Genomic DNA, 72089 nt, shown 5'->3' with positions numbered 1-72089 from the left:
CTGGAGGCTCAGATGGTGAAGAGTCTGCTTGCAATGCAGGAGACCCAGGTTCAATCGTTGGGTCAGGAAGATCCCCTGGGGAAGGGAATGGCTACCCAGTCCTGTATTCTTGCCTGAAGAATTCCATGGACAGAGGAGCCTGGCAGGCAACAGTCCATGGGATCTCAAAGAGTTGGGCCTGACTGATCCACTAACACACACGCATCATTAAATTTGTTAGCCATAGGTTTCTTGTTGATGGCCTTATTTTATGTTGAGATATGTTCTCTCATATATATATGTATACATGCATATATATATATATATATATATATATATATATGACTTCCAATACTATGTTGAAGGAAAGTGATGACAGTGGGAATCCTTGTATATATAAAACTTTATTTTTTAATTAATTAATTAATTAATTTTTGGCTGCATTGGGTCTTCATTGCTTTGCACAGGCTTTCTCTAGTCAGGTCTGTCTTTGATTTCTGCTAGGCACGTGACTCTTTGACATTAGCTGTTACAAAAATTTTATGTAGATATTTGTTTGATTCCAGAATTATTTTTTTAATTTACTCTAGTGTCTGCTGCCTAGTATGGTTTTTAGTCCTCAGGCTTTTACTCTTCCTTTATATTAAATAAATATGGCACCACTGAACATTTTCAGTGCTAAAGGTCTTGATATATTATGAGCTTCTAGAGCTCTCTGCTGAATTAGGTTGAAAACATTTACACAATAGTTTTTCCACACTACTCAACAGAGCCATAATATTCACATTTCATTGATTTAGAGACTGATTATGTGTGTGGTACAACCTTTATCTCCCAGTCAGTCTTGAGACCAGTGGGCTGACTGATAATAAATGGGTCATTTTGGCATTAATAACCCATATTTAGCTTGTTTTATCCAGTTCCCACCTGCTATTAGAGAGCTCTCAAGCATCATAAACATTTTCCCCACCACTTAATTTCTGAAACTCCCCAAGGTTTTCTCAGATGTGTTCAGAAATAAGATCATCAAGTACAATGTGGCCCCTGACAGGCACGGCTCACATTCCCTGAGCCCCTGTTTCAGGAATACTGTCCCAGCCTCTACTGTTTAAGCCAGTTCAGCACGGATGCTAACCAGGCTTTCCTGCTTCATCCTCCAAAACTGTTGCCACCTCTTTTTCAGGGTCTCATACCTCAGAAAGTTTATGCTGCTGAAACACCAATGAGTCTTGTGGCAAAATAGAGAGGAGTACTTCTTCCCTTCCTTCCATCTTTTCCTCTCTCTTTCTTTTTTTTTTAAACTAGATCACTGGTTTATTATAAAATAACAGAGGAATAACCAAGTGGATGAGACGCAGAGGGCAAAGTATAGGGAAAGAACATAGAACCTCTGAGTCCTCATCAAGTGGCCACTCTCCCATCACTTTTACATGTTCACTAACCCAGAAGCCCTCCCAATCCCATCGTTTGGGATTCTTTGGAGGTTTTCTTATACAAGCGTGATTGGTTAATTCATTGGCCATTAGTGCTGATTCAACTTCTAGCCCTCATCGCCTTCCTGAAAATCAATGAGTGGGACTGACAATTCCAACCCTCTAATCAGGGTTTTGCACTGATCACTGAAAGGCTTTCTTATTTCTCCTTGCTATTCTTTGGAACTCTGCATTCAAATGGGTATATCTTTCCTTTTATCTTTTGCCGTTCACTTCTCTTCTTTTCATAGCTATTTGTAAGGCCTCCTCAGACAACCATTTTGCTTTTTTGCATTTCTTTCTTTGGGGATGGTCTCATTCCCTGTCTCCTGTACAATGCCACGAACCTCCATCCATAGTTCATCAGGCACTCTGTCTATCAGATGTAGTCCCTTAAATCTAACTCACTTCTACTGTATAATTGTAAGGTATTTGATTTAGGCCATACCTGAATGGTCTAATGGTTTTCCCTATTTTCATCAATTTAAGTCTGAATTTGGCAATAAGGAGTTCATGATCTGGGCCACAGTCAGCTCCTGGTCTTGTTTTTGCTGACTGTATAGAGCTTCTCCATCTTTGGCTGCAAAGAATATAATCAATCTGATTTCAGTGTTGACCATCTGGTTATGTCCATGTGTAGAGTCTTTTCTTGTGTTGTTGGAAGACGGTGTTTGCTATGACCAATGCATTCTCTTGGCAGAACTCTATTAGCCTTTGCCCTGCTTCATTCTGTACTCCGAGGCCAAATTTGCCTGTTACTCCAGGTGTTTCTTGACTTCCTACTTTCGCATCCCAGTCCCCTATAATGAAAAGGACATCTTTTTTGGGTGTTAATTCTAGAAGGTCTTGTAGGTCTTCAAAAAACTGTTCAACTTCAGCTTCTTCAACATTACTGGTTGGGGCATAACTTGGATTACCATAATATTGAATGGTTTGCCTTGGAAACAAACAGATGATTCTGTCATTTTTGAGATTGCATCCAAGTATTGCATTTCAGATGCAATTCAATACTCTTTTGTTGACCATGATGGCTACTCCATTTCTTCTAAGGGATTCTTGCCCACATTAGTAGATATAATGATCATCTGAGTTAAATTCACCCATTCCAGTCCATTTTAGTTTGCTGATTCCTAAAATGTCAATGTTCACTCTTGCCATCTCCTGTTTGACCACTTCCAATTTGCCTTGATTCATGGACCTTACATTCCAGGTTCCTATGCAGTATTGCTCTTTACAGTACTGGACTTTGCTTCCATCACTAGTCATATCTACAACTGGGTGTTGTTTTTGCTTTGGCTGCATCTCTTCATTCTTTCTGGAGTTAATTCTCCCCTGATCTCCAGTAGCATATTGGGCACCTACTGACCTGGGGAGTTCCTCTTTCAGTGTACTATCTTTTTGTCTTTTCATCCTGTTCGTGGAGTTCTCAAGGCAGGAATACTGAAGTGGTTTGCAATTCCCTTTTCCAGTGGACCACATTTTGTCAGAACCCTCCACCATGACCTGTCCATCTTGGGTGGCCCTACAGGTCATGGCTCATAGTTTTATTGAGTTAGACAAGGCTGTGGTCCATGTGATTAGATTGGTTAGTTTTCTGTGATGGAGGTTTTCAGTCTGTCTGCCCCCCATGAAGAAGGATAAGAGGCTTATGAAAGCTTCCTGATGGGATAGACTGATTGAGAGGGATACTGGGTCTTGTTCTGATGGGTGGGGCCATGCTTAGTAAATCTTTAATCCAATTTTCTATTGATGGATGGAGCTGTATTCCCTCCCTGCTATTGACATGGGGCCAAACTATGGTGGAGATAATGAAGGTAATGGTGACCTCCCTCAAAAGATCCCAGGCATGCACTGCTGCAGTCCGTGTCCCCAACCTTGCAGCAGGCCACCACGGACACACGCCTTCACCAGAGACTCCCGAACACCCACAGACAAGTCTCCTGTGGGATCACTGTTCCTTTCTCCTGGGTCCTGGTGCACAAGGTTCTGTTATGCCCTCCAAGAGTCTATTTCCCAGTCCTATGTAAGTTCTGACAGGTCTATAGCGGGGTTAATAGTGACCTCCTCCAAGAGGACATATGCCATACCCACACCCAGAGCCCCTGTCCCTGCGGCAGACCACTGCTGACCCATACCTCCACAAGAAATGCTCAAACACAGTTCTGTCTCAGTCTCTGTGGGGTCCCTGGGTCCTGGTGCACACAAGGTTTTTTGAGCCCTCTGAGCATCTCTGGTGGGAATGCGGTTTGATTCTAAACACGAATTCGCCCCTCCTACCATCTTGCTGGGGCTTCTCCTTTGCCCTTGGATGTGGGGTAGCTCCTCACAGCCACTCCAGTGCCTACCATCTTACTGGGGTTTTTCTGACCTTGGACGTGGGTCCAAATAGAAAAAGGAGTACATTAAGATTATATATTGTCACCATGTTTATTTAACTTATATGCAGAGTACATCATGAGAAATGGTGAGCTGGATGAAGCACAAGCTGGAATCAAGATTGCCAGGAGAAGTATCAATAACCTCAGATATGCAGATGACACCACGCTTATGGTAGAAAGTGAAGAAGAACTAAAGAGCCCCTTGATGGAAGTGAAAGAGGAGAGTGAAAAAACTGGCTTAAAGCTCAACATTCAGAAAACAAAGATCATGGCATCTGGTCCCATCAGTTCATGGCAAACAGATGGGGAAATAATGGAAACAGTAAGAGTTTATTTTGGGGTGGGGGGACTCCAAAATCACTGCAGATGGTGACTGCAGCCATGAAATTAAAAGATGTTTACTCCTTGGAAGAAAAGTTATGACCAATCTAGATAGCATATTAAAAAGCAGAGACATCACTTTGCCAACAAAGGTCTGTCTTGTCAAGACTATGGTTTTTCCTGTGGTCATGTATGGATGTGAGAGTTGGACTGTGAAGAAGGCTGAGTGCCGAAGAATTGATGCTTTTGAACTGTGGTGTTGGAGAAGACTCTTGAGAGTCCCTTGGACTGCAAGGAGATCCGACCAGTCCATCCTAAAGGAGATCAGTCCTGGGTGTTCTTTGGAAGGAATGATGCTAATGCTGAAACTCCAATACTTTGGCCACCTCATGTGAAGAGTTGACTCATTGGAAAAGACCCTGATGCTGGGAGGGATTAGGGGTAGGAGGAGAAGGGGACGACAGAGGATGAGATGGCTGGATAGCATCACTGACTCAATGGACATGAGTTTGAGTGAACTCCGGGAGTTGGTGATGGACAGGGAGGCCTGGCGTGCTGCAATTCATGGGGTCACAAAGAGTTGGACACAACTGAGTGACTGAACTGAAGTCTGAACTGAATCAGGGTTGGTTCCTGTGGCAACCAGCCCCTATCCTTAGATTCTTTCCAAAAGTCACCTCACTAACATAAACCTAGTTGTGGCAAACAGGGATTTGTTATGAACAATAAAATACCCATTTCACCTTTATGGCTCTGAAAGGACTTCAGAAACTAAGGACAAGAGACCAAATAGTACAACAAAAGATTTTCCCATTGCTATTTTCACTTGGGAAAATCCAAGAGTTTTAGAAGAGAAGCACCAGAAATCATGGAGGAAAACTAAATCTATATGAGAAATATATTTTTGTCATCTAAATGACCAAATAGATATATTTTTCATTAAAAATGTTTTAATTAAAATTGATCTTTCTCTCTCTTTATTTCCTTCTTCCTTTCTTATTGAAATAGGCACCAACATTGTTTGTTTCTTAATTTATGACAAAGTTTCTAGTGAACTTGGATCTTTCAGTTTTTATTCACAATCTTTATTCTCTCTAGGTCTCCTGTATGAAACTAAATAAATGACAGACTTTTTTGTAGTTTGAATCCTTCCATCAACTGATAGGATGGTGATTGGGCAAATCCAGGCTACCCGACACCCTATTCCCATAGGAGGTATTGGTTTCTACTAGTCTCTTCAGCCTCTGAAATCAAAAGACTTATTTTGCCTGACTCAGACAGATCAGGAGACATGCCCTTAAGAGTCTTGCTATCAGCAGCAGACAGTATTTTGGAAAAACTAGGACCATCACCCCATAAGACAATCCAGGTTTTATCTTCTGGCTTCCTGTCTTTTGACCACTATTTTCAGTTTTGACTACTTCACAGTTTTAGATTTTCTACTTCTTGTTAATCATATAGATGACAATTCTCCAATGCAGTTATTTTGCTACTTAGTTAATTCCAAGAAAGATTATGTTGAAAGAGAGAAAAGTTGTTTGACATCTATAGATATCCATAACCCATGCTACTCATTTCTTCCATTTCAAATTTAATGGATAATTGACTTAGTTGGCAATTAAATCTGAATTATACTACTTGTTTACTATTGAACAATACTTTGTTTTGGCGAGTCAATGTGTTTCCAAAATGAAATTGCATTCTATTATACCCAAAAGGTTTTATTATTTTCAGACTTAAAAATAAATCATCAGAAAGAGAAACTCAGCTAAAAATGTGTTCACTTGCCAATCTTTTTCCTCTGATGTACCTCCACGGTCTAGCAGGGTGCCTAGAATATGTGCAAAACCAGTTGGATGACTGACTTTTCTTGGAATGCAATATAGTGTTGTCAATTCAGTTTCCATCCATCCCGATGATTTATTCAGATCTCTGTTCAGTTTACTAAATTCTACAAAGGACTACTCCAGCATCTTTAACCATTACTTTCATTTAGTATGTAGGGACTGTCCTCCACTCTCTGGTGTCATTCTGTGTGCCCAGAGATGTTCACAAGAAAGAGTCAGTTGCCTGACGTCTTTCAGCACCATTCCACCCCACCTTCTCCTTTGCTACCACTTGCTCACTTTAAATGCTGAAAACTCAGCCTCTATGCAGCAGTGTTGAATCCAATCTCAGAGACAAGAGTTTTGGTTGTGTAGGAAAGAATAGCTTTATTGCTTTGCCAAGCAAAGGGGACACAGTGAGGTCATGCCCTCAAAAACTTTCCCCACCCAGAGGGGATTTGGTGAGGAGTTTTACAACAATGGTTGGAGGGAAGAGTAACTGATAAGGATCAAGGTATGTGCAGAGCTGGCATTCCTTTGGTCTGGACTCTGGTGGTCTCCTGACGACCTCTGTGGTTCTCAAGGTAACCAAACTATGACCTTCTCTCTAGAATGAAGAATGCTTCATCAAGTTGTCATCTTCCATTTGTTGGGAGTTTTAGTTCTGCAGAACTAACCAGGCTTCCCTGTTGGCTTAGATGGTAAAGAATCTGCCTGCCATGTAGGAGACCCAGGTTCAGTCCCACAGTCAGAAAGTTACCCTGGAGGAAGGAATAGCAACCCTCCCTAGTATTCTTGCCTGGAGAATTCCATGGACAGAGGAGCCTGGTGGACTAAGAGTCATACATGACTGAGCAACTTTTACTTTCACTTTACTTCTGCCACCGTCTGGTGGCTCAGAGGGTAAAGCCATCTGCCTACATTAATGGAGGCCTGGGTTCAATCCCTGGGTCAGGAAGATCCCCTGGAGAAGGAATGGCAATCCTCTCTAGTACTCTTGCCTAGAAAATCCCATGGACAGAGGAGCCTGGTAGGCTACAGCCCAAGGGGTCACAAAGAGTCAGACATGACTGAGCAACTTCACTTTCACCTTCTTTAGTTCTGCAGAAGAACTCAAAGATATTGTTATGTGAATCCCTTGAGGTAGAACCAGGACCCTGCCCCAAGGCTATACTATTATTTCTTGACTGCCCCTCCCTTGTCTCTGCATCTCCTTCCCTAATTAGCAACTGTTTGAACCTACCCTTCATAAGTCACAGAAGGTCATGGCGGGTGGAGCCTATCCGGTACAAATAAGAAATGGGGGAAAGTCAGTCTTCCGTGCCCGGAAGTCCCACAGGGTCCTGCCTGACTTTACTCTTTCTTGAACAACCATCTCTTGTCTGGCTCTCCACTTCCTTCTCTGCCTCCTATATTCAGTTCTCATGGCCATTTACTACTCTGGGCACTAAGCCCTAACTTTTGAATTTTTAGTATAAATTCTCTGCTTCTGATGGAATTCTTCCTCAGATACATCTACACAAGCTAGGTAAGTCTGAGATTGCCTTACCTTATCTGCTGCCCTGTTTGGCCAGCCTTAGTCCCAGAGGCAGAGATTGACACTGTGGAGCACTGTTTCTTATTGAGAGATCTCCTGATTTAGAATCACCTGCAGTGATTTAAAAATGAAGACTTCCATCCCCCGCTTCCCAATAAACATGTAACTGTTAAAAATAAAGATGATATCTACATGCCTGAGAACCAGCATTTTTTATGTAAACTATGTTTTGGCCTGACTGAGTTGGATATAAAATACCTGATATTCCTTCAGATCTAGTACTAGTAGGGTTAATTTCAACTTAATGATTTCAACTTGCATGTAAGAAGGCACTCAAGGTGAAATAATTGACTTATTTTGTAAAGCCCACCTCCACATATATGAATTACTCTTGAACAAAATGTGAGAATTTTCTGTTTGTGTATCTTGGGTGATGGGTTACAGTCATGTGTATAAACCATTCTTGGGTTTCCCAGGGGGCACTAGTGGTAAAGAACCTGCCTGCCAATGCAGGAGACATAAGAGACATGGATTTGATTCCTGGGTCAGGAAGATCCCCTGGAGGAGGGCATGGCAACCCACTCCAGTATTATTGCCTGGAGAATCCCATGGACACAGGAGCTTGGTTGGCTATGGTCCACAGGGTCGCAAAGAGTTGGACATGACTGAAGCGACTGAGCACGCACACACACACGCATGACCAAACCATTCTTAAGCTATCAAAGAGCTCTGTGGGTCAGAATTTTCTGTAGGTTTATGAAAGATTCTCCCCTAAATAACTAGAGGCAGCTTTTGGCTAACATATTGTGGATTCACAGATTTAAATTCATATGTCACTATATATCTTGAATCAAGTCTTCCTAGATATCCCTGAGAGTGGCATTTTCCAGTCCCAAACCCCATCGCATTCTGTTTATCTATCTCTAATGGCACTTATCATGTTGTATCTTGAATTACATTTGTTTTCATTTATTTTATCTTGATGGCATTTCAGGGCAAACCGCTACCACCTGTCAGCAAAATGTGAGGGTAATGAAGCTGAAAATCAGGGAGGGTCAGGAATTGGATACTGAAGAGTTATTATCAAAATGCAAAGCTACACTCATGTTCCTTTCATGGAAGCAGAGTTGAAGATGTGGCTAATGGAACAAGACACATTAAATCCATATAGGGCATGTGTGAAAATCAAAGTCCAAGGGGAAACATGAGGTCACAGTGGGAGGAAGCTAATAAAAAGGCACACATGGGAAGTAATGGTGGTGTTCACTTTTTCTATGCAGATTCATTATCATAGATGGACTCCCATTACCATTTTTAGTTCTCTTTCTGATGTCCAGGGCCTCTTATTCTTTTGTCAGTCTTAATGAAGTAGTCTGTTCTAAATGACAAGTAAAGAATCCTACTTCTGATGCTGCTCTAACTTCACTAGTTGTTCCTATTTTTTTCTCTCTCAAGCATTTAACACACATAAGATGTAATAAATCAAATTTGAATGAATGAACAAATAAGTGAATAAATGAAGTATTCATTCTTCTTTTCAGTTTGAAGGATTAACTGTTTAAAAATTTTTGAACAGACACTGATACTTGGTTATGCATACTGGTATAATTTTCTGCAGTTGAGGTAGCAATTTCTCCAATTATACTTTCTATTGCCTCATTAGTCTCCACATATTACAAGTAAGTTTTCCTTAATGGGGTATTTAGGATCATTTTAGTGATGGTCATTTATTTAAAAAGCCAAGACTACAGTAAACTTCTACACTGAGTGCTAATGTATTGTTTAATTCTACTTCATCTGCAAGTGTTTATTTTCTTTTTATTAACTGTATTAGATGAGGCTAATTTGTATAGCATTTACATGTTATTTTCCCCAGTGAGGTGTCAGCTGTCATGCTTCTATGGCTCTATTATACCAGAAAATGATATTGTATTGCTTTCAATTGCTTTAATATAAAAATCAATAAAAGAAATTGTATGGGGGGAAATCCCCTACAACTGAACATATGCAATAAACAGGAGTGAAGGGAAATTTTTTTAAAAAATCTTGAATATATTTGGTCAAACTCTTTTCTTCTTTAAAATAAACTTTAACTTTTCTTCTTAAAAATAAAAGCAATCAATTCCAGGAGTCTCAGAGCCACAGCTGAGTTACTCATGTGCCACTGCTGAGTCACTGTGTGCCAGTTAATTTTGCACAGTGCAGGGTAAGTAAAGGACCCGCCAGAGATTCCACCACATAATTAAGAAACACTCTTCTCATCTCTCTGCTCCCCGTTATCTTTTCTTCTCACCTTGCCCTGCATTTTTCTTCTTTATGAAATGGCAGTAGTTTTTCAGTCTTGGTGAGAAAATAACAGTTCAGCTAACCCCAAATGATAGGAAAACTTGTACACTGAGTCATCGCTATGTGGCCCAAGTGAGCAATCTAGCCTAGTTATTTTCAGGCCAAATTTGAGGCAGATAAAACAAAACTAGAAAAATGGCAGAAGTAAGAAATTGTTGAAGAAAGAGCTGACTTTGTTAAAGAAACTGGATGCTACTAATTGAAGTCCTTTTATACCAAGATTTTTTTTTTCACCAACATTGGAGATTTTGTCTTCATAAACCAATTACTTTTTGTAAAGCATTTCTGGTAGAGCTTTTTTTTTTTTTTTTTTTTTGGTAATACCCACATTAAACAGTCATGACTTGATGTGAAGTGAAAATAGACCTCATTTAAACCTCACTTTGCTTCAAAGTCTCTAAATTAGCAATTAGTCAGATTACAACACATGACAGATACTTTCTCAATAGATAGGTAAGAGAAATAGATATGGATGCATAATAACGAAGACTTTCAAGGCTGACATGACTAATAAAGCAAGGATCATTAAAGAAAATCAAGTATGTGAAAGAGCACTATAAGCTATAATGCATATAGAATATGAAATATTGATAACATACTTTTTGTTTGAAACAGAACATACACTTGTGGTGTTTTCTTCCCTTATTTTCTGTGTATCAAATTGAACTCTTTTTTTCTGGTCTTCATGGCCAATAATGAGTAGGATAATTTTTCAAGATAGATCTGAGAGAAGACAGCAGAAAGATTTTGTCATACTCTAAATAAGTAGAAAATTCACATGTAGCTAAAAAAAAATCAGGACAGCACAAAAATAAATAAATAAATAAATAAAAACTGGGGGAGGGAGCTTGTGCTAAGGTCACCTGGGAGCCATTCATGTGGGTGGTGGCCATTTACTTTTCAATAAAACATAACTACTTACCATAGCAACCAGAATAGAGGATGGTACATGTGCTGCCTCCAAGATTCAGTGCTTTAATAAAGAAATACTTGCAGTGAAGAATGAACAAACACATGGGCACATTTTTATAATCTCATAATAGAAAACAATATCTTTTGCAAAGGCATTTATATTTTCCCGATTTTTAATACCCAGCTACTGTGGGATAATCAATACAATCTGCTATAAGCCATTTGTCTTTCTTTGTGACTGGCTTGCCTTTAATGTGGTGATTTTTATTTGAGTGCTTGTTTCAACAGGATGAATGTTGCATTTCAGAAAGCACAGGATGCAGTGGGAAGGTAGCCTTTTTTTTTTTCCCAGAGAGGGAGTACAAAGTGACTGAAGTCTCTGCTGGGGGATACACATGTTTGTGTGATTCTCTAAGACCGGCTCGTGTATTGTTTCCTAATTTCCTTCAAGTTTCACGCAGGAAGGAGGGGCATGAGGGGTTTTAATGAACAAATGAGCTAGGCTGCAGTGCTCTGCTGAGGAGTCTGTTCGTTACTTTAAGGTACAAATTAGATCCCCATGCTTTTTTCTAAGCTCATTTATATCCTTTGGCTGCAAGTTTAGAATTTACTGCATCCTAAGCTTTGCATCTGAAAGTCTTGAATTATCTTGTTATGATACTAGTCCCTGTGAGCTGCTTCAAATTTTTACAATAATATTTATTTTGTATGGGTGGGATTATTCCTATATAATGACTACTGGCAGGTATATTCCATATGTTATAAAAGTTAATTTTTTTCTTGGAAATCATAGCCAAGGAACACTTTTTTTTTTTCCCAATGAAAGTAATTTAAATTGAAGTAAGACCCTCTAATACCACCATCTGTATGAGTAAATTACTTTCAGAGTAATTAAATATGCATATCTGATCCATGTTCTGTACAGATGAACCAAGTTTTATTGAAGCAATATGCTTATAAATCCCCTAGGTGTTAAAGATGAAGAACCAATGGCATTTTATATTCACACAGATACAAATAAGCACAAAGAAAGATATTTGAGCAGTTTCTTTTCTAGAAATGCATTTTATCAATTTTCCCTAGTTAATTAATATGTTTCACCAAATAGTGTGACCAATATTTTCACTAGTCTAACGTCTGCATTGATTTAAACCTTCACTGACTATTTTCATGTTGCATGTATGTCTGGATTTATGATAGGTGCCCCCTCACTTATCTTCTGCAGGTTCCCAGGGAGCAGAGCAATGCAGTGAAACTGAAATCATTTTGTCATCTGAATTCATTACAGTTGGACTTGCCCCTCCATGAAATAGCAATGCACAGCCAATTGGAATTCATGGCCCCAGCCCTTTATTGCAACATCATGGTTTATAGTCCATAACAAATACAAATACAGAAAGAAACCATAACAATAGGATACATCAGACCTGCCAGCCTACCTTCTAGGGCTTTGCCTGATGAACTTGCACTTTCACTGCATGGGGGAGAAGCAAAGGCAACACACTGTGTTGTTACCTTTTCTAAGGTCAGATCTTGAGTCCCTGGTCCACATCTTTACCATGTTTTTACAACCAACTATCATCACAGCCAATCTCAGTTGGGAAAAGCAGTCATTTATGTAAGGTCTTGCAGAAACAAGGCCTGGTGAGTGTTTATTGATGAGACTTTAAAAGTGGCTTCCCGCTGTGGTGAGACAACCCAGTTGCTTGTATATTGCATTGCTGTCTTCCTTACTGGAGCTGACAAGTGAGATGGGCCCAAGACATGGTTAGATAAATTGAAGGCTATCAAAGGAAAGTTCTGTCTGGGACTTTTTCATCCCAGATCCATAGAAAAGGAATGTCTTTTTCTCAGATTGTTCTTCATCCTTGGGAATATGGTAATCAATCTTCATTTACCTCGCATCAGTATTTTCCATTAAAGTAAAATTAAATGTTTATTGGAAAGTGTTGATGCTTTTCTTCTCTTTAGCATCCTCTCATCTCTATAACCTTACTCAAAGTGGATAAAAACTTCAAGTGATATGAAACAGGTTCCTTTTATTATTCATACTTAGCTGCCCTTTAACAAACAATTCAAGTAAATGAGCAAATACTTTCTTAAAGAAAGGAAATTCCAAATTACCTTTGGAATAGAAGCTCTACTTATCTTATCCTGTTATCTTTTGCTTTGGGGCATTTTACTTTTTTGTTTACAGCAAGTTGTAAAATGTAATACCTTAAAAGTCAGATTAAAGTCCACATATTATTATTGATTAATCAAGATTGCCAGGAGAAATATCAATAACCTCATATATGCAGATGACACCACCCTTATGGCAGAAAGTGGAGAAGAACTAAAGAGCCTCTTGATGAAAGTGGAAGAGAGTGAAAAATTTGGCTTAAAACTCAACATTCAGAAAACTAAGATCATGGCATCTGCTCCCATCACTTAATGGCAAATAGATGGGGAAACAGTGGAAATAGTGATAGACTTTATCCCTTGGACTGCAAGGAGATCCAAGCAGTCCATCCTAAAGGAGATCAGTCCTGGGTGTTCATTGGAAGGACTAATGTCTAAGCTGAAACTGAAACTCCAATAATTTGGCCACCTGATGCAGAGAGCTGACTCATTTGAAAAGACCCTGATGCTGGGAAAGATTGAAGGCAGAATGAGAAGGGGACGACAGAGGATGAGATGGTTGGATGGCATCACCGACTCAATGGAAGTGGGTTTGGGTGGACTCTGGCAGTTGGTGATGGACCAGGAGGCCTGGTATGCTGCGGTTCATGGGATCGCAAAGAGTTGGACACAACTGAGCGACTGAACGGAACTGAACTGATTATTATTGAAAATGCATTTAAAACTATGGTATTAGAAACATGGAATTGTCCTTTAATTTCAGTCTAGTCTTTTCTTTTGGGGGCATAAAATCGTGTTAAACCATTTCATTCAGTGCATCTTCATTCAAAAAGCTATCTTTGAAGGTGGCTTTCCTTTACAGGTTCACAAGTAGTCCTGGCCTTGGGTTTTTACCATTCTGCTACCTAAAAGGATAAAGTTAGAAGAAATGTAGTAAGATTTACATAAAGCTGAATTTATAAAAATTATGAAAACTGTTCTTCAGTCAGGCTGTATCACTGACAAGCTATAAAATTAGGGCAAGTTAAGTAATCTGTCTGTATCTCAATGTCCACATCCTTAGAATAAGGATATAAAATTACCTCATAGATGTCATACATATACATGCTCAGAACAGTGCCTTACCCCAACCAAATTATAAAATCCTGAGGAAGAAGACTTACCATTCTGTCCCCAGATTTTAACTTAGTGCTTTATCATGAATAGAGTGTCAATAAGTATTTTTTGAATAACTTGGTTTTCCTTTTATTTAACATACTTATTTAGAAACAACAACAACAACAAAGAACTGGAAACTCTTATGTTAGTCTCCATATTTTCAAAATATTTACTAGTATATAAAGTCTTAACTGTTTTAGAAACCATCAACTTATTAGAAGCTTCCACCATACTCTTCAAAAGCTCAATTTACTCTTCAGTCACAAAAGTTTTCCTTCTAATTTATTAAATAAATCCCTCTGCTATTAAAGTCCATACTTGTTAATATAAAGAGGAGGAAAGCTGCCCACAATGCTCTATAGCAATTTTCAATCAGAGGCTTAAATAGAGTGATTGTTTTTTTCTTTGCCAATGAATGTGTTATTCAAACTGACTACTGATTAAAAATCAATGGTAGTAATGAGAGTTCAAAATAGCTTAGAGAATTTTAACCAGGGAATCTTATAAAATGTATATTCTATAGCTTATTTACCCTCATCTAATCTGGAGAAATATGATTTTCTCTCAATGTGTATTTAGGGCTCTAGAAACTGTTTGCAGGGTTTCAGCTCTGGTTTTTATTGGGGAATGTTGGTAAGGCTCCAGATTCACCCTCTGTGAAGTGACCGTGTTTGTCACTTCTGCTACATAATAGTACATGTTCAGTACAGTTCAGTTGCTCAGTTGTGTCCGACTCTTTGTGACCACCATGGCCTGCAGCACGCCAGGCCTCTCTATCCGTCACCAACTCCTGGAGTTTACTCAAAATCATGTCCATTGAGTCAGTGATACCATTCAACTACCTCATCCTCTGTGTTCCCCTTTTCCTCCTGCCTTCAATCTTTCCCAGCATCAGGGTCTTTTCAAATGAGTCAGTTCTTTGCATCAGGTGGCCAATAGTACATGTAGAGGTTCCCTAAAGCCTAAAAGACTGTATTGTAAAGATAACTGGTAAGTCTGTATGCCATCATATCTTAACTGGAGAAAGTTAAGCTAGACTACTTATTTAACTTCTATGCAGAGTACATCATGAGAAATGCTAGGCTGGAAGAAGCACAAGCTGGAATCAAGATTGCCAGGAGAAATATCAATCACCTCAGATATGTAGATGACACCACCCTTATGGCAGAAAGTGAAGAGGAACTCAAAAGCCTCTTGATGAAGGTGAAAGAGGAGAGTGAAAAAGTTGGCTTAAAGCTCAACATTCAGAAAATGAAGATCATGGCATCTGGTCCCATCACTTCATGGGAAATAGATGGGGAAACAGTGTCAGACTTTATTTTGGAGGGCTCCAAAATCACTGCAGATGGTGACTGCAGCCATGAAATTAAAAGACGCTTACTCCTTGGAAGGAAAGTTATGACCAACCTAGATAGCATATTCAAAAGCAGAGACATTACTTTGCCAATAAAGGTTCGTCTAGTCAAAGCTATGGTTTTTCCAGTGGTCATATATGGATGTGAGAGTTGGACTGTCAAGAAAGCTGAGCGCCAAAGAATTGATACTTTTGAGCTGTGGTGTTGGAGAAGACTCTTGAGAGTCCCTTGGACTGCAAGGAGATCCAACCAGTCCATTCTGAAGGAGATCAGCCCTGGGATTTCTTTGGAAGGAATGATGCTAAAGCTGAAACTCCAGTACTTTGGCCATGCGAAGAGTTGACTCATTGGAAAAGACTCTGATGCTAGGAGGGATTGGGAGCAGGAGGAAAAGGGGATGACAGAGGATGAGATGGCTGAATGGCATCACCTACTTGATGGACATGAGTTTGAGTGAACTCCCGGAGTTGGTGATGGACAGGGAGGCCTGGCGTGCTGTGATTCATGGGGTCGCAATGAATGGGACACGACTGAGCAACTGAACTGAACTGAACTGAAGCTAGACTGGAAACAGTTAACTCTGAATTTCCATATTCTCTGCGTTTTTTTGTTGTTTTTTTTTTTTTTTTTTTTCAGTAATTATATATTGTCTATCTCAGGTGAAATAATGCAGTTCTGGAAACAGTTGACCTCACCTTTAGGCTGAATCTCTGTGTTACAATCTTAGAACTCTAAGGTAAGCTGTAAAGCACATGCTAACCCATCTGATCCTCCAGTGAGTGTAATACAATCACAGAAGCAATCATTTTAATTACACAGTGAGAGAGGCTCACACAAGAGTTATTTTTTGGAGCTGTCTAGTGGTCTGCGACTGGGAGGATTAGTATGGATGGGTAAGGGTATGGGAATGGAGTATCTGTTGGAAGAAATTAAAAGCCAAACTATTATAGAAGGGTCAAGCTAGTTGAAATAAGCAGCAGATAAGCAGCTCTCTTAAAAATGTTTACTTTCTCAAGGCATTTCAACCAAATATGAAAGCAGCTCATACTACCTTTAGTCTCTAAATATAGATGAGCAAGAGAATGAACATATCTCTAGTTTGCACATTTTCTGCCATCATATTTCAAAATACTTCTCAGTGAAAATCTTAAGGGTAGAAACCTTACCTGAAAACTTTGTCCCTTCATAAAGTACATACTTTCTTATCATGGATTTTGAATACATAGTTTTGAATGCTATTTGAAGTAATCTTCAAATTCTGTGTGCTACTCTTAGGGCTATCCATCACAATGCACTTTTTTGTATTCACATATATAAACCTATGCTGCTTCTGAGCACACCTTTCCCTTCCAGCATTACCCAAAAATCACAGACCCAGCTGAAAACTCATTAGTAATCAACATTATTATGAAACTAAAAAATTACTATAGGGGTCAAGAAAAATTTACAATTTAATGTAGAAAATTATTTCAGCTGTCTCAGCTGCTTACTTAGTGCATTTTCTGTGTTAGTTGTTTTTGTTTTTTTTGTTTTTTGTTTTTTTTTTGTATTTGTGGGGTTACTGTTCCTTCTTCTTTCCTTTCTCCTCCACATTCCCTTCCCTCTCCTCTTTGCCTTCTTCTTTTTCTTCTTAATTTCTTGCTGGACTGTGGCTTTTGTTACTGAAGGGAATTGAGAGACTAGATTCAAATGATCCCTCTTAATGAAAAAATGGTCTTTTGCTGCCAAGTCCAAAAACATACAATAGCATGTGCTCCCATCATCCTTCAACACAACTAAGGTTTCACCTCTTCATTTTCGAACACAATTAACCTAACTTGGGAGAAGGCAATGGCGACCCACTCCAGTGCTCTTGCCTGGAAAATCCCATGGACAGAGGAGCCTGGTAGGCTGCAGTCCGTGGGTTCGCTGAGTCGGACACGACTGAGCGATTTCACTTTCACTTTTTACTTTCATGCACTGGAAAAGGAAATGGCAACCCACTCCAGTGTTCTTGCCTGGAGAATCCCAGGAACAGGGGAGCCTGGTGGGCTGCCGTCTATGGGGTCGCGCAGAGTCGGACACGACTGAAGTGACTTAGCAGCAGCAGCAGCAGCAACCTAACTTATTTTGCTCTACTTCAGGAAATGAGCAGCTCCTTGAACTTCTTAGATGTACTTTAGTTTTCTTCTTAAAGGAGGATCATGTCATATGGGGAAGATTGTCACTAAGCATGACTGAAACGTTTTCTTATACTAAAATGGGTACAATTATACTTGCTCATGACCTTTGAAAGCAAAGCTATGTATATTTTCTAAAATTATTTCAGGGCCTAAAGAAAGTATGTATCTAACACAATGCTTCTTAAATGGCAAGGAAAATAACAGAATGATCTTGTGTTTACAATTCTCCCTCAGTTTTACAGGTAGCGTTTTTCATAGATTTTTGTCTATGAAAGACAGTTTTCATTTCTGTATTAACATGAGATTATGCCACAAGATATTATTGTCTATTTAAAATAGTTTTTACTATCTTGAGATGTTTATTTGAAATGGTTACACTAAGCTAGAGTTTCTACTAGGGAAACATTGAAACTCCAGAATTATTTTTTTAACTCAACATTCTGCAAGGCAAAAGAAAATTTATATGTTTATAGAAATAGCATAAGCGACATCTTCTCAGACACTGAGGCACCATTTGGTGCTTAAATCCCAGTACCAACTATGGAGTTAAAACTGCATTTGCTTTTAAATCTCTGGCAATAAAGGCCAGATGTAAAAGAGTATCGCTCAGTTAATTCTTGATTTTCTCATTCTGGGAGTTAGAATTAGAGTAAAAAACTACATATATGACCATATACAGACATTCAATTAAGAAAGAAGCTTGAAAATCAGTTAAAGTACACACCAAAAGAGACATTATTTACTTTCCCTAGATAAAAGTCTTGTTAGGATTAATCACAAATCCACAATAGAGGGAGAAATGTCTCACAAAATACTTCAGAATTTTTAGCTAAAACTAACCATGGTGGAGAGGTCTGACAGAATGTGGTCCACTGGAGAAGGGAATGGCAAACCACTTCAGTATTCTTGCCTCGAGAACCCCATGAACAGTATGAAAAGACAAAATGATAGGATACTGAAAGAGGAACTCCCCAGGTCAGTAGGTGCCCAATATGCTACTGGAGATCAGTGGAGAAGTAACTCCAGAAAGAATGAAGGGAAGGAGCCAAAGCAAAAACAATATCCAGCTGTGAATGTGACTGGTGATAGAAGCAAAGTCCAATGCTGTAAAGAGCACTATTGCATAGGAACCTGGAATGTCAGGTCCATGAATCAAGGCAAACTGGAAGTGGTCAAACAGGAGATGGCAAGAGTGAACGTCGACATTCAGCAAACTAAAATGGACTGGAATGGGTGAATTTACCTCAGATGACCATTATATCTAATACTGTGGGCAGGAATCCCTTAGAAGAAATGGAGTAGCCATCATGGTCAACAAAAGAGTCCGAAATGCAGTACTTGGATGCAATCTCAAAAATGACAGAATGATCTCTGTTCATTTCCAAGGCAAACCATTCAATATCACAATGATCCAAGCCTATGCCTCAACCAATAATGCTGAAGAAGCTGAAGTTGAACAGTTCTATGAAGACCTACAAGACCTTTTAGAACTAACACCCCGAAAAGATGTCCTTTTCATTATAGGAGACTGGAATGCAGAAGTAGGAAGTCAAGAAACACCTGGAGTAACAGGCAAATTTGGCCTTGGAATATGGAATAAAGCAGGGCAAAGGCTAATAGAGTTTTGCCAAGTGAACAAACTGGTCATAGCAAACACCCTCTTCCAACAACACAAGAGAAGACTACACATGGACATCACTAGATGGTCAACACCGAAATCAGATTGATTATATTCTTTTCAGCCAAAGATGGAAAAGCTCTATACAGTCAGCAAAAACAAGACCAGGAGCTGACCGTGGCTCAGATCATGAATGCCTTATTGCCAAATTCAGACTTAAATTGAAGAAAGTAGGGAAAACCACTAGACCGTTCAGGTATGACATAAATCAAATCCCTTATGATTATACAGTGGAAGTGAGAAATAGATTTAAGGGACTATATCTGATAGACAGAGTACCTGATGAACTATGGACGGAGGTTTGTGACATTGTACAGGAGACAGGGATCAAGACCATCCCCATGGAAAAGAAATGCAAAAAAACAAAATGGCTGTCTGGGGAGGCCTTACAAATAGCTGTGAAAAGAAGAGAAGTGAAAAGTAAAGGAGAAAAGGAAAGATATAAGCATCTTAAAGCAGAGTTCCAAAGAATAGCAAGAGGAGATAAGAAAGCCTTCCTTAGCGATCAATGCAAAGAAATAGAGGGAAACAACAGAATGGGAAACACTAGAGATCTCTTCAAGAAAATTAGAGATACCAAGGGAACATTTCATGCAAAGACGGGCTCGATAAAGGACAGAAATGGTATGGACCTAACAGAAGCAGAAGATATTAAGAAGAGATGGCAAGAATACACAGAAGAACTATATAAAAAAGATCTTCATGACCCAGATAATCACAATGGTGTGATCACTGACCTAGAGCCAGACATTCTGGAATGTGAAGTCAAGTGGGCCTTAGAAAACATCACTATGAACAAAGCTAGTGGAGGTGATGGATTTCCAGTTGAGCTATTTCAAATCCTGAAAGATGATGCTGTGAAAGTGCTGCACTCAATATGCCAGCAAATCTGGAAAACTCAGCAGTGGCCACAAGACTGGAAAAGGTCAGTTTTCATTCCAATCCCAAAGAAAGGCAATGCCAAAGAATGCTCAAACTACCACACAATTGCACTCATCTCACAAGCTAGCAAAGTAATGCTCAAAATTCTCCAAGCCAGGCTTCAGCAATATGTGAACCATGAAATTCCAGATGTTCAAGCTGATTTTAGGAAAGGCAGAGGAACCAGAGATCAAATTGCCAACATCTGCTGGATCATCAAAAAAGAAAGAGAGTTCCAGAAGAACATCTATTTCTGCTTTATTGACTATGCCAAAGCCTTTGACTGTGTAGATCACAATAAACTGTGGAAAATTCTGAAAGAGATGGAAATACCAGACCACCTGACCTGCCACTTGAGAAACCTGTATGCAGGTCAGGAAGCAACAGTCAGAACTGGACATGGAACAACAGACTGCTTCCAAATAGGAAAAGGACTACATCAGGGCTGTATATTGTCACCCTGCTTATTTAGCTTATATGCAGAGTACATCATGAGAAACCCTGGGCTGGATGAAGCACAAGCTGGAATCAAGATTGCCGGGAGAAATATCAATAACCTCAGATATGCAGATGACACCACCCTTATGGCAGAAAGTGAAGAGGAACTCAAAAGCCTCTTGATGAAAGTGAAAGAGGAAAGTGAAAAAGTTGGCTTAAAGCTCAACATTCAGAAAATGAAATTCATGGCATGCAGTCCCATCACTCCAGGGCAAATAGATGGGGAAACAGTGGAAACAGTGGCTGAATTTATTTTTCTGGGCTCCAAAATCACTGCTGATGGTAATTGCAGCCATGAAATTAAAAGACGCTTACTCCTTGGAAGGAAAGTTATGACCAACCTAGATAGCATATTAAAAATTAGAGATATTACTTTGCCAACAAAGGTTTGTCTAGTTAAGGCTATGGTTTTTCCAGTAGTCATGTATGGATGTGAGTTGGACTGTAAAGAAAGCTGAGTGCTAAAGAATTCATGCTTTTGAACTGTGGAGCTGGAGAAAACTCTTCTGAGTCTCTTGGACTGCAAGGAGATCCAACCAGTCCATCCTAAAGGAGACCAGTCCTGGGTGTTCATTGGAAGGACTGATGCTGAAGCTGAAACTCCAATACTTTGGCCACCTCATGCAAAGAGTTGACTCGTTGGAAAAGACCATGATGCTAGGAAAGATTGAAGCCAGGAGGAGAAGGGGACGACTGAGGATGAGATGGCTGGATGGCATTACCGACTCGATGAACATGAGTTTGGGTGAATTCCAGGAGCTGGTGTTGGACAGGAAGGCCTGGCGTGCTGCGATTCATGGGGTGGCAAAGAGTCAAACACGACTGAGCGACTGAACTGAACTGAACATTTTTATTGAGTTTTCAAACACAAAATATAGCTGAGATGAGAAAAATCATATCTAAACTGTCCATGAGAGCAATGTCGATAAAAATAGCAAAAAATAGTTTAAATTGTAAGTAGTATTTCACTTCTGACCCTGAGAGAGGAGGTGGGTCCAAACTCAGTACCTAGAATACTGACAAAATATATAAAACAATAGATTTTAGAAACTGAACACTGAGCAACACAGGACTATTATTTCTGCGAATAAGAAAATGAAATGAGATGTATGATGACCTCAGGTCTCTACCTGGAAAGTTTCCAGATCATTGTGCAGGGAAGAGAGAACTCAGGAGACACCAGCATTCGCACAAAAAGGGGAAGACAGGTAGCAGCATTTAGGGAGTCCAAAGAAACGAGAACTTTCAAGGCATAGTATGAAAAAAGGAGGGATATACAGAGTAATAGTTTCAGGAATCTGCAGTCCTTTCAAGTATTTAAGGCTTCCCTGGTAGCTCAGTTGGTAAAGAATCCACCTGCAATGCAAGAGACCCCGGTTTGATTCCTGGGTTGGGAAGATCTGCTGGAGAAGGTATAGGCTACTCACTCCAGTATTGTTGGGCTCCCCCGGTGGTTCAGTTGGTAAAGAATCTCCCTCCAATATGGGAGACCTGGATTCAATCCCTGGGTTAGGAAGAATCCCTGGAGAAGAGGATGGCTACACACTCCAGTTTTCTGGCCTGGAGAATTCTGTAGACTGTATAGTCCATGGAGTCACAGACTTGGACATGACTGAACGACTTTCACCTGAGTATTTAATGAATGCCAGTTTTCACATGGACTTCCCAGGTGGCTCAGTGGTAAATAATCTGCCTGCCAATGCAGGAAACACAGGGCACTCAGGTTCAATCTCTGTGAGGGGAAAATTCCTTGAAGGAGAAAATGGCAACCCACTCCAGTATTCTTGCCTGGAGAACACCATGGACAGAGGAGCCTGGGGGCTACAGTCCATAGAGTAGCAAAGTGTCTGACATGACTGAGCAACTGAGCACACAAGCAATTTTCACATGTAGAAACTATATGAAGTCAAGCAAAAAACAACTTTTATAAAAATAATTAGAGAGCAGATACAAAACAAATAATTCCTAGAGCTTGCACAAAGCAAGAAACCACTCAAATCTCCACAAGCCAGTCTGGGGAGACCTCACTGACTATATGGGACATTCACTTGAGAACTCAGAGAGTGACAATTTATTAGCAGGGCTAAACTTGGCCAAAAATAAACCCTATTCTGGACCTACACTAAAATAAAAACAAGACAAAAAAATCAAACTAATATCAGGTAAATTGCTTGTTCTTAAAAGAAATACAATATCCAGCACAATGTTTGACTTTCAACCAAACATTACTAGACATAAGGAGTAACAGAAAAAAATTGACTCATAACCAGGAAAGACATTAACTGATGACAGTATAATCAGAAATGAAAAGAGATAATTGAAGTAGCACAAAAAATATTGATCAATATGCTCAAAGAATTAAAGAAAAACATAATGTGGAGAAAAACAGATTTTACAAAGACCCAAATGGAGCTACTAGAGATGGAATATAAAATCTGAATTAAAATTTCTCTATTCTGTAGAACACAACAGATACTTCAGAAGAAAAATATCAGTGAACTTAAAAAAAAGTAGCAATACAAACTTTTCAAATGAGTATCAAAATTTAAAAACTTTGAACAATGACAATGACAACAAACCCAAAACTTCAAGAACCTATGAGACAATATGCTCTAGCATAAATATAACTAGTCAAAGGAAAGGAGAATGTGAGGTCAGAAAAAAAAAAAATTTCAAGTAGTGGCTAAAATTTTTTCAAGTTTTATGACAAGATAAACTTAGAAATTCATTGGACTTGGAGGGTATTATGCTAAATGAAGTAAGTCAGAGAAAGACAAATACTGTATGATATCACTTATAGTAGCATCTAAAAATAAAACAAACTAGTGAATATAACAAAAATGAAGCAGACTTGCAGATATAGAGAATAAACTAGTGGTTATCAGTGGGGCGAGGGAAGAAGGAAGGAGTAAGAAAGGGGTAGGGATTAAGAGGTACAAACTATTATATATAAAATAAATAAACTACAAGGATATATTGTACACTATGGAATACAAATAATATTTTATAATAACTATAAGTGGAATATAGCCTTTTAAGATTATGAATCACTAAGTTGTCTACTTGAAACATACAGTATTGTATATCAACTATACCTCAATAAAAAAAAAATTTAAGATCCAAGAGGCATATTGAACTCTAAGAAGAATGAACACAAAGAAAAACAAACTAAGCGACACATAATCAAATTCCTGAAAACCATTAATAAGGGAAACTCTTAAAATGACCAATAAGAAAGATATACACAGAGGAAAAAATATTTCTTAGAATCCCAGCAATCCAGAAAAAAATGAAATTGTATTTTTAAATTGCTAAATAATAAAGGCTAATGTATGGATACAATATTGAATAAAACTTTTAAAATATTTGAAAGTAAAGATGAAATAAAGAATTTTTCAGATGATCAACAAAAGCTGAGACAATTTGTCAACAGATCTTCTCTTCAAAAAATACTACAGAAGTTTCTTGAAACTGAAAGCAAGTATTACCAGATGGAAAACTGGAGCTACAAAGTGGAATAAAGAGAGACAGAAATAGTAAACATGTGGGCAAACACAGAAGACTCTTATTTCCTTATTTAAAAAATTTCTCCAAAAGGTAACTGATTGATTAAAGCCAAAAATAATACCAATGCTTTTGTGGACTTGAAGTATAGATACAGATATACATAGAAACAGATATAGACACAACTGCAAAGAGATATGCTATGTAAACACTCATCATAAGAAAACTAGAGTGGTTATATTAAAACATTCAATGTATACTTCAGGATAAGAAATAATACTACAGAGAAAGATATTTTATAATAATAAGACATTAACAATCTTAAATGTACATTTGAACACTGTGCTTCAAATATCTGAAGAAAAACATGACAAAACTGAAGAAAGGAATAAATAAATCCACAATTGTAGACATTTCAACATTCTTAGTAATTGATAAAGCAAATAGAAAATCAATAGAAATATAAATGATTTAAAAACATTGTCAACCAACTTAGTTAACTGTCATTCATAGAACACTTCACCAACAGCTGATAAGTAAGTATAGAATTTTTTTCAAGAGGACATGGAATATTCCCCAAAATAGAACTATGCTACGCTATAAAACCAGTCTCAATTATTAAAGTAGTGGAATAATACAGATTATGTTCCCTTACCATGATGCAATTATTTACAAATTAATATCAGAAAGTTATCTCTAAAACCCCAAAATAATAGAAAATTAAATACCACACTTGAATATTGTACCTGAAATCCTAGTTAATGCAACAAAATATAAATAATTAAATATTATGTGTGCACTAGACAAAACCAAATTGTCATTATTTATAAAATATATGACTGCAAACAGATAACTTTAGATAAATTAATCATTAGACTAATATAATAATTCATCAAGATTCCTGTTTATAATGTCAACATACAAAATTCAAAAGCATTTCTATGCAGTCATGAGCAATTATAATATTTAATAAAAATAAAGAGTTTCATAAAAAAAAAAAAACCCAGGAAATAAAAAATTTTCAAGTTAACTTTCTAGTAAGAAATCATAGAATTTACAAGCTGATGCTAAAATTCATTTGTGTGAGGAAAGGACCAAGAATAGCTAAAACAATCTGAAGAACAAATTATAGTTACTTGGTCACTATAAACAAACCTACTATATTTCAATAATAATTCAGAAAATATAATATTGAGACAATGATAAATAGACAAACTGAAAAGAAAGTCCAGAAACAGATCTATGTATATACAAAAATTAATATATATCTGTGATGACATTGCAAATAACTAACAAAAGGATTGCCTGTTATATATATATATATATCATACAATATGAAAACTATAATTGGATCACTGACTCACATTACACACAGAAATTCAAGCTGAAATTAATAATTTCCTAATTTGTATTTGGGAGCAGAGTGGCACAGCAGAAGAGAGAACTCCAGAAAAACATCTACTTCTGCTTTATTGACTATACCAAAGCCTTTGACTGTGGGGATCACAATAAACTGTGGAAAATTCTGAAAGAGATGGGAATACCAGGCTACTTGACCTGCCTCTTGATAAATCTGTATGCAGTCAGGAATCAACAGTTAGAACTGGACATGGAACAACAGACTGGTTGCAAATAGGGAAAGAAGTATGTCAAGGCTATATGCTGTCATCCTGCTTATTTAATTTTTATGCAGAGTACATCATGAGAAATGCTGGGCTGGATGAATCACAAGCTGGAATCAACATTGCCAGGAGAAATATCAATAACCTCAGATAAGCAGATGACACCACCCTTATAGCAGAAAGCGAAGAAGAACTAAAGAGCCTCTTGATGAAAGTGAAAGAGTAGAGTGAAAGAGTTGGCTTAAAACTCAACATTCAGAAAACTAAGATCATGGCATCTGGTCCCATCACTTCATGGCAAATAGATGAGGAAACACTGGAAATAGTGACAGACTTTATTATTTGGGCTCCAAAATCACTGCAGATGGTGATTGCAGTTAGGAAATTAAAAGACTCCTGCTCTTTGGAAGAAAAGTTGTGACCAACCTAGATAGCATATTAAAAAGCAGAGACATTACTTTGCAACAAAGGTCCGTCTAGTCAAAGCTATGGATTTTTCTAATAGTCATGTATGGATGTGAGAGTTGTACTTAAAGAAAACTGAGCGCTGAAGAACTGACGCTTTTGAACTGTGGTGTTGGAGAAGACTCTTGAGAGTCCTTGGACAGCAAGGAGACCCAACCAGTCCATCCTAATGAAAATCAGTCCTGAATATTCATTGGAAGGACTGATGAAGCCAAAACTCCAATACTTTGGCCACCTGATGAGAAGAGTTGACTCATTAGAAAAGACCCTGATGCTGGGAAAGATTGAAGGCGAGAAGAAAAGGGGACGACAGAGGATGAGATGGTTGGATGGCATCACCAACTCAATGGACATGAGTTTGAGTAAGCTCCAGGAGTTGGTGATGAACAGGGAAGCCTGGCATGTTGCAGCCCATGGGGTCACAAAGAGTCGGACATGACTGAGCAGCTGAAATGAACTGAATTTGTATTTGATTTGCAAAATATTACACATTTAGAACAAGATAAGACTGGACAGAATTTATTAAACATGATGTAAGATAATACAAACCATGAAAAAAAGTATTAACAAATGTGATCATATTCAGTTCAGTTCAGTCACTCAGTCGTGTCCGACTCTTTGCGACCCCATGAATCGCAGCACTCCAGGCCTCCCTGTCCATCACCAATTCCCGGAATTCACTCAGACTCACGTACATTGAGTCAGTGATGCCATCCAGCCATCTCATCCTCTGTTGTCCCCTTCTCCTCTTGCCCCCAATCCCTCCCAGCATCAGAGTCTTTTCTAATGAGTCAACTCTTCGCATGAGGTGGCCAGAGTACTGGAGTTTCAGCTTTAGAATCATTCCTTCCAAAGGAATCCCAGGGCTGATCTCCTTCAGAATGGACTGGTTGGATCTCCTTGCAGTCCAAGGGACTCTCAAGAGTCTTCTCCAACACCACAGTCCAAAAGCATCAATTCTTCCGCACTCAGCCTTCTTCACAGTCCAACTCTCACATCCATACATGACCACTGGAAAAACCAAAGCCTTGACTACGCGGACCTTAGGTGGCAAAGTAATGTCTCTGCTTTTGAATATGCTATCTAGGTTGGTCATAACTTTTCTTTTTTTTTTTTATTTTATTTTTAAACTTTACAAAATTGTATTAGTTTTGCCAAATATCAAAATGAATCCGCCACAGCTATACATAACTTTTCTTCCAAGGAGTAAGCGTCTTTTAATTTCATGGCTGCAGTCACCATCCGCAGTGATTGGAGCCAAAAAAAAATAAAGTCTGACACTGTTTCCCCATCTATTTCCCATGAAGTTTCAAATGTTTAAAATAAAAATCCTCAAGTAAATTAAAAAAGAGTCCTAACCAAAGTTGGAACCGTTTGAGCTATAAAATAAAGTAACATTGAATTATAATCTAAATTATAACATTAATATGCTTAAGTCCATCTGATATTAAAAATAAAGTAAATAAATAAATGCATGGAGGGGGAACAGACAAATATCCAGTGCAAAAGAATTTCACATTATTTATGTATAAATTCTGTCCTTTCAGAGATGGAATCTAACCTCCCACTTCTTAAGTGTTGACTGCCTATAGTGACTTCCTTCCAAACAGGAGAGAGCATGGAAATGGAAAAAAATGAATTACTTGACAATGGAGAACCTGACACACACTGCCTTAGTCAGGTGACTGGTGCTGACATTAACAATTATAAGTTATGTTGATAGTATGCAACTTTTGCATGTGATGTGATGAGAATGGTAGTTTTTGTGATTTTCCTGCCTAGTATAACCATTTGCAAAACATCATGTAAATTCCAACTGACAAATGCTTGATCAGTACTCAAAACTATTATGGTCATCAAAAACAAACAACCACCACTACCAACAAAAAGCCCTGGGAAATCATCATAGCCAAGACAATCCTAAAAAGATGCAATGACTAAATTAACACCCTGGATGGGATCCTGGAACTGAAAAAGAACATTAGTGAGAAATTTGAATTTGCTTAATGATAACATGCAGTATTAGTTCATTAATTTTGACAAGTGTACCATACTAATATAATAATAAGAGAAACTGGTTGTGGGATATAAAGGAATTTTCTATACAATATTTATAACTTTTTTGTGAGTCTGAAACTGTTCTTATATAAAAATTTTCCTAAAGAAATAAGATAGCCATACTCTAGGAGAAAATTTTTTCAACATGTAAAATAGGTAAAAATTAATATTGAGGCTATGTAAAACATGTGATAAATCAATAAGTAAAAGGCTTAAAATCCAAGAGAAAACTTGGCAAAAATTATAAGCTGTCAGTTCACAGAATAGGTAACCCTAATGGCCATGTACTTAAAACCTCAACCTCGTAATTCAAAAGGGAAATACAAATTTAAATTACAGTGCGATAAAATTGTACATGCACCAATGATTTAAAATTTAAAAATCTGACAATGCAGAAAAGGAGATGGAAGGATGGTGAATCTCATGTTCTAACTATAGAGTGAAAATTGGGTCACATATTCTGGAAATCTACTTAATAATATTTAACAATGCTGAAGATACATCATACTTTGCAACCCAAGTATTCACCTTAAAGTACATATAGTGGAGCAGTTTTCTTCCCACTGAAGCATTCATACAGCTAGGGTTATATAATGACATCATGAGGAATATGTAGGCATAGACAGTTTTATGGGAGCCAACATTAAGATCTTCAATATCCATGGTACCCTTTTTAGAAATAGGTGTCCTCAGAAGAGAGGTCTGCCTATTCTCTTTAAATACTCCTAGGTTCCTACACACTTATCCTTTTCAATAAGAAAGAATACCTCTCTCTTTTTTGAACCTTACAGTGGTGGACTGCCCAAAGAGACATTTCAAGAATGCATAGCTCATAAGCAAAAGTCCTGGGACTGCAAGCAGTAGCCTTGGTTAAAAAACTTTGAAGGGAGCAATGGCTTTTTTATCCCAGTAACCAAACAAGGCAAAGCCCTTTGCCTTTATACTTTCATCTATTCTTTTTTCTTTTCACCTATCTTAGAAATAGAATTCCAAAGTGAACTGGTTGTCATGGAGATGAGTATAAAGCATGTTTATTTGAATTGAAAAATAAAGTCATATATTTCTGACAGAACATAAGTCTGATAACTGTTTGTTTTGACAACAAAGACCCATTTGCCTTTTTAGTTAAATAATAAACAATTCCTACAAATCACATTAGCCAAATCTGCTCCAAGGTTTTGACCAAAATGTATTTAAAGCACAAATACAACTTAGACTATGATGAAATTTATATATCCTCTGTAACTCTTAACTTTGGATTAAAAAAAACATAGATGTTCACTTAAAAATGTGCTGAGTGATATATAGTTTTCAAACAAACTAAGTGTCTATCAAAAGAAAACCAGATCAATGAATTCTGGCATATTCACACAATGTATAATAAAAAGTTAAAATGAATGAATAGATTTACAACTATCTTCAGCTACATCAAAACTGTGACTTGGAAAAATAAATAAAGCTACAAAATACATTCTTTGAATATCCTGTCAATTAGTATTTATTGAGAAGTTGTTATATTACAGGCATCATTTCAAGTGCTAGGGATAGAGTATCAAGAGAACAAAAATTTCTACTCTTAATAAGACTCGAATTTTCTTTGAGGAGGAAGACAAACAACCAATTAATAAGCAAAAAACAACATATCAACAAGTACACATGATTCTAGAACTATCAAGAGATGGTAAGTCTGGAAAGTAGGATAGGGAGTACTGGCATAGACAGAATGGGTTGAGGCACCAGGGGAGTAAATCAGTTCAGTTCAGTTCAGTCACTCAGTTGTGTCCGACTCTTTGCGATCCCATGGACTGCAGCATGCCAGGCTTCCCTGTCCATCACCAGCTCCTGGAGCTTATTCAAACTTATGTCCATTGAGACAGTGATGCCTTCCAACCATCTCATCCTCTGTTGTCCCCTTCTCCTCCTGGCTTCAATCTTCCCCAACATCAGAGTGTTTTCCAAGGAGTCAGTTCTCAGGTGGCCAAAGATTTGGAGTTTCAGCTTCAGCATCAGACCTTTCAATGAATATTCAGGACTGATTTCCTTTAGAATGGACTGGTTGGATCTCCTTGCAGTCCAAGGGACTCTCAAGAGTCTTCTCCAACACCACCGTTCAAAAGCATCAGTTCTTCAGAGCTCAGCTTTCTTTATAGTCCAACTCTCACATCCATACATGACTATTGGAAAAACTATAGCCTTGATTGGATGGACATTTGTTGGCCAAGTGATGTCTCTGCTTTTTAATATGTTGTCTAGTTTGATCATAGCTTTTCTTCCAAGGAGCAAGAGCCTTTTAATTTCATGGCTGCAGTCACCATCTTCAGTGATTTTGGAGCCCCAAAACATTTCAACTATAAATGCCTGAAATTAGAAAGCTTCTAAATTAAACAACAAAAAACTATAGGTGTAGTGGCAGGCTTCCCAGATGGCTCATTGTAAAGAATCCACCTGCTATGCAGGAGACCCCAGTTTGATTCCTGGGCTGGGAAGATCCCCTGGAGAAGGGATAGGCTACCCACTCCAGTATTCTTGGGCTTCCCTGGTGGCTTGGGTGGTAAAGAAGCCACCTGCAATGTGGGAGACCTGGGTTTCATCCCTGGGTTTGGAAGATCCCCTGGAGGAGGGCATGGCAACCCACTCTTGTATTCTTCCGTGGAGAATCCCATGGACAGAAGAACCTGGTGGGCTACAGTCCACAGAGTCACAAAGAGTTGGACATGGCTAAGCGATTAAGCACGGCACAGCACACATATTTGTGAATATAATTTATTGTATGAAAATATGCATGTAAAAGATGACCAAATTCATAATTGTAGTAATCAATGAGTAGACAGATAGGTGGCTTCAACTGTATACATATTTTAATTTAAACAAAAGATGTAATATAGAGGGAACTTCCCTGGTGGTCCAGTGGTTAAGACTTCACACTCGCAATGCAGGGAGCATAGGTTCAATTACTGGTGGGAGAACTAAGACACTACATGCTTCATGACATGGCCTAAATAAATGGATGTTTCAAAAAAACATGGGCAGAATTTAAAAAGAAAGTTATAATATTGTTTCTGCCTTCAAGAAACTTTCAATTCACTCATGAAAAAGACTAGCATACATTAGAAAGCAAAGATACTTGAGACTGAGAATGTACTGGATTTTGTTGTTGTTCAGTTACTAAGTCCTGTCCAACACTTTGCAACCCCATGAACTACAGCACTACAAGCTCCTCAGACCTCCACTATTTCCTGAAGTTTGCTCAAATTCATGCTGCTGAGCCAATGATGCCATCCAATCATCTTACCCTCTGTCACCCCCTTCTGCCCTCGATGTTTCCCAGCATCAGAGTCTTTTCCAGTGAGTCAGCTCTACACATCAGGTAGCCAAAGTATTGGAACTTCAGTTTTAGCATTAGTCCTTCCACTGAATATTCAGGACTTATTTCCTTTAAGATTGACTGGTTTGATTGCCTTAGAGTCCAAGGGACTCTGAAGAGTCTTCTCTAGCACCACAGTTTGAAAGCATCATTTCTTTGCCACACAGCCTTCTTTATGGTTCAACTCTCACATCCATGCACGACTACTGGAAAAACCATAGCCTTGACTATATGGACCTTTGTCAATCAAGTAAAGTCTAAGCTTTTTTAAAAAATTATTTATTTTTTAATATAGGATAATTGCTTTACAGAATTTTGTTGTTTTCTGTCAAACCTCAACATGAATCAGATATAGGTATACATATATTTCCTCCCTTTTGAACCTCCCTCCCATCTCCCTCCCCATCCCACTCCTCTAGGTTGATACAGAGCCCCTGTTTGAGTTTCCTGAGCCATACAGAGAATTCCCATTGGCTATCTATTTTACATATGGTAATGTAAGTTTCTTCACAGGCCAACTCTCTCATCCATACATGACCACTGGAAAAACCATAGCCTTGACTAGATGGACCTTTGTTGGCAAAGTAATGTCTCTGCTTTTGAATATGTTATCTAGGTTGGTCATAACTTTTCTTCCAAGGAGTAAGTGTCTTTTAATTTCATGGCTGCAGTTACCATCTGCAGTGATTTTGGAGCCAAAAAAAATTAAGTCTAACACTGTTTCCATTGTTTCCCCATCTATCTGCCATGAAATGATGGGACCAGATGCCATGATCTTCGTTTTCTGAATGTTGAGTTTTAAGCCAACTTTTTCACTCTCCACTTTCACCTTCATCAAGAGGCATTTTAGTTCCTCTTCACTTTCTGCCATAAGGGTGGTGTCATCTGCATATCTGAGGTGATTGATATTTCTCCTGGCAATCTTGATTCCAGCTTGTGCTTCTTCCAGCCCAGTGTTTCTCGTGATGTACTCTGCATATAAGTTAAATAAGCAGGGTGACAATATACAGCCTTGACATACTTCTTTTCCTATTTGGAACCAGTCTGTTGTTCCATGTCAAGTTCTAACTGTTGCTTCCTGACCTGCAAACAAATTTCTCAAGAGACAGGTCAGGTGGTGTGGTATTCCCATCTCTTTCAGAATTTTCCACAGTTTTTTGTGATCCACACAGTCAAAGGCTTTGGCATAGTCAATAAAGCAGAAATAGATGTTTTTCGGGAACTCTCTTGCTTTTTCTATGATCCAGCAGATGTTGGCAATTTGATCTCTGGTTCCTCTGTCTTTTCTAAAACCACCTTGAACATCAGGAAGTTAATGGTTCACATATTGCTGAAGCCTGGCTTGGAGAATTTTGAGCATTACTTTACTAGCGTGTGAGATGAGTGCAATTGTGCGGTAGTTTGAGCATTCTTTGGCATTGCCTTTCTTTGGGATTGGAATGAAAACTGACCTTTTCCAGTCCTGTGGCCAAATTTCCAAATTTGCTGGCATATTGAGTGCAGCACTTTCACAGCAGCATCTTTCAGGATTTGAAATAGCTCAACTGGAAATCCATCACCTCCACTAGCTTTGTTCGTAGTGATGTTTTCTAAGGCCCACTTGACTTCACATTCCAGGATATCTGGCTCTAGATGAGTGATCACACCTTCATGATTATCTTGGTCGTGAAGATCTTTTTGGTACAGTTCTCCTATGTATTCTTGCCACCTCTTCTTAATATCTTCTGCTTCTGTTAGGTCCATACCATTTCTGTCCTTTATCGAGCCCATCTTTGCATGAAATGTTCCCTTGGTATCTCTAATTTTCTTGAAGAGATCTCTAGTGTTTCCCATTCTGTTGTTTTCCTCTATTTCTTTGCATTGATCGCTGAGGAAGGCTTTCTTATCTCTTGCTATTCTTTGAAACTCTGCATTCAGATGCTTATATCTTTCCTTTTTTCCTTTGCTTTTTGCTTCTCTTCTTTTCTGTGAAGAAAGCTTAGCACCGAAGAATTGATGCTTTTGAACTGTGGTATTGGAGAAGACTCTTGAGAGTCCCTTGGACTGCAAGGAGATCCAACCAGTCCATCCTGAAGGAGATCAGCCCTGGGATTTCTTTGGAAGGAATGATGCTAAAGCTGAAACTCCAGTACTTTGGCCATCTCATGAGAAGAGTTGACTCATTGGAAAAGACTCATGCTGGGAGGGATTGGGGGGCAGGAGGAGAATGGGACAACAGAGGATGAGATGGCTGGATGGCATCACTTACTCGATGGACATGAGTCTGAGTGAACTCCGGGAGTTGGTGATGGACAGGGAGGCCTGGCATGCTGCGATTCATGGGGTCGCAAAGAGTCGGACACAACTGAGTGACTGAACTGAACTGAACTGAACTAAGTTTCCATGTTACTTTTTCCATACATCTCACCCTCTCCTCCCCTCTCCTCATGTCCATTGGTCTATTCTCTATGTCACTTTCCCCATTTCTGCCCTGTGAATAAATTCTTCAGTACCATTTTTCTAGATTCTGTATATATGTGTTAGAATATGATATTTATTTTTCTCCTTCTTAAACTTACTTCACTCTGTATAATAGATTCTAGGTTCATCCATCTTATCAGAACTGACTCAAATGCTTTCCTTTTTATGGCTGAGTATAATGTTCAAAATTCTCCAAGCCAGGCTTCAGCATCACATGAACCATGAAATTCCAGATGTTCAAGCTGGTTTTAGAAAAGGCAGAGGAACCAGAGATCAAATTTCCAAAATCTGCTGGATCATCAAAAAAGCAAGTGTGTTCCAGAAGAACATCTATTTCTGCTTTATTGACTATGCCAAAGCCTTTGACTGTGTGGATCACAATAAACTGTGGAAAATTCTGAAAGAGATGGGAAAATACCAGACCACCTGACCTGCTTCTTGAGAAACCTATATGCAGGTCAGGAAGCAACAGTTAGAACTGGACATGGAACAACAGACTGGTTCCAAATAGGAAAAGGACTACGTCAAGGCTGTTTATTGTCACCCTGCTTATTTAACTTCTATGCAGAGTACATCATGAGAAACGCTGGGCTGGAAGAGGCACGAGCTGGAATCAAGATTGCCAGGAGAAATATCAATAACCTCAGATATGCAGATGAAACCACCCTTATGGCAGAAAGTGAAGAACTAAAAAGCCTCTTGATGAAGGTGAAAGAGGAGAGTGAAAAAGTTGGCTTAAAGCTCAACATTCAGAAAACGAAGATCATGGCATCCGGTCCCATCACTTCATGGCAAATAGATGGAGAAACAGTGGAAACAGTGGCTGACTTTATTTTTCTGGGCTCCAAAATCACTGCAGATGGTCATTGCAGCTATGAAATTAAAAGACACTTACTCCTTGGAAGGAAAGTTATGACCAACCTAGATAGCATATTCAAAGGAGAGCTATTACTTTGCCAACAAAGGTCTGTGTAGTCAAGGCTATGGTTTCTCCAGTGGTCATGTATAGATGTGAGAGTTGGACTGTCAAGAAAGCTAAGCACTGAAGAATTGATGCTTTTGAACTGTGGTGCTGGGGAAGAGTCTTGCGAGTCTCTTAGACTGCAAGGAGATCCAACCAGTCCATCCTAAAGGAGACCAGTCCTGGGTGTTCATTGGAAGGACTGATGCTGAGGCAGAAACTCCAATACTTTGACCACCTGATGCGAAGCATTGGCTCATTGGAAAAGACCTTGATGCTGGGAGGGATTGGGGGCAGGAGGAAAAGGGGATGACAGAGGATGAGATGGCTGGATGGCATCACCTACTCGATGGACGTGAGTCTCAGTGAACTCCGGGAGTTGGTGATGGACAGGGAGGCCTGGCGTGCTGCGATTGATGGGGTCCCAAAGAGTCTGACATGACTAAGTGACTGAACTGTACCGAACTGAATATTCCATTGTGTATATGTACCACAACTTCTTTATCCATTCATCTGTCTGTGGACATCTAGGTTTCTCCAAAGAAGACGTACAGATGGCTAACAAACACACAAATGGTTGCTCAACAGTGCTCATCATTAGAGCAATGCAAATCAAATCTACAATGAGTTATCACCTCTCACGGGTCAGAATGGCCATCATGAAAAAGGCTACAAACAATAAATTCTGGAGATGTTGTGGAGAAAAGGAAACGTTCTTGTACTTTTGGTGGGAATGTAAATTGATACAGCCACTATGGAAGACAGTATGGTGATTCCTTTAAAAACTAGGAATAAAATGACCCAGCAATTCCACTCTTAGGCATATACCCCGGGGAAACAAAAATTGAAAAAGAAATGTGTATGCCATTGTTTATTGCAGCACTATTTATAATGTCTCTGCTTTGTAGCAGACTAAGTTCATCCTAGCATGTCTTCCAAGGAGCAAGCATCTATTAATTTCACAGCCACAGCCACTGTCCACAGCAATTTTCAGTTTGGTTCAGTTCAGTCGCTCAGTCATGTCCGACTCTTTGTGACCCCATGAATTGCAGCACGCCATGCCTCCCTGTCCATCACCAACTCCCAGAGTTCACCCGAACTCATGTCCATCGAGTCGGTGATGCCATCCAGCCATCTCATTCTCTGTCGTCCCCTTTTCTTCCTGCCCCCAATCCCTCCCAGCATCAGGGTCTTTTCCAATGAGTCAACTCTTTGCATGAGGTGGCCAAAGTATTGGAGTTTCAGCTTTAGCATCATTCCTTCCAAAGAACACCCAGGACTGATCTCCTTTAGAATGGACTAGTTGGATCTCCTTGCAGTCCAAGGGACTCTCAAGAGTCCTCTCCAACACCACAGTTCAAAAGCATCAATTCTTCAGCGCTCAGCTTTCTTCACAGTCCAACTTTCACATCCATACATGACCACTGGAAAAACCATAGCCTTGACTAGATAGCAATTTTGAAGCCCAAGAAAATAAAGTCTGTCACTATTTCCACTTTTTCCCCATCTACTTGCCATGAAGTGATGGCACCGGATTCCATGATGTTAGTTTTTTTAATCTTGAGTGTCAAGCCAGCTTTTTCACTCTCCTCTTTCACTCTCATCAAGAGGCTCTTTAGTTCCTCTTCACTTTCTACCATTAGAGTGGTATCATCTGCATATCTGAGGTTGTTGTTATTTCTCCTGGCAATCTTGATTCCAGCTTGTGATTCATCCAGCCCAGCATTTTGCATGATGTATTCTGCATATAAGTTAAATAAGCAGTGTGAAAACATACAGTCTAATTATTTGGTATTAATTTAAAATACCAAGGAATCCAAAGAGTGGAGTTATATGTGTTGACATTGTCTAGTATGCAAACTATGTCCACAAACTCTTTCTTATGCCTTGAGATTTATTTGTTGCCTTGATTTACACTAAGTTAGAGTAACAAACTTGGGGTGAGATTGAGGAGATGGAAGTAACATGTCAACAATAACAACACTAAAGTTCATAATCATACCAGATCGACTGTGTGTGTGTGTGTGTGTGTGTACATGGCTGAGGGCAACAGAATCAGATTTTTTAAATAAAAAGCACAGTTTTAAACAAATTCTTCCAGAAAACAGAAAATTCTTCACAGATTATTTTATGAAACCAGATAACATTGACAATGAAATCTAACAGTGACATTACAAGAGAGAAAAATTTGGACCAATCTCTCTAATAACATACTTTGAAAGATTCTTAAATAAATTATGAGCTAAGTGGATCTAGCAATATGTAGAAAGGATCATTTACCCCAACAAGAATGTGGGGAAAATTTAATATTAAAAATTCATATATATAACTCACCTTGTTAAGAGAAAAAAGATCAATTGTGAAAATCTTAATAGATGTATAAAACGTACTTGATAGAGTTGAATATCTATTTATAGTTTAAAGAAGTTAAAAATTAGATGTAGAATGGTCCTCTCTGAATTTAATATGTACGATCAACCAAAAACCCTACAGAAAACACCATACTTGATGGCTTTGACACTTTAGTGATTCTGTGATAATTGAAAATATCAAAGATCAGCAGTGATAGTTGTACCATGACTTCATTCAAAATGACACCCTGGTTTAAGAAGTTCTGATCACAAGTTCTAAACAAAAATAAAAAATTCTAATGGAAATATTTCCCGGGAGAGCAGGAATTGTAAATAGTGCATAAAAAGATGGGAGGAAGTTGGATCAGTCAAAGAGAGAAGGGCAAATATTAAAAGATACAGTTTAAAATAGAGTGGTGAGGAGAGGAGGAGAAAGAGCAAAAATAGTAGCTGTCTTTAATACGATATTCTGGATAATTTTATTAAAAATATTAATGGAGCTTATTGACCATCCTTACACAATATTTTTAACTAGTATACACTCACCAATATTTGCTAAATAAGTAAACTAACCAATGAACATGCTAGTAATTAATTTTGGTCATCAAAAACACATCTCATAATTCTCAAGTTGGTATTTACTTTCTTGGAAATAATTTCATAAGAGCATTATTGGGCTATCCCAATTGGATAACTATAAATAGGGGTTGACCAGCTCTTTCAAAGTCACAAATAAGTCAATAAAGTGTTGTAACTACTACCTGAAAGTACAATGTAAGGGATGAGGAAGATTTGACCAGATCAGTTATTTCAGGCTAGAAATTCCCCTAAGAACTACAGTACATTTTTCACTGTTCTACTCCCTTTTTCCATGTCCAGTTTCCCCCCTTCTATTTATTCTTCTTTCCTATCTGTATCTGCCAATTACTTTCTTCTTTTTCTTATGTTTCTTAATGAGTATTCCCATTATTCTGGGTATATTTCTTCTCCACTGTTTCCCCCAGTACCTTTCTGTATCTCTTGCTTTCTTTTCTGTTTCTCTACTGTCTCTTTCTACTTTATCTCTTTTAACAATATACTCCTTTCCCCATTTAGACCAGTCATTATGTAGAAACCAAGTGGATATTTTTAAAAGATGCTATATTTTTAAAATATAGTTTATGTTATTTCTGGATTTAAGGGCAGCCCAAATATTTTATCTGATTTTAAGGGAAACTATAAATTAGTTGTATTCCAAGAGCCCAAGGAATGGCCTTCTCAATATCAGAGTCAGCACAACTTCTTCAGGAAACTCCTTGACGTCTAGATAGAACTAATATCCTCTCCTTACATAGCATATACTATGAAACAAAATTCAGTTATTAGTTTCATTATTATCTTCTTTGCATGTAGTGAATTTTTTCTGCTAATGTGTAAATTCTCTGAAGTCAGAGACTATATTATTTTGTACACCCTACAAGTCCTAGTACCTAGCTTAGTGTCTGGAGCATAGAAGGCAGTTAGAATATGTTTGTTAAATGAATGAAGTAATGAATAAAAATTTTCATTACTTTATTCATTTATTTAACAAACATACAGTAATGTATATGCTTCAATGCTAGTCTCTCAATTCATACCACCCTCTCCTTCCGCCACTAATGTCTGCATCTCTATTTCTGCTCTGCAAATGAATTCATCCGTACCATTTTTCTAGATTCCATATATTAATATTTGCATTCATATACAAAATTTGTTTTTCTCTTTCTGACATGATAACTAATAGGAAGTTGCTGTATATCACAGGGAGCTCAACTCACTGCCCTGTGACAACCTAGAGGGGCGGGATAGAAGTTCAAGAGGGATGGGACATATGTATACTTATGGCTGATTCCTGTTGCTGTATAGCAGAAGCCAACACAATATTGTAAAGCAATTATCCTCCAATTAAAAATAAACAAATTCCAGCCCATCTCCATTTCCATGTCTTCAAAAATAGCCCTCCTTCCTCATTCTTTGTAACTCATCTAAAACTTTTCTGCTCATTCCACTGTTCCCTGAAAGCGTGAAGACCAGAAGTGGACTGTGGCAAGTGGGATAATGAAGCTATTCTCATGGGCAGTGAGTTCTGAAATAAATTCTATAAATTTTAAGTTTCTTGCTGTGATCTCATTTTTAAACTATACTGTGCTACAACATTCCTCTATTTTCCCTTCAGCTCTTGGTGCTCCAGGAATACCTTCTCTATCACTGCTTAACACATTGAGGTCTCCTAGACTGTCCACCCTATGAACCACAATGGGCCTCTTTGACTCACAGTTTAGTGCCTAGAGTCATTAGTGCCTAGTATTTCTCGTTTCCATCCTGCAATGTGTTTTTAAAAAAATTTTTTTCCTGAAAGGGTAAAACACGAATAAGTGAAGATAAGTTGTTGGCTTTGTTCCAAAACAAGCTTGTTGTTCTAGGACCCCAAACAGTCTGAAACACCATTAAGATGCTGCAGGCCACCCGAGGTTGTGCATCAATTAGCAATTAGGTCACACGTTGGGTAGTTGAAGCCACTCAGCCTTTGGCCTTGTTCCTCACAGCACACCCAAGCGGGGCACTGCTATCCAAACAATGCCCACCCTGCTGTCTCTTGTTCCTTAATTGGGACGACTTAGAGATGCTAATGTGCACAGGGAGACCCTGTCGCCCCAATTAGGCCTCATTAGTGGCTCTGCCAGTGGTGACCACTGCAAAATGATATTTGCTCTTGGGAAGCTTTGTGAGATGCTCCCAGTTCCTGCAGAGAAGGAAAAAGTTCATGCTTTACACCCGCCCCAGCAGCAAACTCCTTCCGTCCATCTTCCACTGCCTCTGTCAGTTTGGCTGTGTTACTCTCTGGGTCTCAGCTATAACACCTTGACTACGGAGCCTAGGGTGGTGGATGGAAATTCTTACAGACACGCGCTGGTTTACGAGAAGACTGGTTTATGTCTCCTCCTTCCCCTCCCCCACAGATTTTCCCATGAAATACAGAAAATGTGTTCAGAGACAGGCTTCTGGAGCCCAGAGACAACACCATCCTGAACTCTGAAGTGTCCCCTACGTGATTTTAGCTGACTAAAACATGAAAAATAGAGAACAACGATCTCGAAAAATGCATAGGGAATGAAGAATGCAATAGTTTGCTATTTTTTAAGTCAGGCATATTTCAAAAAGGCAGGTTCTGAAAATATTGCCATTAACTCTTCACAAGGGAAAACGTTTGTTGGTCTAAGAAAATTGAGGAAAGATGTTCATGCCCAACTAGCAGAGGGCTTTCTGTAGGTGCTTTAGTACCTGCACATTTAGCTTAAAGAGAGACACAGTGTGATGCTTCATTAGGGCCACTGGCACAAACCCATCTGGGTTATATCATAGTTAGAGTTTACCTCACAATCCGCACAGACAAGAGTTCTGTAAAGGCCAGGCAACCAAGGCAATACCCCCTCCACTGGGATGGGGCCAGGGTTGAAAGGGATGTGGTTAGATGCTCCTGCCGCTGTCCCCTCAGTTCTCTCAAAGGTCATTAGAGTGCTTGTTTTAGCATTTTCTTTACTTTTTTCCATAATAATTGGAGGGAATGAAATAAATATTACACTTGAATGAATAAGACTGGAGGTAAACAGAATGATCAATAATAGAAGACATTAAAAAATGTTGAATCCGAGTGTCACTTGCTTGCAATTAGTTCTTTAAAAAAAATCCTTTTTCTATTTTTTGCTTTTGATCATTCATGTTCCAACAGCTGCCTAAATGCCTGGAATTGCTGTATGTATCCAGATATATTAGATGTATCCCCTTCTAATGAAACTTTAGGAGAATAATAAGAGCAGGGCTTTCCTAGTGCCCATTTCCATCATGTGATTTCCCGTCCCCACCCCCGCCCCCATCCCTTGCACCCTTGCATCCTTCTTTCTGCCCTTTGACTTGTGTGAGCAGTAGCTGCAGAGATGGCAGGATGTCAATGCCCCCAAAATTGAACCTGTGATTTGTTTTTCTTTGATTTATGTTCTTGTAGTCAATAAACTTTATAAAGGAAAGTATCAGACTGAACAATCAATCAAAGATAAACAGATTCCTGTCCTTTAAAAGCATTTCAGCCCAGTAGGTGAATGCCTCATTCATCTTTTGCAGGCAGGCTTTCGGCCTTTCCACTGAGACACAACTGACTGCTCACTACAGGCAGTTTTCCACCAAAGGGCTGCTGCAGTGCAGCCGAGATTTATCAATTTCATGGCACCAGTGGTCCTGATATGGTATCATTTTCAGGATCTAAATGGTTAAGCATGCTGTTTGTGTGCTGACTCGGGCTTTCCAATCTACCAGAAAGGAGAGAGGGACAAGGAGTTTTAAACACTTTGGGTCTACATTGGATAGTTCTATAAAAATTCATATGGTGCACTTTTTTTTTTTTTTTAATTCTAAAAAGCCAACTCCCTTCCTTGCAAAAGAGAATTCCCTCTTCGTTTTATTAGTAGGTTTCTGAATCTTCCTTCGAATAAGGCAAATGTCATCCTGCATTTTTTTTGCTTCTCTGCAGCACAGATGGTGTGCATATGCAGATTGGTGATTTTCTAATCAATACAGTGGCACTTGGGAATATCTGTAAGTATTGTAATAATGCATTAGTCAGGAATGATGTTGTAACACACTGAGATCATACACATAAATCTAAGACACCATGTCTAGACACTCCAGGGAAGATGGCATGGCATGGGTTAGAGCAGGCATTAAGGGAGGGCAATATTTCAAATATGATGGGAAAATAATGCAATTTGCAGACTTTAATAAAACCATCGGGGAATTAATTTCAGTAGGGGTACATTCTCTCCCCAAACATTCTTGTTCTTCTGTTTGCTTCCTAGACACTTGTAATGAGATACTTTTCACCTGTTATCTCAGGCATAAACACAGAATGGGATCTGTGAATTGAGCTAGATTTTTAATGTGCTGCATATGAAAATAATCCCTTTATAGGTAGCGCTTTAGCTGTACAAAAGTGCATTATGCAAACAACACAGAGGCAGAACAAACCTTGGAGATTCAGAGTTAGAAAAGCTTATAAATTAATCTCCTAAGCATACGTTGAGCATGCTCAGAGAGCCCATTCACACATAAAATGACCAACCAAACCTGCCAAGTTTTAATAGGGCTGGGCTTGATAACAAAATATTTAAATAATACTAAACGTATGACCATTTTAACACCACCCAAAAGTTACAGGCTGGTTTATTCTCTGCTGCCTCCAATGCCATTTGCGCTTGAGCCTTTTCTTTTAATCAACCAGACTCAGTTTAAATTGTTCAGGCTGAGAGCAGTCCTGTCTTCAGGTACTCACACCTGATGGAAAAGCTGTGATAAAAATGTTAAATTAAAAGTAGCCAGAAATGAAATCTGTGAGTATTCTCAAGCAAAAAAAAAAAAACAAAAAAAAACAGGTACAGAATGTGCCACCCCTGCCCCCTTGCTGGTCAGGTTCCAGCAGCCACATAACAGGCTCCTGGCCCCACACACTGCTTAGGCTGTCTTCTGGTTGTCATTTTGGTCCATTGCTGCCTAAGTGAAATATCCTCATGTCTCAGGCCAGCTCTGTGCTTCTAACACTCGGGAGGCTTTTCAATTAAAATGCGAGAGAAGCAGAAGGCTAGATGGAATCAACCCAATTATCTCTGTAGCCATAGAAATGCACATGATAAATGAACTCCAACCTTTTCCTTTCCGATGACAACTTGGGCTCTGAATAGAGGTGTGATTTTTTTGTGTGTGAGTATGAGGAAGAATGTGGCTTTCTTTAGTATAAAATGAAACACCACTGCCTTGGCAAAATATCTCAAGGCATAATGCTTCCAGCACCTGTACAGTCAGTTCCATGAAGGCTTAGACTTAGAGGAAAAAAAAAAAAAATTCTCAGACTGCTGTCTAGAGGAAAACTATATTGCAGCATCTACATTGCAGCATCTCATTCCTCATTCACAGAAGTCTTTTCCTGCAGCTTTAGTTATCCGCTTCCTTATTACATTAATTTTTAAATTTGTGTTTCTATATATTCTACTTTCTTTCTTTCAAACGTTGCTTTTGAAGGAGGAATAAGTATATACACTGGACTTCCTAGGTGGCACTAGTGGTAAAGAGTCTGCCTGCCCATACAGGAGACGCAAGAACAGGGGGTCAATCCCTGGATTGGGAAGATCCCCTGGAGGAGGGCATGGCAACCCACTCCATTATTCTTGCCTGGAGAATCCCATGGACAGAGGATCCTGGTGGACAGCAGTCCATGGGGTTGCAAAGAGTTGGACACACCTGAAGCACCTTAGCATGCATGCAAGTATATACACAGAATGTATTAAATCTCTTTTATTTCATAAACCCCTGAACTACCCCCTCTTCATGGAAGGTCATTTTATCAGCATTACTAATACTGGATACACCTGTTATGAGAAAAACTGGAGAGCTGAACAAAAGCAGAGGGACTCTACAGTTTTTCACATTCTTCCAGCAGGCAGTGCTCACTCAAAGCACAGGAGATAGTTGCCCTCTCTTTCAAATTGCAGAAATATAGAAAATTCTGGCTTATATTACTTCTATCACACCTATTCAATGCCACTGTACTTTTACTTAATTTCGGCAATCTTTCTGCCAAATGCAAAGTATGTGAGTTGGTGTGTCCTTTTTATTTTGTTAGTTTACCATAGTCTACAATACTATTGGAGTTTCAGTTCAGTTCAGTCACTGAGTCATGTCCGCCTCTTTGCAACTGCATGAACCGCAGCACGCCAGGCCTCCCTGTCCATCACCAACTCCTGGAGTTTACCCAAACTCACGTCCATTGAGTCAGTGATGCCATCCAACCATCTCATCCTCTGTCGTCCCCTTCTCCTCCTGCCCTCAATCTTTCCCAGAATCAGAGTCTTTTCAAATGAGTTAGCGTTTTTTCACATCAGGTGGCCAAAGTATTGGAGTTTCAGTTTTAGCATCAGTCCTTCCAATGAACACCCAGGACTGATCTCCTTTAGGATGGACTGCTTGGATCTCCTTACAGTCCAAGTCTCAAGAGTCTTTTCCAACACCACAGTTCAAAAACATCAATTCTTCTGCACTCAGCTTTCATTATACACTGGAGTTTATCCTGTTCGAATTCTTAGTCATACAATAATCAAAACTTAAATCATCATATTCCTTTTGCTATTTTTTTTCCTTGTCTTATTCTTAGGGTCATTTGAAATCCCTAATTAGAAATTTTATGACAGTGATCACCAAAATGTGTGTTTAAGCATATATCCTCTGCAAACAGTAACAATTTGACTCACTTTTTACAATTCACTCTACCATAATCTGTTTACCTAAGGTTAGTTTCTCCTGGTGCCAGAAAAATTTGAAATGACAATATGATCTTGGAGATAATGTGCATTCACTTTTATTTAATACTTTGTAGTTTATAAATTACATTTGGGAACATGATAAATAGAGCCTGTTTGGGAAGAAAGGGTAGAAAAAGGGAATAATTATTAAAACAGCGTTTAAGAGTGATCTTTCTGATAACTCAATGCTCTGAGATTCAGCCTGAAAATAGAGGATGAAATGTCTGTGTGGGGAGTTGAGCATCAAGTTATTGGAAGGACAGGATCTCGAAAAAAGAGACCCTACCCCTCAGCATGGGGTCAATGAGGGGATAGGAATCTTTCAAGCAGAAAGCAAAGTTAAAGAGTTTTTCCTATCAAGAGAAATAACCAAAATTATTTTTCAAGTGATGAAGTTTGCTTCTACATTTATGATGGAATCTCTCATGACCATTTCCTCCCCAAGTCCATTAAAGTTGTTTGATTTACATGATGACAACCTCTAAGTTTATACTTTACTATCTTCCCCTCTAGGAAGATTGGATCCTGAGTATGATAGAAGTTCAGAGAGAAGTTTAGTGAAGACTAAAACATCTGTGTCACCAATACAACCCCCAAACTCCTGATTCCCGAGGTTTATGGCTTTGTGCTTATTAAAATGCAAATATCTCAGTGGAAGGTAACATATATAAGTCACTTCTATTTTAACATTAATGGTATTATTGGGTCTTTACCTGATAACGAATTTTAATACATGAGGTCCCAGAGGCCCATGGCAGAGGTGATTCCTCTTCCTTCTCAGAGAAATGAAGAGTTTGTCTGTCCCCAAACTTGGAGAGTGGAGAAGGCAATGGCACCCCACTCCAGTACTCTTGCCTGGAAAATCCCATGGACAGAGGAGCCTGGTAGGCTTCAGTCCATGGGGTCGTGAAGAGTCGGACACGACTGAGTGACTTCACTTTCACTTTTCACTTTCATGCATTGGAGAAGGAAATGGCAACCCACTCCAGTGTTCTTGCCTGGAGAATCCCAGGGACGGGGGAGCCTAGTGGGCTTCAGTCTATGGGGTCACACAGAGTCAGACAAGACTGAAACGACTTAGCAGCAGCAGCAGCAGCATCAAACTTGGAGAGTGAGGTAAAGGGAAGGGGAAAGGGAGATGGAGAAGCAGAGGATGGAGAGGAAATGAAAAAAATAGAAAGCTGATGATGCTGGAAACTCACTCTTTGCTTACCAGTGATATCAGGACAATCCCTACCTGAAGCTGAAACTATGAAACATGTATTTTGAAAACAAGAAACAGGTATTGCTAAAACAAACAATCCTTTGTGTATACTCCCCATTGACTCAAAACTGAAAACAGTATGAAGGACTGTTTCCCTGGTGTGGGATAACATGCCCAGAGGTACACAGAGAGAAAGCGCTGATTTACCGTCTTGTGATGTTTAACAGGAATGTGTATGCCCTCTGTCCCCTTCTCAGCCTTCTCCTATTTTCTCTGAAGAGTCGCTTGGGACTACAAGGAGATCAAACCAGTCAATCCTAAAGGAAATCAACCCTGAATATTCATTGGAAGGACTGATGCTGAAACTGAAGCTCCAATACTTTGGCCATCTGATGTGAAGGGCCAACTCATTAGAAAAGACCTTGATGCTGGGAAAGATTGAAGGTATAAAGAGAAGCGGGCAGCAGAGGATGAGATGGTTAGATAGCATCACCGAGTCAATGAACATGAATTTGAGCAAACTCTGGGTGATAGTGAAGGACAAGGAAGCCTAGTGTGTTGCGGTCCATGGGGTCACAAAGAGTCAGACATGACTTAGTGACTGAACAACAAGTTTTCTACAGTAGATCTATTCATCATCAGATGACAGACAGATTACTGATTAAACCAGTCTTAGACTTGGGAACGTACACACTGAGTGCTCTAGAGACAGAATCTGCTATTTCACAGGCTATAGGTCTCATTCTCTCTCACCCCTCCCCAACCATTTTAAACAATTGAGATTATGAAGTGCTAGAACAATGATGATATTAATTTGATTATTTAGAAAATAGTATTTCCTATGCTGTATCTGCTTTTTTGCAACTCTTCTTTAACTAATTCTGTTTGATAAATAGAATTTTTATCCCTGTTTTTTTTATCCCTATTTTTATCCCTGGTTTCTCTTTTGACATTATTGGGATAGATAATGATTATATTATATTCTATATCAATAACACCATGCAAAAAAAAATGGCATTTTAAAGGATCTGCATTTAATTAAATTGCTTAAACAAGAGAATAGATGAGCATTGAAAACTAGTACAGCCACTATGAAGAAGAGTGTGGAGATTCCTTAAAAAACTGGAAATAGAACTGCCATACGTCCCAGCAATCCCACTGCTGGGCATACACACCTAGGAAACCAGAATTGAAAGAGACATGTGTACCCCAATGTTCATCACAGCACTGTTTACAACAGCCAGGACATGGAAGCAACCTAGATGTCCATTGGCAGATGAATGGATAAGAAAGTAGTGGTACATATACACAATGGAGTATTACTTAGCTATTAAAAAGAATGCATTTGAATCAGTTCTAATGAAGTGGATGAAACTGGAGCCTATTATACAGAGCAAGGTAAGTCAGAAAGAAGAACACCAATATAGTATTTTAACGCATATATATGGGATTTAGAAAGATGGTAACGATGACCCTATATGCGAGACAGCAAAAGAGACACAGATGTAAAGAACAGACTGTTGGCCTCTGTGGGAGAAGGCGAGGGTGGGATGATTTGAGAGAATAGTGTTGAAATATGTTTATTATCATATGTGAAATAGATCACCAGTCCAGGTTTGATGCATGAAGCAGGGTGCTCAGGGCTGGTGCACTGGGATGACCCTGAGGGATGGGATGGGGAGGGAGGTGGGAGGGAGAGTCAGGATGGGGAACACATGTACACCTATGGCTGATTCATGTGAATGTATGGCAAAAACCACCAAAATATTGTAAGGTAATTAGCTTCCAATTAAAATTTTTTAAAAATTTAAAAAAAAAAGAATAGATGACCATTGGATTTGTAAGTCAGAGCAGACCCACTCCTGATTCTGCTTTACCTTGACAAGTCTTATGCCTTACTAGGACTCAGTATTCTCTTCCTTATGATAAAGAGGTTGGACATTCAACAACAATCCGATAGTTCCATCTTCTCTGTCAACTCAGACTAGTTGCCAATGATTATCTGAACTGCTGTGTTAAGGGCTGTCACTCGCAGCCCTGGCTCTTCAGAAAAGACTTTCACTGTTCAGCAACATCTGCCAAAGGTAAAAAGTTAGGGATTGGAAGGATCTGAACCAGACTCTACCAGCCTAGAACAAGGTGATCTCAAAATGTTCCTCCTAGTTCTGGAATCTTCATCCTCAACTACAGAATAATTTACTTTTGTTATTTAAAACAAACAAACAAACAAAAAACTTAACATACACAGGTATAAAAGCGAAAATTATCAATTACTTATATTCTTTAAAAAAGCTGAAAATTATCAATACATTATGTATTTACAACTAAACATATTGTTAATAGGGCCAGGTAAGCTTTATTGTAGCTTGAAGCACATAGTTTATTTATATATATATATTTTTAATATCTTCAGATTTCTGCCCCATTATTTTACCCATTTGTCAATCCCCAGTGATTACAGTTGAAAAAAATCATATAGTTCATTTTTCTTTATTAGTGCTGATGGTGAAATAATGATGATGAAGTAATTCCATCTGAAAAAAAAAACAAACAAACATATTTTGAGGATTTCAGATAGTCTTATGTGTTTTCAGATGAACTATACTTTTCACCTACAAGTTCATGTTAATTGTCAGGAATTGTGACAGGCAGTACGTAAGTTTCATTTTATACCAGCATATTCAATATGAAAGACAATCATTGTGTGGTTGGTATTAAATTAGTAAATCCCAAGAGATTGCACCATATCACAAGTTGGGAATGCTGTGTGTTTAAGGAACTTAATTATCATCTTGTCTCTTTTTAAAAGAAAAAAAGAGTGTTTCTTTTCCTTAATCGGCAATATACCCTGTAAATAATGCTGTTCCCTTCACACTGAAAACCATTTAGTTCTCCATTATCTCACTTCATTAGCCAAATGTCCTGTTTAGGCAAACTCTGAATATGAAGCACATTATAATGTGCTGGGCAAATAATATTTAGAAACATCTTTGAACTGGAAAGAAAAACCCAGGAAAACAGAAGTCAACACAGATGATATGTATTCATCGTATTCTGGGCTATTTCAGGGATCTAGTTCCTATTATGATTGGCCTTGAAAATCAACTAGAAGCAATTTTCACACACTGTAGTAAGGAAACAATGACTTCTGGGACATATACAACAGTAACAAAAGTTAGAAATTGATTTTTCAATAAGGAGTTTGAATATATGTAAAACCTTAAGCCAAACCAGAAGGGCTTAAGGGACCAGGAAATCCTGTATATCACCAGCTCATGTCTCCATCCACTGTTGTCCTCTTCCCTAGCAAAATATCCCTTGAAATGTGTAAAATATGAACCAAGAGTGCCTTTAATAGGGAAGAAAGAGGAATGAGTACAGAAGGAAGGCCATCTCAAAGGAAGAGATGTGGAAGAGGCCGTGGGCCACAGGCAAACACCAGCACTGCAGAGATGAGACTTTCCTGGCAGTAGAGTGGTTAAGACTCATGCTTTCACTGCCTTGGGCTCCAGTTCTATCCCTGGTGATATATCCTACAAGCTGCATGGCATAGCTTGAAGAAAAAAAAAACAAAAACAAATAAACAAAAAACCAAACAACACTTTAGTAGTGTATTGTTCTCTGCTAGCAAAACCGTTCCCTTCTCCCTCTCAGGTTCCATTCTCAGTTCACGGCTTACTCACTCGTATTAGGTGCACGCTGTCCAGTTGCTTCCGTCATGTCAGACTCTTTGCAACCCCATAGACTGTAGTCCATAAGGCTCCTCTGTCTGTGGGATTCTTCAGGCCAGAATACTGGAGTGGGTCACCAAGCCCTCCTCCAGGGATCTTCCCAACCCAGGGAATGAACTCACGTCTGCCTGCTTCTCCTGCATTGCAGGCGGATTCTTCACTCTCTGAGCACATGGGAAGCCAATTAACTAGTATCAGGAGCCTCACCCTAAAACAAAGAAGCCTAAGAGCCATTCTAATAGTAATGGCTCCTCATGTCAACTCAAGCAGTTCCTTCAACTAGGAGCAGAGCAGCAAGAACTGTTCTGGAAGCTCAGAGAAGGAGAGACTGAGAATGTCAGGGACACCTTCTTGCTCCATATATTTCCCCTTAACACAATTGAAGGGATTGTTTTAGCTCCTTTTCAGAGGTGAAAACAAGATCATTGAAAAGTGCTGCCCCCACCTCCCCACAAACACACACTATTAGATGAACTTTCCATTTCTTACTCAATCCTGTAGTAGATAGCATTGCCATCATAATCCTGCTGCTCCTTCCTTGTTAGATCTGTCTCTAAGAGAGGATTCCATCTCTTATCCCACCAATGGCAGAATTAGTAATGTGTCTTTTTAGTCAATGTATGAAGAGTAGAAATGTCAAATGCTGCTTGTAAGCAGAAGATTTAAAAGCCTTCATGAAGTCACGTCATTTATCTTTTTCTTTATTCATGAGTCTAGCAAAGAGTTACCAGAAAACAAACAGGACATGCATTGAAATCTGAACCAGATAAATTGCAAATAAATTTTTGGTATAATTATGTCCCAAATATTGCATAGGATATAGTTACACTGAATAATAATAATAATTTGTTATTTATCTGATATTTAAATCTAATGGGAAGTTTTATATTTTTATTGGCTATGTTTGGTAATGCTAGTTTTGCAGGATCCCATATAATAGTTGCTCCTTCAATCTGTGTTCCAGAAAAGAAAAGCATATGGATAAGACCTCAGTGGACTTGCAGCCAACTTGAAATGTAATCAAGCTTTATGGTCTCAAGCCACTTAGATTTGGAGGTCATCTTTAAGTGAGACCTAGAGAAAGGTGGCTGATAAAATCAGCATCCGTTTCTCCCTGAGATGCTCATGACGCCTTTAACTAGGAGAAGCTGGGGAACATCCTTCTGATTTTAGTTGAGTCCTTTCTCGGCTGCTTGTCACATCGGCTTCTACATACTCTACTCTCTGCATTGGTCCAATCTCACACTGTCTGTGCTGGTTTGATCACTCCTTTTTACCAAAGTCCTTTGTTAGTGGCAGCTGTCAGTCTTCCTGCTGGCAACTAATGTGAATTTAGTGTCTATGGCACAGAGGTTTTTCTCCCCTGACCATATACATTTCATCAATGGTATTTCTAATACTTTGCTTATGTCAGTTAGTCCCTGATTGCCACTGCAGAATTTGGGTCCATATTCTGGAAATTCTAGAAAGTACATGTGACCTCTACAGAAATACTTAATAAAAAATGCATTCTGATTATGCAGTTCACTCATTACAGAAATGTTCATTGAATCCCACTAGATTGAGGTGGCTATACCATGATGAACAAAGCAGATGTGATAAATGGCTTGGTGGAGCTTACAGTCTAGAAGATGAGGAGGGTACATGGATATCCCTAGATTTAGAAAAAAATAATTAAGTAGGGCTTGGTTATTTTCCCCTTTTCTTTAGCCATCATGCCTTCTAATTTATTCATATGCTTGTTTCCTTTAAGATTTATATCTATCATTCATCCTCAAATGTCCCTGTATCTGTAGCAGCTGTTAGTTAAACTTTTTTATCTTCTGCCAATCTGAGCTTTTTCATTTAACTTTTAACGCCCCTTTATACAAAATTTATAATTGGTTCCCTTAGGGAATATACCATATTTTACTCTCGTATGTGTTAATTCAAATAAAACACTACCAAATGCTCACTCTCAGTGGACTCAGGACAGGAGGAGGGTATAGAAAAAATAAGTAAAAAGCATGGTCTTTACCCTCAAAGAGCTTTTATATATTCCCTTAGGAGGAATTAAAACCAACACCTCTGAAATAGTGGATTAACTATACATGTCATAAATAGTAACTGGGGTTAGCAAGATGTAATATATATATATAAAATGGATAAACAACAAGGTCCTACTATATAGCACAGAGAACTATATTTAAGGGGCTGGTGCACTGGGACGACCCAGAGGGATGGAATGGGGAGGGAGGAGGGAGGAGGGTTCAGGATGGGGAACACATGTATACCTGTGGCGGATTCATTTTGATATTTGGCAAATCTAATACAGTTATGTTAAGTTTAAAAATAAAATAAAATAAAAAAAAAAAGAAATGTACATTAAAATCATCTTAATTCTAAAAATGTGCCAATAAAAATATAAACAAAAAGAAAAAAAAATCTTATGATAAACTATAATGGAAAAGAATATTAAAAAAGAATGTGTGTGTGTGTGTGAATAACAGAATGACTCTGATGTGCAGCAGAAATTAACACAACAGTGCAAATCAACTGTACTTCAATAAAAAAATAGTAGCTGGTCAGGGATGCAGTTGGGCTCAGGAACTATCAGGAATACCAGGGAATATAAGAGTGTCAGGATTCACTTTGTCTCTACTCAAGGTAACTATTTATTCATCTGTTCCATTTTTCTTTCTTTTTGTGTAAACCATTTGGTTCCATTTCATGGCTTAAAATTGGCTGATGAGGAGCTCCCAGGTTAATTGACATTTGACATCTTTGGTTAGAAGTGAGCAAGTGAGCGAAGTTGCTCAGTCGTGTCCGACTCTTTGCGATCCCATGGACTGTAGCCTACCAGGCTCCTTCATCCATGGAATTTTCCAGGCAAGAGTACTGGAGTGGGTTGCCATTTCCTTCTCCAGGGGATCTTCCTGACCCAAGGATCGAACCCAAGTCTCCCGCATTGCAGGCAGACACTTTACCGTCTGAGCCACCAGAGATTGCCAAAACTCCCACTCTGAAGTTCAAAATCTCAAGGAAGGAATTCAGAGGCCCAGTTTAGATCAGACTGTCACTACTGAGTCAATCAACTGCAATCTAGGGGAAAATTTATATTGTATAAAATAGGTGTTTGCATGATAACAATGTGGATATGAAGAGTGGATGTCCCTAGAAAAGTTAGGGATAGGACACACACAAAATATGTGTCTTATATACAGAGTGACCTTTCCAACCATATATATTGATGCTTTTGGATTCTGGTGTTGGAGAAGACTCTTGAGAGTCTCTTGGACTCCAAGGAGATTCAACCAGTCAATCCTAAAGGAAATCAATCCTGAATATTCATTGGAAGGACTGATGCTGAAGTTGAAAGTCCAATACTTTGGCCACCTGATGCAAAGAACTGACTTATTGGAAAAGACCCTGATGCTGGGAAAGATTGAAGGCGGGAGAGGAAGGGGATGACAGAGGATTAGATGGTTGGATGGCATCACCGACTCAATGAAAGTGAGTTTGAGTAAGCTCTGGGTGTTGGTGATGGACAGGGAAGCCTAGCGTGATGCAGTCCATGGGGTCACAAAGAGTCGGACATGACTGAGCGACTGAGCTGAACTGACTGAAGTTTTTTACAGTTTTGCGTTGGTTTCTGCCATACAACAATGTGAACCAGCCAAAGTTAAATGTACATCCCTGTCCCTCTGTCCCCTCTTTCTCCTCCCCCCATCTCATCCCTCCAGGTCATCACAGAGAAGCAGACTTGGCTCCCTGTGTTACATAACAACTTCTTACCAGCTATCCATCTTACACATAATAGTGTATATATATGTTGATGCTACTATTTCCATTCATCCCACTCTCTCCATTCTCCCCTGTGCCCACAAGTCCATTCTCTACATCTGCGTCTCCATTGCTTTCCTGAAAATAGGTTCATCAATACAATTTTTCTAGAGTCCATATATATACATTAATATATGATACTTGTTTTTCTCTTTCTGATTTACTTCGCTCTTTATAACAGGCTCTAGGTTCATCCACCTCACTAGAACTGACTCAAATTTGTTCTTTTTATGGCTGAGTAATATTCCATTATGTGTGTGTGTGTGTGTGTGTGTGTGTGTGTGTGTATACCACATCTTCTTTATCTGTTCAATTGTCAGTGAATATCTAGGTTGCTTCCATGTCTTGACTACTGTAAATAGTGCTGCAATGAACATTGGGATACATGAATCTTTTAGAATTGTGGTTTTCTCAGGGTATATGCCCAATAGTGGGGTTGCTGGGTCATATGATAGATTCATTCCTAGTTCTTTAAGGAATCTCCTTACTATTTTTCATAATGGCAGTATCAGTTTACATTCCCACCAACAACGTAGAAGTGTTTCCTTTTCTCTGCATCCTCTCCAGCATTTATTGTTCATAGATTTTTTTTGATGATGGCCATTCTGACTAGTGTGAGATGATACCTCATTGTTTTTATGTGCATTTCTCTAACAATTAGTGATGTTGAGCATCTTTTCATGTGTCTGTTGGCAATCTGTATGTCTTCTTTGGAGAAATGACTACTAGCTCTTTTGCCCATTTTTTGATTGGGCTGTTTTTTTTTTTTTTTTTTTTTTTCCCCTACTATTGAGCTGTAGGAGTTGCTTATGTATTTTGGAGATTAATGATTTGTTAGTTGTTTTGCTTTACCATTATTTTCTTCCATTCTGAGGGTCATCTTTTGTTCTTGTTTATTGTTTCCTTCTTTGTGCAAAAGCTTTTAAGATTAATTAGGTCCCATTTGCTTATTTTTGTTTTAATTTCCACTACTCTAGGCAAACTGTATTTTAAATAGAGAGACCATATAACTTTAACCGAAAGGATACCTGTTACACATGAACTCTAAATCACTATCCAAATCTTAGATCAAACCGAGGCAGTTCTGATAAAAAGATTCATAGTCACCCATCTTTGGGTCCTGCTACTGTACATTTAATGGTCTGAGTTTCATTTCTAACATGAGGACAAAAATGTAAACTGAGAACACAGACACTGGTGGAGCAATGACTTATGAAAAAAATGTATTCAGTTGCTAAGTCATGTCTGACTCTTTGTGACCCCATGGACTATATCCCACCAGGTTCAGCTTTGTCCATGGGATTTCCTGGGCAAGAATACTGGAGTGGGCTGCCATTTCCTTCCCCAATATTTACCTGAGTAAATATTAGTCTGAGCCAATTGTTTCTGAAAAACTAGAAGGGTCCCTTTGAATTGGCCCTAGCCTAGTGTTCACTGGCCAGTTTGAGCATGTGATATAATTGCCTTTCAGGCTTGTGGAGAGCCAATGGTAACTGTGAAAGTGCAGCACTCAATATGCCAGCAAATTTGGAAAACTCAGCAGTGGCCACAGAACTGGAAAAGGTCAGTTTTCATTCCAGTCCCTAAGAAAGGTAATGCCAAAGATGCTCAAACTACTGCACTCATCTTACACACTAGTAAAGTAATGCTAAAAATTCTTCAAGCCAGGCTGCAACAATATGTGAAACATGAACCTCCAGATGTTCAAGATGGTTTTATAAAAGGCAGAGGAACCAGAGATCAAATTGCCAACATCTGCTGGATCATCAAAAAAGCAAGAGAGTTCCAGAAAAACATCTATTTCTTCTTTATTGACTATGCCAAAGTCTTTGACTGTGTGGATCACAATAAATAGTGGAAAATTCTAAAAGAGATGGGAATGCCAAACCACCTGGCCTGTCTCTTGAGAAATCTGTATGAAGGTCAGAAAGCAACAATTAGAACTGGACACGGAACAACAGACTGGTTCCAAATAGGAAAAGGAGTATGTCCAGGCTGTATATTGTCACCCTGCTTATTTAACTTATATGCAGAGTACATCATGAGAAATGCTGGGCTGAAAGAAGCACAAGCTGGAATCAAGATTGCTGGGAGAAACATCAATAAGCTCACATGCACAGATGAAACTACCCTTATGGCAGAAAGTGAAGAAAAACTAAAGAGCCTCTTGAAGAAAGTGAAAGAGGAGAGTGAAAATGTTGGCTTAAAGCTCAACACTCAAAAAACTAAGATCATGGCATCCGTTCCCATCACTTCATGGGAAATAGATGGGGAAACAGTGGAAACGGTGTCAGACTTTATTTTTGGGGGCTCCAAAATAACTGCACATGGTGATTGCAGCCATGAAATTAAAAGACGCTTACTCCTTGGAAGGAAAGTTATGACCAACCTAGACAGCATATTAAAAAGCAGAGGTATTACTTTGCCAACAAATATCCATCTAGTCAAGGCTATGGTTTTTCCAGTAGTCATGTATGGACGAGAGAGTTGGACTATAAAGAAAGCTGAGTGCCAAAAAATTGACGTTTTTGAACTGTGGTGTTGGAGAAGACTGTTGAGAGTCCCTTGGACTACAGGGAGACCAAACCAGTCAATTCTAAAGGAAATCAGTTCTGAATATTCATTGGAAGGACTGATGCTGAAGCTGAAACTCCAATACTTTGGCCACCTGATGCAAAGAACTGACTCATTGGAAAAGACCCTGATGCTGGGAAAGATTGAAGGCAGGAGGAGAAGGGGATGACAGGATGAGAATGTTGGATGGCATTACCAACACAATGGACATGGGTTTGGGTAAACTCTGGGAGTTGGTGATGAACAGGGAGGCCTGGCGTGCTGCAGACCATGGGGTCGCAAAGAGTTGGACACAACTGAGTGACTGAACTGAACTGAACTGAATGGTGATTTCAGCTGCTATTGCACGTTGGTTGATAGCACTGCAAAACTGGTTTTATAACCAGCACATATGGACCTTTGTTGGAAAAGTAATGTCTCTGCTTTTCAATATGCTATCTAGGTTGGTCATAACTTTTCTTCCAAGGAGTAAGCGCCTTTTAATTTCATGGCTGCAGTCACCATCTGCAGTGATTTTGGAGCCCAAAAAAAGAAAGCCTGACACTGTTTCCACTGTTTCCCCATCTATTTGCCATGAACTGATGGGACCAGATGCCATGATCTTCGTTTTCTGAATGTTGAGTTTTAAGTCAGGTTTTCACTCTCCTTTTTCACCTTCATCAAGAGGCTTTTCAGTTCCTCTTCACTTACTGAAATAAGGGTGGTGTCATCTGCATATCTGAGGTTATTGATATTTCTCCCGGCAATCTTGATTCCAGCTTGTGCTTCTTCCAGTCCAGCGTTTCTCATGATGTACTCTTTATATAAGTTAAATAAGCAGGGTGATAATATACAGCCTTGACGTACTCCTTTTCCTATTTGGAACCAGTCTATTGTTCCGTGTCCAGTTCTAACTGTTGCTTCCTGATCTGCATACAGGTTTCTCAAGAGGCAGGTCAGGTGGTCTGGTAGTCCCATCCTTTTCAGAATTTTCCACAGTTTTTTGTGATCCACACAGTCAAAGGCTTTGGCATAGTCAATAAAGCAGAAATAGATGTTTTTATGGAACTCTCTTGCTTTTTCGATGATCCAGCAGATGTTGGCAATTTGATCTCTGGTTCCTCTGCCTTTTCTAAAACCAGCTTGAACATCCAGAAGTTCACGGTTCACATATTGCTGAAGCGTGGCTTGGAGAATTTTGAGCATTACTTTACTAGCGTGTGAGATGAGTGCAATTGTGCCGTAGTTTGAGCATTCTTTGGATTGCCTTTCTTTGGGATTGGAATGAAAACTGACCTTTTCCAGTCCTGTGGCCACTGCTGAGTTTTCCAAATTTGCTGGCATATTGAGTGCAGCACTTTCACAGCATCATCTTTCAGGATTTGAAATAGCTCAACTGGAATTCCATCACCTCCACTAGCTTTGTTCATAGTGATGCTTTCTAAGGCCCACTTGACTTCACATTCCATGATATCTGGCTCTAGGTCAGTGATCACACCATTGTGATTATCTGGGTCATGAAGATCTTTTTTGTACAGTTCTCCTGTGTATTCTTGCCACCTCTTCTTAATATCTTCTGCTTCTGTTAGGTCCATACCATTTCTGTCCTTTATCGAGCCCATCTTTGCATGAAATGTTCCCTTGGTATCTCTAATTTTCTTGAAGAGATCTCTAGTGTTTCCCATTCTGTGTTTTCCTCTATTTCTTCGCATTGATCACTGAGGAAGGCTTTCTTATCTCTTCTTGCTCTTCTTTGAAACTCTGCATTCAGATGTTTATATCTTTCTTTTTCTCCTTTGCTTTTCGCTTCTCTTCTTTTCACAGCTATTTGTAAGGCCTCCCCAGACAGCCATTTTGCTTTTTTGCATTTCTTTTCCATGGGGATGGTCTTGATCCCTGTCTCCTGTACAATGTCAAGAACCTCATTCCATAGTTCATCAGGCAATCTATCAAATCTAGTCCTTTAAATCTATTTCTCACTTCCACTGTATGGAAAAGAACAGTGTGGAGATGATCACAAATGGGATTTTAGTGTCTTCACAAACTATCATTAAGATTTATCTTTAAACAAAAAATTTTCAAAGATTAATCATCTTGGGAATTTGAAACAGAAAATGACAAGTTTCTGTACTTACCTATTTGCATGTGTGTGTGCTCTTGTACTAGGACTTAAGTTAACTGCTAGGAGGCATTGGGGGCAGAAGGAAAAGTGGACGACAGAGGATGAGATGGCTGGATGGCATCACCAACTCGATGGACGTGAGTCTGAGTGAACTCCAGGAGTTGGTGATGGACAGGGAGGCCTGGTGTGCTGTGATTCATGAGGTCACAAAGAGTCGGACACGACTGAGCGACTGAACTGAACTGAACTGAAATGTACTTCAATGTACATTTCAACTGAAACATAAATTCTGAAAGTAAGGGCCCAATCTAAAACTTCTTTGGGCACAAATCCTTCCCTGTCCATGACATACCTCACTACTTCCACCTAGCAATTATGCCTACAGCATTTCCTTAACTCAGGAATTGTTCCATGAATGTTTATTGATAGATTCATTATATAAAACTCTGCAGGAGGAATCCTCAGGTGGTCATCTGCAAGGTGGGTTTGGTAGTAGATGTAAAAAGAAGTAAATATGGCAAAATAAATTTGGCATCACTTGTTAGTCTATATACATATTGATAGGGACCACTATGGTGTGTTAACAATGAATATGAAAAGAAAGAATTGTTTTTCAAAAATATTATGAAGAAAAGTAGTAAATAGGATGTTGAAATTGTTTAGAAAACAAACAATAAGAAATGAAAAGAAAATGCAATGTTAGTTTTTCAACTAGGAGACTCACAGAGTTATGAAAATCTGGATTGAAGAACAGATAAGTTTCAGGAGATGAAAAAATATTTAAGTGAAAATATCTCATAACATTTGACTAGTTATGCCAAGGCATCTTCCAAAAGAATACAATAAAGTACTTTAAAGTAGATTTCAATTTGAATATGCTTAGTACTAAATTTAAGATCAAGTCTAGGCAAACTATCATCTGAGATGATAAAGTTATAAGGTCTTGTGCTTAAAAATTTGAAGCAAATTTTATTTATACTATCACCATCTTTTAAATTTTCATATAAGAATGGGGCTGGAAAAAGTTCCATGAGTAACCTGCAATCTACCATAGTCAATAGATTTACATTTTAGTATACAGAGAAGAATCTAGAATCAGAGTTCTAAGATATGGTTTCTTGTTCCTATTACTAAATAGCTGTGTGATGTTGGGCAAGTCTTATATCCTTGCTAGGTTCATTGTCCAGCTCTAAAGAGAATGCTTTTATAGATGCACTCCAAGTTTCCTTCTAGCTCTAAAATTCTAAGGTTCTACTCTCAAGACTTGGAGACTTAGCTTTTAAGGGATTCTATTTTGTGTTTTCACTTAGTAGAAATCTGAGGATGTCAGAACTAAGGCTCAGTTAATAAGCAGAGTGAACATCTTTGGCGGTTGTGGTTTAATAATCTTCTTTTTGCATACAGTAATCCAAAATGGCCATTGATTTGGTCAGTCTGTCATGAGTATAGTGGTAGATGATTTTGCAATATTTCTTGATGTTTTACCAACAATGCTCTATCTTGGTATGACAATTCTGTTCCTCATGAGACGTTTGGCAGTTTCCGAAGATATTTTTCTTGTCACATTTGGGTAGGGGGTACTACTAGCATCTTGTGGGGTAGAGGCCAGGGAATCTGCTAAATAGCCTATAATTCACAGGGGTACCAACAAAGAATTATCTGCAACAAAGAATTATGCTTCCAAACTATTAGTAGTGCTGAACTTGAGAAATTATCTCTTTTATTTCATATTTCCTAAGTCCATTACAAATTAGCCTTGAAAACATCACAGAATACAGCCAAGTCACAGATGTCCTGTTCACAGTCCCTTTTAAGACCTGCCTGGGAAAATTGAATGACAAGGTACATGTCCCTGTTTTTCCTAATTCTTGGAAGCAAAGAGGGAAAATTGGGAAATGAACCTGAAGATGAATTTACAGACGCGTCTAAACTTACAAACTAAGTGCTTAAATTACATTTTCAAAAGGAGTTTGAAGTTGATAAAACAGCAGGCTTCTTTCTCCCTACCACATTTTTCACTTTTGAGCTGGTTATTTTGGAAAATAGCAACTAAGACTTGTAGGGGAAGTTAATGAATTTATTCAGGAAACACAATGTGAAATTAGTGGCACAGTTTTAAAAAATTAACTCTCTTAGACAAAATTTATAAAAATTGATTAACAAGCTAGTAGTGGCTATTCAAAGAACATGCATGCTTTCACATCTTTTAGAAAGCTGCTTTAAATTATTATGAAAGCTTATATGTACTCTGAATTAACACATGTCTAAGTATTTAAGTGGTTTTTCCATTTTCAGTTTATTTTCACTTTTGATTCACTATTATATAATCTGAAAGAGAAGGAACTGGCAGCAGCAAACTTCAGCTAGTGATAAAGTGATCTGTGTTACCTGCTCCATTTGTCTTTTTCTTTCTTCCCTTTTTGTTATTATTTATTGGCATTTTGCCTGTGGCAAGACAGAGGTTTTAAATGTGGACCTTATGATGTTTGTGAGTCAATCTAGAGAAGGCAGAGTATTTCAAGGACAGCACAAAAGATAAGTATTCTTGAATTTTAATTTGAAGCATTCTAGCATACATATGCAATGGAGGTTTATTTATTGAATTTGAAAAATTAATTCCTTACAGCCCTGAGTGTATTTTGTTTTGTCTGCCTCTGGGTTTGTACATATTGGTATTTTTTTTTTCCTTTTTAATATTTCAACAGGTGAGGTTAGCAAGACAGCTGATGATGCTGTTTTACACCTAGAGGTCTTATGGAACCAGGACTGCATTCGTAAGCGGAACAAACAACTTTGGGGGATGGTTTAATAATTGCCTTTGGTAGAACTTGTCTCACATTCATTAAAAAGCCCAGGCAAGGCTGCTTCCTTGATCTTCATTTCTTTTCAGTTGCCAAGCAAACAAACAAAAATCCCTTCCTGAAAGCTGCTTAGCTATCTAACCTAGAATATCTTTGACTACGATGAAAGTTATATATCTCAAATATCTCAACATTTAGATGTTGGAGCTTGGCAGACATTTGGATAATTGCTGGAATGTATGACTTGTCTGCTTTTCAAGCATTTAAAATAGCCTAGAATTTTAAACTTTATTTACTGTCAGATTTTCACTCTCAAAAATGTTGTTTTTGTGATCTTGTTTAGTCATCTCTGATGTGGGAAATGACTAGAGACTAATTAATACAAAAGAGCATGATTTTATTTTTGGGGAAATTATAAATGAATACTAAATCTCTGTCTAGCTTATAGTTACAGATTACTGAAACCCATCTATCTTTTTTCTTCATTTAGTTTTATTACTAGATCTGAACTTAGGCTTGTAAAAGTGACATTATACACGAACACCACAAAAATGTATTTTGTATAGAAAGGAGATAGTGAGTATTCACTTTTGCCTGTCAAGGGATGCCTATAAGAATTGTTGGTAGGCGTCTACATGTGGAGGTAAGTAATAAGCAGGTATTGACTTCTGTTGAGATCAATATCAAGATTTGTTGACCCAAAGAGGATAAAATTGACTGAAGAGTGGGACAATAAATCTTGTTATTGACCAGAAAGCAGAAGTCAATATATGTATTATTATAAACATTTTTCTTTTAGTGTAGATGATAGGGGTGGAGTCATTTTTAAGACTTTAAGTATATATAGCCACATGCTCTTTATATCGTGGTGGTGGCCATATAGGCTCCTTGACTTACTAAAAGTGTGTTTATTCACATGACATCAATAGCAACACTCCTAGATCATTGTTCCTGATGGCAACTATCCTTCTCCCTATACTTTGGGTCTCTTATTCTGATTAACTTTTCACTGAAATGTGGAATACCCAAACTTGCATAATGAAACTTTATTTGAAAGGAAAAAGGCAGAAAAGATACAGTTTATTTCCCTAGAGTGTGCTTCAGATCTCTTTACAGATCTCTGAATGCTGCTCTAGTTGTGTGTGTGTGTTTGTGTGTGCACATGCATGTTTATTTTCATATGTATAATGCCTATGTTCTGTGTGCCGGATCAACATTCTTTCATTTTGGGGCAAAAGAGAGACTTTCTTTCAGGTTTCCAACTGCTATGACTCTGCTCTTCACTTGAGTTATCATATTTACTGTATAGTCCTAAAAGCATATCAAGATTAAGACACTTTTAAAATGTATATTTAAAATTGTTTTTCCCAAACCATAAAATACATGTAAGCTGGATGTTACTAGGTCACTTCAGAGTTTTTCTCTTCACCACCAACCACCCAATTGTGCACAAGCCAAACAGATTTTATTATACTATAGTTGAGAGAAGTGGAAATGGAAAATGATTTTCCATTGTCCCAAATAGCTCTCATGTTGATAAGAAATCAAACTCTGTACATCCAAGCTGAACAGAACTTGCTGGGTTACACTAAGTCTCTGTTTGTCCAGTAGCTTTGCCCAAACTGAGGCCATGGATCACGAATGCATGAAATCCTGGAGGAATAGTCAGCCAGGACATGGATGTTTCAGATTGCTACTGCTGTTACTACTAAGTCGCTTCAGTCGTGTCCGACTCTGTGCGACCCCATAGACGGCAGCCCACCAGGCTCCCCCGTCCCTGGGATTCTCCAGGCAAGAACACTGGAGTGGGTTACCATTTCCTTCTCCATTGCGTGAAAGTGAAAGTGAAGTTGCTCAGTCGCAACCGACTCGTAGCGACCCCATGGAATGCAGCCCACCAGGCTCCTCCATCCATGGGATTTTCTAGGCAAGAGTACTGGAGTGGCTTGCCATTGCCTTGTCCGATATTTCAGATTACTCACCCCAAATTCTTTCATGTGATATGAATTCACCCTCGTACCTTCATCCCCAGCCTTGTTGCAATAAGGAAGGAAAAACACTGAAGTTTCTTTTCTTCCTAACCGTATCCCCAAAGATGGTACTTTACAAGGAATATTCAAATCCATAAATGCTCTGAAATCTGCAAGTAAGGGATGAAACATGAACAATGCCTTCAATGCCTCAGACTATGGGGTATCTCCAATTCCTCAATACACCCCATTGTGCTTCACTGCTAGAGAAAGTGCTGCACAACCCATTTCCTCCTTTAACTGTGAATTTCCTCGCTTCTATGGGTTTAGATTTTAATGGTTGAATCACATTTACATCTACTTGTGCATTTGCCATCAGCAGCCAATTTCCTGCCTAAAATCTTTACTAACTTTGAGAACAAGTTTCTCATAAACAGCCTCATTTTGTCTCTCTATATAAATTCATACAATGGCTCTTAACTCTTAGGAAGCTTCAGAGATAACTCTTGGTATACTAAATGGCAGATTATCCTGGCTATCTGTTGGTGGTGGTGTTTTTGTTTTTGTGTGTGTGGAGTGGGGAGGCGCAGATAGGATGAATTCTTTGGTTGTTTTTTTAATAATAGCTAAACTCTTCTTTTTTAAATTGAAGTACAGTTGATGGCTAGTATAAGGTGCAACCATACAATATAGTGATTCATAACTTTTAAAAAGTATTTATTTATTTATTTGGCTGTGTTGGGTCTTAGTTGCAGCACTCAGGATTTTCAAGGCATCACATGGGATCTCTCCTTACAGGAGGAGGACCTCTAGTTGAGACACATGGGTTTAGCTGCTCAGCAGCAAGTGGGATCTTAGTTCCCCAACCAGGGATTGAGTCTCCATCCCCTGCACTGGAGAGAAGATTCTTAACCACTGGACCATCAGGGACATCCTGATTCATAATTTTTAAAGGTTACACTCCATCTGTGTGTGTATGTGTAGTCACTCAGTCACGTCTGACCCTTTGCAACCCCATGGACTGTAGCCCAGTAGGCTCCTCTGTCCATGGGGATTCTCCAGCAAGAAATACTGGAGTGGATTGCCATGCCCTCCTCCAGGGGATCTTCCAAACTCAGGGATTGAACCCAGGTCTCCCGCATTGTAGGCAGATTCTTTATAGTCTGTGACATCAGGGAAGCACACACTCCATCTATATTTATTATAAAATATTGGCCATATTATTTTATTATACAATATATCCTTGTGCCTTAGTTAATGCATAAGAGTTTGTACCTTTTAATCACCTACCTCTATGTGGCCCTTCCCCTCCTCCCTCCCCACTGATAATCACTAGTTTGCTTTCTCTATCTGTAAGTTGTCTTCTTTTTTGTTGTATTCACTAGTTTGTTGTATTTTTTAAATTCCATATATAAGTGATATCATCGAATATTTGTCTTTATCTGACTTATCTCACTTAACATAACGCCCTCCAAATCCATCCATGGTGCTGCAAATGTCATTATTTCATTCTTCTTTATGACTGAGTAGTATTCTATTGTGTAAATATATACCACATCTTCTTTATCCATTTGTGTTAATATACATGCAGCTCAGTGTTCATAGCATTGAAAGTCACTTCAGTTACTTCCAACTTTGAATACTGGAGTGGGTTGCCATTTCCTTCTCCAAAAATTTATGTTTTTAATATAACACACCCTGTAATGAAATTTCTATTTATCTCCATATATGTATATGAATTTCCCACAAAAAGTTAAGAAATTTCTACTTGAATCTTGAATATTTATGATTATTGCAAATATATAGTCTTACCTCATGTGTATTCTGTATGCAAAGATGAGAAAAGGACACAGTCTAAGTCCTCTGTTTTCTAATGGTGATAGGCTTATAGGAGCAGCACAAACTTTCTCATTCGTTCTACTGTCTAGCTGGGCCAAGTCTGTCACGGACGTCTGATGGTAGTGCTTTCACCACTGGAAGCTCACAGAAGGTGGACAGCATAATGCCCACAGGTGTGAAAAGGGCATTGCTTCAAAACATTTTTGACTAATTGCAGAGATGTTTTCCTACCCTTCTGAAACTATCTAATTGCCAGAAAAGGCATTTATTAGGCATAAAATCAAGTATGGGGTGGCTTGGAGAGAAGACAGCGGAAAAAAACATGAAATCTTAATCAGTCTGTTTGTAACAGCCATTCTTAAAGGTGAGTCATTAAAGATTAAGACAATGGAAGATTGTAGGAAAATGTGTATTCTAAAGAAAGTTGGAAACTATTTAGAGGACATAGATATTGGAAAGTTAGAAGAACTTGAAGAGAAAAAATATTCCAATTGCCACTGCATATAGTCTTAATGTATGCATATTAATGTAAAGTGTACCATTTGATCAATTTTGGCATGTATATGGACCAATGAAACAACTGCAATAAGATAATGAGCACATTCAATCACTCTAAAAGTTTCCTTTTGCCCTTTGTAATCCTCCACTTATCCCTTCCTTATTCCTTTCCCCTAAACCTGATGAAATTCCAGTTGAGGTAATTAAAATCCTAAAAGATGATATTGTTAAAGTGCTGCACTCAATACACCAGCAAACTTGGAAACCTCAGCAGTGGCTACGGGACTGGAAAAGATCAGTTTTCATTCCAATCCCAAAGGCAATGCCAAAGAATGTTCAAACTACTGCAAAAATGTACTCATCTCACATGCTAGCAAAGTAATGCTCAAATTCTCCCAGCCAGGCTTTAACAGTACATGAACCACAAACTTCCAGATGTTCAAACTGGATTTAGAAAAAGCAGAGGAACCAGAGATCAAATTGCCAACATCTGCTGGATCATCAAAAAAGCAAGAGAGCTCCAGAAAAACATCTACTTCTGCTTTATTGATTGTACCAAAGCCTTTGACTGTGTAGATCACAACAAACTGGAAAATTCTTCAAGAGATGGGAATGCCAGACCACCTGACCTGCCTCCTGAGAAATCTGTATGCAGGTCAAGAAGCAACAGTTAGATATGGAACAACAGACTGGTTCCAAATAGGAAAAGGAGTACATCAAGGCTGTATATTGTCACCCTGCTTATTTAACTTCTATGCAGAGTACATCATGAGAAACACTGGGCTGGAGGAAGCACAAGCTGGAATCAAGATTGCTGGGAGAAATACCAGTAACTTCAGATGTGCAGATGACACCACCCTTATGGCAGAAAGCAAAGAGGAACTAAAAATCCTCTTGATGAAAGTGAAGAGGAGAGTGAAAAAGATGGCTTAAAACTCAACATTCGAAAGAATACATTTGAATCAGTTCTAATGAGGTGGATTAAACTGGAGCCTATTATACAGAGTGAAGTAAGCCAGAAAGAAAAACACCAATACAGTATACTAACGCATATATATGGAATTTAGAAAGATGGTAACAATAACCCTGTATACGAGACAGCAAAAGAGACACTGATGTATAGAACAGTCTTTTGGACTCTGTGGGAGAGGGAGAGGGTGGGATGATTTGGGAGAATGGCATTGAAATACGTATAATATCATATATGAAACGAGTCGCCAGTCCAGGTTCGACGCACGATACTGGATGCTTGGGGCTGGTGCACTGGGATGACCCAGAGGGATGGTATGGGGAGGGAGGAGGGAGGAGGGTTCAGGATGGGGAACACATGTATACCTGTGGTGGATTCATTTCGATATTTGGCAAAACCAATACAATATTGTAAAGTTTAAAAATAAAATAAAATTTTTAAAAATTAAAAAAAAAAAGAAAAATGAAAATCTTGGCATCTGATCCCATCACTTCATGGCAAATATATGGGGAAACAGTGGGAACAGTGACAGACTTTCTTTACTTGGGCTCCAAAATCACTGCAGATGGTGACTGCAGCCATGAAATTAAAAGATGGAGAAGGCAGTGGCACCCCACTCCAGTACTTTTGCCTGGAAAATCCCATGGACGGAGGAGCCGGGAGGGCTGCAGTCCATGGGGTCGCTAAGAGTCGGACACGACTGAGCGACTTCACTTTCACTTTTCACTTTCCTGCATTGGAGAAGGAAATGGCAACCCACTCCAGTATTCTTGCCTGGAGAATCCCAGGGACTGGGGAGCCTGGTGGGCTGCCATCTATGGGGTCGCATAGAGTTGGATACGACTGAAGCGACTTAGCAGCAGCAGCAGCAGCTCCTTGAAAGAAAAGTTAGGACCAACCTAGACAGCATATTAAAAAGCAGAGACATTACTTTGCCAACAAAGATCCATCTAGTCAAAGCTATGGTTTTTCCAGTAGTCATGTATGGATGTGAGAGTTGGACTATAAAGAAAGCTGAGTGCCAAAAAATTGATGCTTTTGAACTGTGGTTTTGGAGAAGACTCTTGAGAGTCCATTGGACGGCAAAGAGATCAAACCAGTCCATCCTAAAGGAAATAAGTTCTGAATATTCATTGGAAGGACTGATACTGAAGCTGAAACTCCAATACTTTGGTCACCTGATGCAAAGAACTGACTCATTTGAAAAGGCCTTGATGCTGGGGAAGATTGAAGGTGGGAGGAGAAGGGGATGACAGAGGTGAATATGATTGGATGGCATCACCGACTATGGACATAAGTTTGAGTAAGCTCCGGGAGTTGGTGATGGACAGGGAAGCCTGGGGTGCTACAGTCCATGGGGTTGTAAAGAGTGGACACAACTGAGCAACTCTACTGAACTGACTGAAACCTGCTTTCTGTCACTATAGTTTGCACCTATTTTCTAGAGTTTTATATTAAATAGATTCACATAGTGTTCCTTTTTGTCAGGATCCTTTCATTCAGCATAACTGAGATTCATCCATGTTGTGCGTATCAACAGTTCATTCTTTTTAATGTTGAGTTGTATTTCATTGTATGTATACACCATAATCTGTTTATCCAGTCACCTGTTGAGTGGCATTTGGGCTGTTACCAGTTCAAGGCTACTACAAATAAGGTTGCTATGAGCGTCTTGTATAAATTTGTACTAGCATGCTTTCATTCTGGTGTGTAATATCTACAAATGGAATGACTAGACTGTAGGCTAGGAGTATAATTGGTGTTCTGAGAAACTATCATATTATTTTCTAGAGTGGCTATACCATTTTACACTCCAACCAGCAATATATGAGAATTCTAGCTGTTCCACACTTTTGTGACACTTTTCCATATTAGCCTTTTACTATTAGTCATTTCTGGATCTTTTCAAAATTTCCAAAGAAATGCAGTTTTCTTATAACTTGCACACTGCTGACTGCCCACCCAAGGGTGATGTCCTGCATGTCCCTCCACTTATGATACTAACTTTCCCGTTCACCCTTGTAATTGGAACATGCTAGAAAAACAAATCTATGAGAAAATCCGAGAAGCTTCTGAGAAAGGTTTCTTTCTCTCTAAAATAATAATAATAGAGAAAAATGAAGAGAGGCACTCATTCTCGTGCTAGAAGTGGTTATGTGAGGATATATGATGCTTAAAGCACGACAGCTATGCTGCTTATCATCTGTTTACACTTCTAGAAAAATTCTTTCCTTCCCCATTCTGCTTTCTGGGAGACTGGCCTATCAGAACAAGTTAAATTATTCCCTTGCTCTCTGATTTCCTACTGGGTTTAACCAAAGAGCACCTCTGACAGGATGGGAGGAAGAGAGGACAGTCAGGAACTCAATAATTCCTCTATTTCCCTCTCTACATGGTCTCCTGGTGGTTGTGTCTTCATGCTGAAAGTCACAGCTCTTTTCAGGCTGGCTTCTCTACACATCTCCTTCCTGGCTCTAGTAGCTGTTCTGTCCCCCTGCCCCTTCATGCTTAGGGATGGTGGCTGTTCTCCTGCTATTACCAGCCAGCCCCTTGGCTAACAGTACCATCCCTTGTGGTTGCCTACAATCTTCATGCATTTTTGCAAATAATCTTGAGTTATGCTAATTTAAAGTTCATCTGTTTTCCTTGAGACCCTTTCTGACTCAAAATCCATACTAAGTCAAGGCAAAAGTCTGAATTTAAAGGCCAACCATGAATGAGAAAAAAGTTGGAAATCACCTGAGCTATATTTTTGCATCTTTTAAATTAACCAATACTGAAACTTCTTTTTTTTTTTAAGTTTAAGAGACTTTTCCTTTTTTTTTTTAATTTTATTTTATTTAACTTTACAATATTGTATTGGTTTTGCCATATATCAAAATGAATCTGCCACAGGTATACATGTGTTCCCCATCCTGAACCCTCCTCCCTCCTCCCTCCCTGTACCATCCCTCTGGGTCATCCCAGTGCACCAGCCCCAAGCATCCAGTATCGTGCATCGAACCTGGACTGGCGACTCGTTTCATATATGATATTATACATATTTCAATGCCATTCTCCCAAGTCATCCCACCCTCTCCCTCTCCCACAGAGTCCAAAAGACTGTTCTATACATCAGTGTCTCTTTTGCTGTCTCGTATACAGGGTTATTGTTACCATCTACTTATTTGCTATATAAGACATAATTATAAACATTATAAATACCTTCTTGATCTTATCACTTTTCCTAATTAGAAGATTGAGCTTGCATTTTGTGACTTGGACCTCTCACTCACCTCTCCGTAGACCCAGCCAATCTACAGTGATAGGTCTTCCATGTATACCTTTCTCATCTTCCCTTGTTCTCATCTCCCTTCCATTCTCCTAGAACTGGAATCCTAGATTCTGACCACTTGACTGTGGATTGTTCCAAAATGTCAGTGCTATTAGACTCCTCTTAGTGAAAAGGCGCTTCTTGAGCAATATAGAGTGTTTAGCTTCATACTTTTCCTTCCTTGGGAATCTCTAGGTGGTAATGTTACAGTTACTTTTCTTCTCCTTATAGGCAACCTCCACTATTTTCCCCTGGCCACCATCACAGTTAATTTAACTGGCCAGTTAAATTAAATATCTCTGCTTTGAGGAATGTAGCTATGAGTGCTCATACCTTAAATGAGGGGGGAGCCCAAGTGGGGTAACAGGCTTCCTTGAGTAGATGAAAGTCAAGGATACTTAGGTTATGAGATCAACCTTTTCTTTTGTTTTTTAATGTTTTCACGCCTGTGACATAATGACTATGAATAGTCACAGAGTCACACTATGAATAGGGTTCTATATATCCCATCAGGTCACTAGAAATAATTTATTCATCATGTTAGCCCTTATCTCCTGATAAATACTCATCTGTAAGAAATTATCCCCAACAACTGCTTAGGATAAAATGTTTCATTGGCAGCATTTTATTGAACTGAAACTTTAGAAATAATTACAGATATATTTAAGATAATCAAATACATAGTGTTAATATTTAAGAACTAAGGAAATATGCTTCACTTTTCAGTATTTATAAAGTTTAAAATATTTTAGTTTATTAAAGAATAGGTAAAACTTATGATCCAACTTAAAATGGATAATTAGCAGTTGGTTTAAGCCTGTGCAGTTAAGCAGAAATTTTATTTAGCTTAAATAGTAATTACAGTAAGTGTATAAAATATTAAAACATTTTAGAAAACTTAAGGTCCATATTATTTCTAGGTTTAATTTATCAGAGTCATTAGAGGTATTTTAAGTATTCTGGAAAATTTGTTTTTAAATCACCCATTTGAAGTGTCTAAATAAGAAGTCAAATATATTTAACTTATAAATTTAGTTTAAAATGTTCAAAGGAGTTTAATTAACTTAGTTTGTAAATTGGACTAAACATTAATCAAAGACCTCATAAAAGTGATTGCTAAATTTGCCAGACTTATAAATATAAGATTATAGAAGAGCTAAGTTTTCAAATTTTTGCATTTAATGACTCAAATATACTTTTAACTAAACTCAACTTCTGAATATCTTTCCTGTGTACAAATCTGCCCTTGAAAATATTGACATTGACAAAGCAAAACAGGCCAAAAGAAGAAAAAAATTGACATTGACAAAGCTGGCATGTAGCAAGATAAGAAGCATTAAATTACTGTGATAGTAAAGACCTTCCAAGAATATTGCATACCACAAATGTCTTCAAATACTCTTAACTTCAAGCAAGTTTCATAGCATTAGTACTGACAGTAGAGAATGTAGCAGTCACAAACTGAGGCTTTGGAGTCAGACCCATGTGGTTTGTGCTCCATATATAGCTGTAGGATTCTAGATGAGGACTAAACTTTCTAAGATGCATTTTCCATATTTGAAAACTGGAAATATCAATAGTTCATAAAGTGTAGAGAGACTTGAATGAGATAATGCTTACAAAGTACTCAGTGCAGTACCTGGCATCAAAGTAAAGGCTAAATAAATGTTAACTTTGGAGAAGGCAATGGCACCCCACTCCAGTACTCTTGCCTGGAAAATCCCATGGATGGAGGAGCCGGGAAGGCTGGAGTCCATGGGGTTGCTGAGGGTTGGACACGACTGAGCGACTTCCCTTTCACTTTTCACTTTCATGCATTGGAGAAGGAAATGGCAACCCACTCCAGTGTTCTTGCCTGGAGAATCCCAGGGATGGGGGAGCCTGGTGGGCTGCCGTCTATGGGGTCGCACAGAGTCGGACACGACTGAAGCGACTTAGCAGCAGCAGCAGCAGTAGTAGGAAGAGGAGAAATCTCCTACAGGAGCTACTCTCACCTTGTTTTCAAAAAGATGCCTAGAAACACTACATAATTATTTCAAATTCAATGAAATGCTGTCTAGAAAGTTTTGAACTTGGTAGTGGGTGGAGAGAGAAAAGAACAGCTTTGTTTTCTGGTGAAGAGAACTCACAATAATCAAAGATTAAAAAAAGGATATTGTTTATCAACAATATCAACTCTTATATGTCTTGTAGTAAAAACTCTTACGTATCCATTCTCAAAGAAATTACAGTTTCATAAGTGCACTCAACAAGTTCATGACTTATTTAGCTTAGTTCCTGCCCAAGTGTATTACTATAAAATGAAGTGAGAAAAGAAACATCATATCAGTCCTCAAAACTATACATTTTAAAATACTTAGTGCTCTATCTTTACAATAATAGAAAAAAATGGAACCCAACTTACATTAATAACAATAACTGATCTATTAAATAAACAATGATACATTTATAAATGA

The 72089-nt window shown here is 38.6% G+C and overlaps 2 long non-coding RNA genes across 2 annotated transcripts in view; one reads left to right on the top strand and one right to left on the bottom strand.

The window, feature by feature from the left end:
• The window catches only part of LOC129655091 (uncharacterized), a 5412-nt gene extending 5191 nt beyond the window's left edge, over positions 1-221 (top strand). The window contains exon 3 of the long non-coding RNA XR_008715756.1: positions 1-221. This exon is cut by the window's left edge and continues 37 nt beyond it. This is a non-coding gene — a long non-coding RNA (uncharacterized LOC129655091).
• Positions 222-48265: 48044 nt separating this feature from the next.
• LOC129655089 (uncharacterized) lies at positions 48266-50999 on the bottom strand. The gene is made up of 2 exons (XR_008715753.1): positions 49698-50999; positions 48266-48548 (listed from the first exon to the last, which is right to left on the bottom strand). It is a non-coding gene; the product is annotated as an uncharacterized LOC129655089 (long non-coding RNA).
• Positions 51000-72089: the final 21090 nt, after the last annotated feature.

The sequence above is a fragment of the Bubalus kerabau genome, chromosome 6 (assembly GCF_029407905.1).
Source record: "Bubalus kerabau isolate K-KA32 ecotype Philippines breed swamp buffalo chromosome 6, PCC_UOA_SB_1v2, whole genome shotgun sequence".
In the NCBI taxonomy this organism is placed as follows: Eukaryota; Metazoa; Chordata; class Mammalia; order Artiodactyla; family Bovidae; genus Bubalus; species Bubalus kerabau.
This window is presented reverse-complemented; position numbering and strand designations above follow the sequence as displayed.